Consider the following 62,310-nt stretch of genomic DNA (forward strand, 5'->3'; position numbering starts at 1 on the left):
ACAACCCCGGCACGGCACTGATGTAGCGGGAGTGATCAACATCAGCGATGACAGCAGCACGGAGTCTGACGTCCTGGACAGCGACTCCAACTCCTCGCCAGACTCTGTCCAAGACAACAACGACGATGTCATCTTCGTCGATCAAACCAGCTACCAAATGGGTACATTGACTGTGTATTTCATGAAGCAAGTCTTATTATCTCCACGCTTCCTGATCATTTTCACGGTACCTTTGAAGGAAGCAAAAGCAATTGATCTTCGCTTTCATCCTTTCTTAGCACGGTTAGAGGAGAAGAAACAAGGGCTTCTCAACAAGATCGCCGAGCTGGGAAAAGAACTACCTCTTAACACACTGGATGAGCTCATTGATAAATTTGGAGGTCCAGAACAAGTGTCCGAGGTCATTATTTAAGTATTTATATCCCCATACATAGCTATACCTTAAAAACAAGGTTGTGTCCCAGCGCTAAACATTCTTCGTGTCTGTGCGCCCAGATGACGGGACGCAAAGGCCGAGTGGTGCGTCGACCCGACGGCAGCGTCCGGTACGAATCCCGCGCTGAGCAGGGCCACACTATCGACCAAATCAACGTCAAAGAGAAAGATCGCTTCATGAATGGAGAGAAGGTAGATCTCAGAAAGGGAATCTCAAACCATTCTGCTTCCAATTCCTGATTTTCCAGTAAAACCTGACTTTACTTCCTTCAGTTGGTAGCCATCATATCAGAAGCGGCCAGTTCTGGGATCTCACTTCAGGCCGACAAAAGGGTGAAGAATCAGCGTCGGAGGGTACACATTACCCTGGAGCTCCCTTGGAGTGCAGACAGGGCCATCCAGCAGTTTGGTAAGTAGGCAGCATTACCTAATGTCACTTGTTAAGTTTGTGGCCATGCGCTAGTTATTTCGTCTACTCTAAGTGGGTCAGTCCTCCAACTCCAGGCTAGATCACAAGTGCTGTTGAAAAGTGGTTACACTGTCAACAACCAAACACAGCGTCATTAATTCCACCTGCATCACCCAGCCACAACCTCTGTTATCAAAGCTCTCTTCCCATAAAGAGTGTCACTATACCGCAAACAACTAGCTGACAACACTTTCTGTTCTTCAGGTCGTACTCATCGTTCTAATCAGGTCACGGCACCGGAATACATCTTCCTGATCTCCGAACTGGCAGGCGAGCGGCGATTTGCATCCATCGTGGCAAAGAGGCTGGAGAGTTTGGTGCGTCCCTGACATGCCTACTCTTTGTATTTGTACTTAATTTGTATTGTACTTAAAACTTTATTTTTACTTAAGCCCTCAATTCACTATATCATTCCTGACATTTCTAACCGACGTGTTTGCTTTTCACAGGGAGCTCTGACTCATGGTGACAGGAGGGCCACAGAGTCTAGAGACCTTAGCAAATACAACTTTGAAAATAAAGTGAGTAACTGACATAGAACAGTGACTGCTAAAAATACTATGATAAATCATTGACTAACCCATGGTCTGTTGCTCACAGTATGGTGCCAAAGCTTTAGATAAGACTACCAAAGCCATCCTTGGTCAGATCGACAGCAAGGTACCCCCTCCACAGGACTACCCTGGTGGAGACGCCATGTTCTTCAAAGGTAAACGTGTTTTGTACATTACTCTTACTCACATTAAGATGTGTATCAGGTAGAACCTTAAATCTCACCAGTGCCTTCTAATATTAGACATGAAGCACGGTATGATGGATGTAGGCATGCTATGCAGTCAATCACGCCTGGGCATCAACACTGAAAAAGGTAAGGTTTCCACAAGAGACATATCACATGGCACTTGGCGTATTTCCTCACATGCTAATCACATGCATATATATATATCTCGCCACACATCATGTGACTCCTCTTTGTTATAGACTGCAATATCAGCAAGTTCCTCAACCGGATACTGGGCCTAGAGGTGCACAAACAAAACTCCCTCTTCCAGTACTTTACGGACAATTTCGACTACTTGATCGAAAAGGACAAGAAAGAGGGCAAATATGATATGGGAATACTGGGTAAGAAGCACTTCTTTTGCTGGTATGGTACTTTACGTTGGATTGAGCTGTTTAGATGACAACCAAGTATCTGCTTTCTTTCAGATCTGGCACCAGGCAATGATCAGATTTATGAAGAAACACAGGAGAAGTTTCTAACAGCGGGAAATCCTCAGGATGGTCAAGTTATCCTGTACAAGGTCAGTATTTTTTTTTAAAAGTGTGCCTGAAAGTTGACGATACGCAAAGTTGCATAGATTCTTACATACAGAGGTTCATAAAAAACAGCTCTTAAATAGTTGAGCTTAGAAAACATGCCTAAGTCACATGAGTTTCATGTGTGACACACACTAAAAACACGTTAATCATACCTTCCAACAAGAGCAAAGTTTATTTTGAGAGCTTGCGCACTGAGAACTGGTTTAACAGCCGTTACTGTAAGTGGTTCCTTGACAGAGAATAAACCCCACTGCAAGACCTTTCTCTTCACATATATTTGGGATAGGCAGGACATGTAGGACATAAGGATGTTACGATGAAAATCGATTCAAATATGTGACGATTAAAAATGCCAAACAAATCACGATAGAATTGGAGTAAGTTAAGGTGGTATTTTCTTTTCACCATGCCTCTGAATAATGCATATTAAAGTCATATTTACAGTGGTTACCAAAGAAACACTTCATCATTGCAGTTCATAAGCGCCACCTGCTGGCAGAGAGTGCATCTGCGTCTCATTCAGCTCTTCTGCTGTTTCCTTCAGATAATGTTTTATACATAGTTTAACAAAACTAAAGTTAAACTAAAATTTCAAATTTTACAGTCTGATTTAGATTAAAAACTACTCATGCTGTATCGTGAATTTCATTAAAACGTTTCATCCTTCTGACAGAACGCTTTTGTTTTGTTAAACAGATAAGTGTAGACAGAGGTATGCCATGGTTGGAGGCTATCCAGAAGGCCAAAACTCTCAGCAACCCGGAAGAAGGCTTCTATTTATCCCATAAAGTGAGTATATATTAGCAAAAAAGTCTCATCTTTCCAAATTTGCATGTAGCTTCCTTTTAGTAACACAGGAAAGGTGGTTCCTTGGAAGAACCTTTCTCTTCAGGGGTAAAGGAGGTCATTAGAGTTCCTCCGTAGTTGACTCTGCCGCTGAACATGTTTGTGCCTGTCTCGTTTGCAGTTGAGAGGTAACTATCCATGTGTGCTGCTAGCCGTGCAAGGCCAGGAGCGCAACATGATCATCTACAAACCAAACATCGGCAAGCAGGCCCAAACGGAAAGCCTCGAGATCCTCCAACAAAAATACCGCAAGGTGTGTTCAGCTATACTGATCAGAGCGAAAGAGATCTTCCTAAAAATGATGTGCAGAGCTGTTATCTAGTGCGCATAACAGGTTGAATACAGTGTTGAAGTGACGTTTTCTACCCTTGCTTCAGGTCACTCCGGAGGAGGCACGGGACAGCTGGGAAAACCAGTTCACTTTCTCCTTCAGGAAATGTAGCCATGCTAACTGGTGAGAGAAGAGACCTTCCCGACTTGGTACTAGTCAAACTGAGCCCAGTGATTCTAACATGTATGCATGTTTCCTGCAGGAACGGGAGGTGCAAAAAGATAGAGGAGGGTCAGGAGTGCATAATGGGCACTCGGTTGCGTCAGTATCACATGTTGTGTGGCGCTCTGCTCCGCGTCTGGAAGCGCGTGTCTGATGTGGTCGCTGACATCACCAGCTCCAGCATTCTCCAGATTGTCCGCCTCAAGACCAAGGACAGCAGCAAACAAGTTGGTGAGTCAACCTGATAACCCCGACGAGCAGATTATGATGCTCTGGTCTTCGAAAGGAAATCAGCATCTTGAAATGGATGTTCTCTCGTTCTCCCAGGTATCAAGATCCCAGAGACCTGCGTGTCAAAGGTGCGTCAGGAGTTGCTGAAGATGGACGCAGAGGTAAAGCAGCGACGCCGAGAGAAGGAGCAGCAAGCTCAGGAGCAGCGTCAGGCCGAGGAACAACAGAGGCTGATGGCACAGCGTCAGCTTCAAGATTTTTTCAACCCCAGTTTGTTCAGCACTTTGCCGGCCCCCAACCTGCCCAGCTTACCCACCCCATACGTTTCCTTTACCTCATTCCCTTCCAATAAAAACCCTTTGGAAGAAATCCTGGACTCCCAGGTTAGCACTCAAGCTGAGCTGAGTGGGGACAACCTCTCCAGGCAAGCTGACCCTACTGTGGACAACTTCAACCTTGAAGAGTTTATTCAAGAGCAGCCGCAGCAGGAGAGCCAGGCCATACAGGAAAACAGTTCATCACTGGACAAAGACCTGTTAGATATGCTACTGTCCTTGAACTCATTTCTAACACCCCTTACACAGACTGCCCCTGCTTCTTCCTCCTCAGATGCAGCTTCGTCATCAGCACCCATGGACTTTTCCAATTCCTTTTCTTCATCCTTGTCCGACTTCACTCCCTCGCTCACACCGTCTTCCTCGCCGCTCGTCCCTCTCCCCACTACCGACCAGCAGATGCTCCCGTTACCCAACAGCCACTGCAGCTCGGAAGCCATCATAAACGTACGAGAGGTGTTGAACAGCATGCTTCAAGGTGGAACCGAACCACACCAGTCCGTCATTAAATACCAACAACCCGAGTGAGAGCTTTCCAGTCGGACTCTCCTGTAAAACTTGCACACACTCAGGGCTGTAGTCTGACCACGGCCGGCGTCCTTCTCCGCCATTGGTCTCGGTTCCCCAAGCATGAGACTCTGCTTCACAAGACGGGAGGACGTTTGGTGTTCGCTCTGTTCTCCAGTCCAGTATGATCCCTACAGGATAGTCATCCCTGTTCAGGCATCCTGAATTTTATACACTGGGGCTTCAACGAGTATTGATTTACCAAAAATAGTTCAAGCGCAAATCTTGGGTTTTGTTTCGGTTCTATCATACCACAGCGTACAGTATCTTCGGCTCAGGATTGAGCATGCAGGAGTGAAAAGACACTTGAGTCACCAATTTGGTTCCTCGTTGGGGAAGCTCCAGGCACTTCTGAAGGTGCCTCAAATGTTCCTTTGAGATCTTCGACGTATATTTGAAATTCCTCAAAGGTTCCAAGTTCCTTATAGAACCGTACTGACTCTCTCCATTTGAAACTGTGCCTGTCTTTCAAAGGGTTCTACAAAAGTGCCGACCAAAAGGAACCTCAAATGGTATCTCAAGTATCTTTTTTTTATTTTACCGTATTATCACTTTTGTGACAACAGATTCCGTGTGGGGCTTGCTGAGGAGCTTAACCTTTGTTTCGCTTCGAACTATCATCAGCTTCACATTTCCACGATGAACTTCTGCTAAACAAAACATCCTCTCTTCATCTGAGGAGCAAGAGAACAGGCTACTGTTGAAATGTGCCTTTGGAACAGAATGTAGACGTGATCACATACTCCTGTACCGTTCACGGGCAGATGTTTGTAACGTATTTATTTCCTTTATTTATCAGGCCTTGAAACAGTGTGTCTACCTACAGATCACTGACCTGTGCAGCTGTCTCTCTGTTGTTCTGAACCTGAACAGTCTTTCCTGCTGTCCCCTGACAGAACGGTAACGATATATCCGCTTTATTGATAACCAAAAGGACTTTTGTCGCACTTTGTCCCTTTCTTAGTACATTTCCATCGTGACCTAGAAACTAAAAAGTCCTTTCTCCCTCACAATCCAGCGTGGATTATAAAAAAGATCTGATTTCTTCGTTGATGCAATGTGAAATGCATCTCTGGTACGGTCAAGAAGAGGCAATAAAACTTTTATCCAGTTAAATTATAGCCCTTATTTAAGAGATTCATTGCCAGATGTATATGAATATTTGTAACATGTACTTGATTATTCTTATTTAATTTTAAAGGGACATGATTTCGATTTATTTCTGATGTTTTGTTTTATTGATACTATGATATTTGCAAACAAAAAGGCAAACAATTCAAATCGAATTTATTCTTTATGCAATTGATACATTCTTATATATTTTATTCTTATATATAACCACTCCCTATCTCAGGATGAAATTTATGTCCAATTAGTTAACAAAAATGTATTTAAATCTGATAAAAATGTATCCAGATGTATAATGTCTAGGTTGACACACATTAAATATTATTTATTTAGCCATTATTGCGTATTTACTGCACAGTTTATTTAATTATTTTCATTAAGGGAAATTATTTCAACCACATTTGCACTTGAATTTTATTTTTTTAATTTTTTTGTGAAATTGCAAGTAGTTCCTTTCTCCTGCGTATCGTTGTTACATACTCGTAAAATAATTTGAATTGTTCCATAATCATTTAGTGCATCACATAGTTTTTACTTTACAAGTGATCCACAGTGTGTCCATTTAGTTTTCTCAGTGCCTCCCCAAAAAAGATGGACATGGGACTTAAGTTTCTGTTATGCATTTTAATAAAGCGTCTTATACAACGAAAGCACTATATGATGAGGCCATTAAACTGGGACAAAGTCTAATTAACCTGTTACTAAATAGAAATGCATTTGACGATTTGCACTAAAACAGCATAAATGAGTTTCTGTCCTGTTTGTGATGCAGTTCTGCCATGTTTGTTTGCTCGGAGCCCTTCATAGGAATTTTCAATGCTGTAAACGTCTCGATTCATTGGCTTCGCTTTTATATCAATATGGCTTTTACATAATTTATTGCTCTGAAAAAAAAAAACATGCTACTGACAATATATGTATCTTGACCATTTTATTCCTGTGTTCTTATGCTTTTGTCATTTTCTGTAGGTCTATTTATAATTTAGATTCAATTGTATATATTGTAAAAAAAAAAAAAAAAAAAAAGATAGTGCCTTTCGACTGTTTCTTAAAGAAATTGTTTTCTATTTGTATCTAAGGAATGGAATGTATAACAAACTTTGTTAACAAAGCAAAAATTAAAATAAAATGTTCAGATTACAGAGTTTGTTGTGCGTGTATTTTTGGTGAATTGCTGTTGCGTGGTTATATGTTGTCAATATAAAAATTGTAGTTTACTGATGACATTTATAGGGAAAAAATAATTATTATTTATATATATATATATTGTTTTAGTATACAAATTTTAGAAGACGTCTCTTTCTCTCTTTCGAAGTTTACTAAGGCCCCCTAGTGGTCACCTGTCCTCTGGTTGACAACAATTGATCTTGAGGTACTTCTTTAAATGATACCATATTACAGAATCATAGTTTTGGTACCAGTGTCAAGAAACATGGTAAACACCATACCTTTTGTAAATGTATAAAATGCCATAATCCAAAAATATATATATACCATTTTGTATTACACTTGACACCATGGATCATTAAGTTAAGTTTTAAGTTTATAAATGTAAACTTGCAAATGCAGTGGCACAACAAAACATTTCATGGTAGCCTGCTATTTTGCGTAATATATGTACTCTTCCTATTATTTCAAATAATCTAACCTCATCTTTTGGTTGGGAATCTTGTTTAGATGAAGGACAGAAAACTAGCAGCAGCTACGGACTTCAGGTGCAGGGTTGCCAGATTTTCACTACAAAACCAACCCAAATGTAGTAACCAATACGGTAACAGTGTTAAAGTAGTCCAATTTCGCGGGAAAACCGAGTACTTGGCAACACTGATCAAGCGCGCATTCCGGATGAGGGCGCTGTAGTGTAGCGAAAATAATTATTGTACACTAAAATCCAAAATATTTTTTCAGAGACTTCTAAAAGTACTTTTAGACTAAATTAACAAAGGGGGGAAAAATCTAAAAACATGTTTATAGCACATACGATATTACTATAAAAACAATTTAAAAGTCAAATGATCTTGTCTTATTTTAACACAAAGACTTACTCAATGTAACCTATTTTATTTTGACACTATGCATTCCACAATTATGTGGCGGCACATAATGGAAAATTAGATCAAAAGCCACTGTGTTTGGTATAGAAACTAGCTTCATGACGAAAAAGCCCAACCCACCTGTATTAAGCTCCTCCCCCTGCTTACAGGTACACGATCAGGTGCTGCATAGACAGATAGATGCTGGGAAATATAACGAAACTTTATTAGAAAACTGCAGGTGTCAGGCCCTGTAAGGCCTCCAATACGGAATTACCCTTCAATTTTAGTATTAGTCATTAAAGCGGACTCATAAAAAGGTGAGTCGAGTGTTTTTCTGCTCTGCTCTGCTTTGTTGTGTTTATCGATTGTGTTGACCAGAGTCATGTTTCACATTTTGCTGTTTCACTGGAAATTACGACCAAATTGTAAATAATTGGTGTTATTATGTAAACTTAACCTGCTTCGTGTGGTCTCTGAATGTACAGCTCGCGGTTTAGATCTTATTTAAGATTATACAGGATACTTCTATCTGGTTATCTAGGTCGGTCCTTTATCTCTACTGGTCTTCAGTTTTGAGCATTATCTGTTCCTAGTGTGTCTCGACTTCCCTTTAAAAGTATGTTTTTAGCACAGTTCAGATTTGTTGACAGCTAAATGTGATTGGCCTAATGTTAATGCACTTTAATATCGTTCATAAGAGAAACTTTGTTCATTGTTGTAAGTCTATTAAGTGAACATAAGTCGCGACAATTTTAAACCACTTTCTTTTGAACAGACAGTGGTTTCCTTTAGAAACGAACCGTAAAATTGTTTATTTTTAGTAATTTAAAATATCCAGACTCATTCAGACAGCTATATGGACGTCGGTTCATTTTAATTTATTTATACAATTATGAGAGCCGTTGTTAATTTCTTTTTTTTATCATATGTTCGTTTGAATCGAATCTCTTTAAGCAACAGCTCGAGTCAGTTCACAAATCCAGTCTGAACGAATCGTATGTAATGAATCAGTGTACTGAAAAAGTGATTCTCGAGTGAACTGAACCGAACAGAGAACCGTTTGTACGATTTATTTATTTTTTAGCAAATTTTCTGACTCCTACTGTACCGAGAACCAGAGAGTCTTAGAGTTAAACCAAGAATAACACTGACAGTCCGACGAGTAAGTTTAACAGCAATGTTTAGCGCGTTTGCAGTGAGGAGGTGCTTTAATCGGTTCCTTGAAGTTCTGTTCAAAAGTGATTCGCAGAAATGAGACGCATGTTTGAAACAGTGCAGCAGTAAACTCAGCCAAAATCTGGCTCTACTGGTTCTGCCACTCGTTTGAGTCAATACGTGCATTGTTGTTTCACTGTGGTTTCGAGAAACATCTTTTCCAGATATCCACATTTCTCTTCAGTGATGCTATTCACACGTCTGAGCCAAAGATACTCGTTTTGAAGGACGTGCTTTGGCTTGTTTAGTACAATATGTATTATTCCCATCAACTGTATTCGATTGCCATTGTATCCTATGAGTTTCTAAACTCTGAAAACGAGGTGTGTTGATGTCTTAAGGTTTCAGTCAGCCTACAAACAAAAGTAGCCTGTTTTAAGAACATTTTTGCTAACATTCCCATTAAGTTATCTGAATGTTCAAGACAGTAAACGTTTTCAAATGGATTGTTTTGGTTATGTGTAGGCCACATTAGAGAGAGAGCATTAAGTTTGCTTGTCATATTGCAAAAGATATGGGAATGTTATTAAAGACCTCAACACTTTGAATGAACATTCTGTTAAAGAACGTTCATTCAAGACTCTGACGGAACTTTGCCGGAGCGTTACCCAAAGTTCTGGGAATGTTCCCTGTTGTTGGGGTGTGTTGAAACATCTCATATGTTCTTCGTTTCCTAATGTTTTCTGCTATGATGCAGAACAACAAATGTAATCGTTATGAAGAACTGGGCTGGACCACTAGAAACCTATGGCTTCCTATTATGAAATCGTTTTAAGATGCTGTTTGAGGGGGAACACCTTAAAACAACACCATCTGACATTTGTTCACTCCTCCTACATTTCCTGTCAAGACTGTTGACCTGAGGGCGTGAAATGATTCCAGTAAGATGACCGCGCTTGGGCTTTTGGAAAAAGTGTGCTTAGATTTTGACACTTCCTAAATTTATTTTGATGTAATTACAGAGATGAAGCCCACATCTTTGAAATGGGAAATACAGCCGTGTTCCACTGGTAATTAAACGTTGTGTCTGTTACTATGCTGTTGCTAAGGTGTTCAGAGTGGGTTTTAGTATGTTGTTATGTTTGTTAGGGATAGTTGACTTAAAGGGACAGTTCACCATAAAAAATGAAAATTCTGTCATCATTTACTCACCCTCATGTCGTTGCAAATCTGTATGGTTTTCTTTTATTCTCCAGCACATATTTGACAAATTAGACATTTTTACGAAAACACAAAGTTAACTTTTCACCATGAAATATATTTTTGTTATTTTAAAAAAATAATAATAATGATTATGTAAATTCATATGTATTCACGGTTAGAGGAAAATGTTTTTAGTCTACTTTTAACTTGATGGTTACATCACTTTTTAATATGATTAAAACTATATAATATTATAAAAAAAATATATAATATGATTAAAATTATATCATATTATAAAATTATATAAAAGTTCTTAAAAACCATATGAAACAAACATGAATACAAACACTACAGTTCAGAATTTTTCTCTTTTTTTTGTGTTATTATTGTTAACTATAGACTGTGTGTGTGTGTGTGTGTGTGTGTGTATTATTATTATTATTTATTTATTTATTTTGTTTTTTTTAGGTTTTTGCTGTTTGTAATATAAATTACAACTATTAAAAAAAACTAAACCTAAAAAAAAAATTGGAAATTAGACATTTTCCTTTGGCAACTTACTGAAATAAATACTGTAACTGAAATAAGATTATATTAAAGCTAAATATATTTAAAAAAAAAAAAACTAATACAAATGACAAAAGCACATAACCAAGTTACTAAAACTAAAAACTGGAAATAAAACTGTAATATACTGTAATATTACATAAATAATACTAAAACAACACTGATTGTGGACACTGTGACCCACATGCTAGACTTTAATACTAAGTGTTATCTCCATGTTCTGCTTCCTCAAACCCAGTATATGTAGAAAGCTTCACTAGGCCGGTGTGCAGATTAAACATTAACAGGTCGGGGTAATGATTGTCAGTGTAACCTTATCAGCTTCCTTTTGCAACTCCACGGCTTGTTATAAGAGGAAAAGCTACTGTAGTGTTTTCTTAGTCCCGAAATGTTTGGGGAAAAACATTGTTTTTGTGGTTTGCAATGCCTTGGATACCAAATCTGGGTTATGAAACCTGAAAGTAAACCTTTCTATCCATCACTAGTCTTCATAAGGGTTCATTGTCACAGTGAATGGTGACCGTCCCAAATAGAGATCCCAGTTCCTCCTCAGATTCTTGAGGGATAATAAATATCAGAAAGTACCAAAGGATTTATTGAACCAGTGGGTGGAGCGCTCCTTGGGCTCAGGTGGGGGTTCGTACACGGTTTGTTTTTGTCCTCATTAACCATATGTGTTCATATTTCCTGTGGGCTACAGCAAGTGAACTGCTAGTCAGGTGCATCAGCAAAAATGGAGATACTAAATTGATTCCAATATTTCGGATACCCTGCTTTGTTTACGTTTCTATATGCTAATAAGGTAGACGACCTTGTTTAGTTCTGGAAATGGAAGTGAGATTTAAAGGGACGGTAAGTAGCAGTGGTTTATGTTAGCTGGTAGTTGAATGTGCCTAACATGAGATGTCTTAAGTTTACTAAACAGCGAGGTTTGTCATCTGAGCCGTGTAATGACAGCTTTACCCAGACGGGACTGAAAATGCAGACTTGCACCTGTTGTACTTGTAGAGTGAGACTTTTATTACTGTTATAGGGTTACGGAAGAGCAAGACAGCTTTGATTAATGTACAGACCGTGTACGATAATTTGGCAAAAAGCGTACTTATTTGTAATACACTTGTTGCAGGAGTCATGTGCTTCCCTCATGAGCAGGGTTGGGATTTTAGTCATTTTCTAGATGCTTGCTCACTTGTTTTTACCACACATTGGACAATTTTATTACTGTACCAAATCATGTGACTTTGGCTATGACCCTTAAAGGGACTGCTCACCCAGAAAAAAAAATTCTGTCATCATTTATTCACCCTCATGTTATTGCAAACTCATGTGAGATTGTTAGCACAAAAGGAGATATTATGAGGAATGTCCTGGCTGCTCTTTTCAATATAATGAAAGTGAATGGGGACTCCCCAGCTTTGTGCAGTGATGTGTTTCATATAATCATAAACGACAGCATAGTCGGACTCCGCGGTATGTCAGAACAGGTGTAGGAACAGCTGACTGTTAGAGTCTAACATATTCCATGAAGGGAGTTTCCTAGAAAAGAGCCGTTCTGATATTTGCATCCCTGCTCTCCTCAGTGTGAGCCACTTCCTTTATGACTAGTGTTGCTGTCGTCAACAGCAGTCATAGTCAATTCATATCAGAAATCTAAGCAAGTTCAAAGTATTCTAGTGTCCTGTTGTTTAAATATATATAGTACCGTTCAAAATGTGGGTATTTTATGTTTTTGAAAGAAGTTTCTTCTGCTTACCGAGGCTGCATTTATTTGATCAAGCATACAGTGAAAGCAGTAATATTGTGAAATATTATTGTGGGTTAAAATAACTGTCTATTTGAATACATGTACAAATCTGATTTATTCCTGTGATGGCAAAGCCGAATTTTCTTCAGTATTCACCATCACATGTTGAAGAGAAATCAATTTAAAATGCTGATTTGGTGATCGAAAAAAAACCATTTCTTATTATTCTCAGTCTTGAAAACAGTTGTGCTGCTTGTGCTGGAAACTGTTACCTTTTTTCAGGATTCTTTGATTAAGTCAACATTATAAATGTCTTTACTGTCACTTTTAAAAAATTTAAAGGGATAGTTCACCCGAAAATGAAAATTCCCCCATGATTTACTCACCCTAAAGCCATCTTAGCTGTATATGACTTTCTTCTTTCAGACAAATAGAATCAGAATTATGTAAAAAAAAAATGTTCAGAAGTCATGTGGAGAGAGTTTGACTCCTAACCATAAGGTTGTGGGTTCGAGTCTCAGGCTGGCAATACCATGACTGAGGTGCCCTTGAGCAAGGCACTGAACCCCAAACTGCTTCCCGGGTGCCGCAGCATAAATGGCTGCCCAGTGCTCCGGGTGTGTGTTCATGGTGTGTGTGTGTGTGTGTGTGTGTGCACTTCGGATGGGATAAATGCAGAGCATGGATTCTGAGTATGGGTCACCATACATGGCTGAATGTCACGTCACTTTCACTTTTCACTTTTTCTGGCTCTTTCAAGCCTTACAATGGCAGTGAATGGGTGCTGAGATTTTGAAGTCCAATAAAGTGCATAAATCTATCATAAAAAGTGCTCCACGTGGCTGTGGGGGGTTAATAAAGGCCTTCTGAAGCAAATCGATGTGTTTGTGTAATAAAAATATCCATATTTAAAACTTAATGAATCTAATCTCTAGTATCGGTGTAGTGTATCCTCCGGTGAGAAATTAGAAATTGCAAAGCGCAGAGAAGAGAGCAAATCAAAACACCCGTCACAAATTGAAGTACAAAACCAGGATTTGTAAAGAAAAATATCAGAAGCCATGCCATTTGGATATAAGCCAAGGGGAGAGACTGGTTTTCCTTTGATGTAAACAAAACTTGGTTCCTGAGAGACTAGCAAATTCTCTCCGAAGTTTACACTATGCCTACATTTTCCATCATCCACTGGGACACCACTCTCTCACGTATGACAGTTAGCGAAAGCTAGAAATAACGTTTATTAAGTTTCTTACACAAGTGTATCGACTCACTTCAGGAGGCGTTTATAAAGCCCCCAAGCCACGTGGAGCGCTTTTTATGATGGCTCTCAACACCCATTCACTGTCATTATAAAGCTTGGAAGAGCCAGGACATTTATTAACATAACTCCGGTTGTGTTCACCTGAAAGAAGAGAGATGCATACAGCTAAGATGGCTTGACACCAGTAAATCATGGAGTAGGCCTAATTTTGGGTGAACTATCCCTTTAATGCCTCCTTGGTGAATAAAAGTATTTTTTTTTTTATATAATAGTTTAATGTATAGGTTTATATAATACAGTATGTTCATTAATTTATATAAAATGTGTTCATTTTAAAGAGATTTGTATATTTTCTGAAGAAAATTAGTAGTATTTGTAGTTGTGTTCGTGTTTTGCTATGGTTGATCAGCTTTGCGAACAGAGACTCTCTGTGACCTTTGCTTGCCAACAGTGGCCAATAAAAACACGGGACACATTCCAGGAATTCTCTTGTCCAATAGAAACCGCTATCTAAGTACATCATGGTGATTGCAGCTCTTTGTTTGGGGACATGTAAAACAATCAAAATTAGGTATTAAAAGTCAGCAAATTTTTGAAAGCATTCAATGCTCATTATTTACAATAAATAAACTAACTTGTATCAGCCGTGCTAAGCATGAACTTTGGTAAAGGGTCTGGTACTGATAATGGCTTTACCAGTCACAACTGACTAGTATTTGTAATTCAAGTCATCATATGTTGGTCAATTTCAAAACCGAATGGCATGCCAGTGATTTTAGATCTCAGTGAGAGATGTGTATTGTCAGACTGTGTATTGGTTTGGTGAGTCACTGGAAGTGTCGGGTATCGTTGATGTCATGCGCTGGCTCCGCCTCCATGTACCTGTACAGCAGGAATTCAGCAGGTGGGAGCGTGCTCGGCTAGATCCATTCCTTCTCATGCTCGGCCGAACTGACAAACAACAGCCGAGTGCTGGACCTTCAAAGAGAAGTGAGGCCCTCAAAAACTGGTGCTTATCGTCCGAACAGATCTTTGTTTGGTAGCTTTGTAAACACTGTATATTTGTTTTTGTTTGTTTGATGTTGCACATATGAACGTAGCTGTTTCTTTCTCGTTTCAGAAAGCAGACATGGAGGAGATGACGATATGGGAGCAGCACACGGTCATGTTATCGAAAGTAAGTTGCGAATTGAGGGATTAATTCGCTTTAGCCACGCCTTTTTTGAGCTCTGTACAGGTGTGTCAGAGAACGTGACACCAGGTGTAGAGTTCCCCTAACAATTGAAAGTCGAGATGGAAATGTTTAGCGAGCAGTTGTGATGCCAAGATTGTTATAGGAGTTGTTTCCACCTGTCACTAGGACACACCCGAAATTTTGGAATGTCAAGTTTGGGGTCATGTGGTGCATTTCAGTATAGAAAGAAGTGCCTTCATACTATCTTTTTTTTTTTTTTTTTTTTTTGCTTTGTTTGTTTGTTTACTCCGTTTTTTAAATTCTTTTGTCACTCTATTGTCATCCTTTAGATTTCTCTTTTCCCTTTTTTTCATTCTTTCATAATTTGTTTTTATCTTTTGTTTGTTTGTTTTTGGTAATTTTTTTTCTGTTTGTTCTTTCTTTTGAACCTTTTTGTTTGTGTGTTTGTTTATTTGTTCTCTCGTGGTTGATGTTTCTTTTATTTTGAACACATTTTCCTTTTGTTTTTCTAATTTTTTAGAAATGTGTTTTTCTTTCACTTTTCTTTCATTGTTTTTTGTTTGTTAAATCTGGTTTTATTTCATTCATTTTTGTTTCTTTCTGTTATAATTTTCTTTCATTATTATTTACCTGTGTGTTCTATCTTTTTTCTGTTGTTTTTCTTTTGTTCATTTGATTTTTCTTTCTTTCTTTCATGCATTCTATCATTCTTTTTGTCGTTTCTTTCTGGTTCTTTGCTTCTTTCATTAATTATTTATTTTTTATCTTTTATTTATAACATTTTCGTTTCATTCTGTTTCTTTGCATCTCGTATTTTCATCCTTTTTTGTTATTCAGCTTCTTTAATCTCTTATTTTATTATATATTTTTTTGCTTGTTTTGTCATTTTTTGTTTAATCGTTCATTATATTGTTTATTTATTCTTTCGTTTGCAGGATTCCAAGGTCGGCTTTGGTTTTGCGGTCTCAGGTGGGCTTGACAAGCCAGTAAACGGAGACACAGCAGTGGTGGTCTCTGACGTGCTTCCCAGCGGTCCCGCCATGGGTCGTCTTCAGTGAGTACACTTCCTCCCAAACACGACTTCCTCCCACACATCCTGTCTAATCCTGTCCGACCTGTCATGTTTGTGTACTAGATGGAAAAATAACCGCAGACATATTTGGCAGATTATTTTTGTGATAGAGACTCACGTGATTTATTGCCCACAGGGCACGGGATCAGATAGTTATGGTGAATGGCGTTTCGATGGAGAAGGTCACCTCACTGTACACCATTCAAAGTCTGAGGAGCTGTGGGAAAACGGCAAACATTGTAAGTGAAGACCTTGCCAAATCATCATCTTGGTAAAACATTCAAGTAAACGCTGATATAAAATGTTTGCATTTGAACTGAATTCAATAAATTTACAAATTATATTGTTCATTTTGTAGACTGTGAAGAGGCCACGCACAATTCAGATCCCTGCGAGCAACAGACCGACTCGTTCTGCCTCGCAATCCAACATATTAGACGACGATATGCCACAGAGGAGGGGTCAGCGCAACACCGACACCAGCCGTAACCAGCGAGCTCGAAGCGTGACCCCTGACCGCAATGGCCACGACCTTCCCATCATGTCCGGCTTCAAGAGACTTCCCAATCAGGATGTGCAAGACAGACCCATCAGAACAACCCTTATCAAGAAAAAACCCACAGACGGTCAGAATCTCAACGGCTTTGCACTGCACCAATATTAGTGGTCCTTGTCAATATTTTAAGGTGTTTCTCTCTGTAGAGTACGGCATGAAGTTGGGGAGCCAGATTTTTATCAAACACATGACTCCCACTGGTCTGGCTGCCAAAGAGGGCAGCCTTCAAGAAGGAGATCTTGTTTTGAAGGTGAAGAACTGCTTCTTTTGAAACCGTTACAATGCATGTGGATGTTGTGTAACCTTTTTGAAAACTCTGGGTTAGATTAACGGCCTGACGACAGAAAATCTGTCCTTGCTGGAGACCAAGCACCTGGTGGAGAAGTCTAGAGGTAAACTGACCATGTTGGTGTTGAGGGATGACCGAAAGTTCCTCGTCAGCATTCCTGAAGTGGAGGACAGTCCTCAAAACAGTGCCGACGAGAGGCGGGAAGACAGCAGCTCGGAGCTGGAGGGTGAGCGTAGATGTTTTTACAGCACACTGTAGATCTGTGCCATATAGAGCGCTGACATGATGACGTGTTTTTGTAATCCAACCCTGTTGGCATCACCCTGGTTCCCTCAGAAAAACCCAATAGGATAATTTTCCAAAAGTCACGAGTAGATCCTGTTGCAAAAAACAAAAGGCACAAAAGCCTTTATTCTAAGACAGAATTTTTGACACTTTGTTCCCTCCCTGGAGCAGCCAGTTTTGCCTGCTTCAACGTCACCGCCATTAACCTTAGCTTCTGACTACTCTTTCAGTCTATTTAAAAACAACACGAGTCGATGAGTTTACCTGTTCGCCGCTGAATTCAGAACGGTGGAGCCAGAAAGTCTTAAAAATGTACATGTTTTGGCCTACAATAATATGTCATCCCTGCAGCACTCTGATAAGGTGGGTTTTAATATTAACTTTTCAATTTGTGCCTGAAGAAATCTCAGACCTGGATTCGGACCTCCCCGCCACCCGAACATCCCGTCCGAGGGACCGTCGTTCTCGCAGGTGAACGTCTCAACTTCGACTTGATCTCTTTTACTTAAATGATATTTGCACTAACAGAGCTCAATAATCCACAGAAATCGTGCCAACCCTGTGTCAAAGCCACGAGAATCGCCTCCTCTGCGCTCTACCCTCACAAGACCACCCGCTCAATCAGTGCCCCCTCGCAGAGGTGAGTCTTAGTAGCAAAACTCTTTGGGACTCGTCTACGAATATGACAATCATAGATTAGCATATCCTCAATAATTTGTCTATGGTTGTATATGTAAGTGTCTGAAGATGCTTTGGCTCTTGTGCAGTTCCCTCCGAGTCTGAATCCGACCGCAGTAACTCGCCTCCAGCGTCAAGACATGGCACTCTTGATAACCGATACAAGTAAATACGTCTTCATGTGAATTTATGTGTTATAGAATTAGAATTATGAATCTGCAGCACCATGGACATACTGTATATTATGTTGTATTTAGTTTTTGTTCATTATTTATTATGATGGAACAAACTAATTAATGCCTTTTAAAGTTACTTATGAAATTACATTTTATTTGTTTATGTTTAGCTGTTTTTTTGTTTGTTTTCTTTTGTAGATTTGTTTTTGTTTATTCTTTCTGGCTGTGTTTTGCTGTTTTTATTTATTTTTAAAAATGCTATTGTCTTTGTTTTTTTCTGTCAGAATGTTTTGTTTTGCGGGGGTTCTGTCTGTTTGTTTGTTTGTTTGTTTTTTTTGTTTTATTTAGTGGTTTAGTTATTTTACTTTTTCCATTTTTTTGTTGCTTGTTTTGTTTTGCTACTTTTTTCATGTTGCTGTTTGTTTGGGTGAGATGCATGGCTCACGTGTTTGTCTGTTTCAGGGTTCTCCCCGGGATCTCTGCGTTGCCAAATCCTCGAGCCTCACCCGTCACCCAGAACTGGAACCCCTCCACTGCCTCCCAGCCTCGCAGAGGTCTGCCTCAAAAGCGCTCTGACACAGCATCGCTGATTTTTTTTTGTCCATATTACATATAAACCAACTCTGGAATGACAGACTGATGATTCAGTTAATGATATGCACAAATGTTGACATTGATTATAATCTGAATAACCTAATGGCCATTTGTTTTGTGTGACCAGCCGTGTCCGAGTCCGATTCAGACCGAAGCGCATCTCCCACCCCAAGACGTGAGAGTCCCAAACCTGAAAACCACTCCAGATACAAGTATGAATTCACAACATGAGCAGCAAACGCCCAATCCAAATGAAATCTTAAACACACTTTCAATATCGATAAATCATTGCTAATCTCAAGTATGACTGGAAACAGAGAAACCTGTTTTTATTCCCAACCAGTTCCTTTCTTTAAACAATTATCAGACCGGGCGATGTTCATGAGGTTAAGTAAAGCACAGCAGTGTCCAATCCTGCTACTGGAGAGCCAACGTCCTGCAGAGTTGAGCTCCAAAACGCTTGCACATCTAGTGAGTCTAAAGACCTTGTTTAGCTAGTTTAGGTGTGTTTAATTAGGGTTGGAGCTCAACTCTGCAGGATAGTGGCCCTTCAGGAACCGGTTTGGATGCCTTTTGGTTTAACAGTTCTCAAACACGCATGTCACCTTTAATTCACAAGTTTTAATGATAAATCGACTACTGAACTAGAAATGTCTTCATTGCCTCTTCACATCTGTTTTTCCCAGGGTGCTTCCCGATCTTCCTCCTCCGGGTATGAAGTCTTCCTCTCTTAGCAAGTCTCAGGATTTCCCTCGCAGCATGCCGTCTCCTTACAGGCCTCCACCCAGAGGTGATTTCCCCCCCACAACAGACTTATTTGTCCCATGTTTGTGGCCATTCTAGACTCATTCAAGAGCATGTCTTTTCCATACAGCTGCATCACAGTCTGAATCAGACGATAGCACCGGACCTCAGCGCAGCCAGGAGTCACGAAATAGATACAGGTACACATGAGGGAGGCCTCGATCATCTCTCTGCTCACCATTTGTTCAATTATTTGATTAATTTTGCATTAAGTTGTTTGTATACACTTATGTAATGCTGTTTCACTGTGATATCTCAAATTGTGATGTGCGTGATCTTTTAAAATAAAACACACCGAAACAACCTGAGTTTTCTGTTCTAGTATGTTAACTCATGTCACTGAAAAACTAAATAAAATATTGCTTCTGAGATGTAGATAATCTCGGATCTAAGATTTAAAGTATACAATCACATTGTCTAAGTAATACCAAAAACAACACATACAGTGTTAATATTCTGCACATCCAGAGGTGCAATAGAGATTAAAATATCATCTAATTAGTTTACTGTAGTATTTTCCGCTTGTCCTTATAAATCATTGATTTTTGGGACTTAAATTTGACCATATAATCACTTATGGATATGGATAGCCCACCCCAATCAATGAGAGAAACCCTGAGGTGAATATCTCCCTCTGTTCCTAATCATCAATGATTTCACATTAGTTCCCACTTCCTTCATGAACGAGCATAATTAAGCATCCCCTCATCCTCCTCTTTTCTCTCATCCTCCCATCTGCCCTTTCTCTCTTGCAGGGCAACACCTGAGGTCGTGGCAGTCCCTGTAATGGATCCCCCAAAATGGGCAAAACCCTCAACGCCTGTACAGAGAGGTAAAATATTAAATACTGGTGGCATGAAAATTTGGTGTCTTCAATTTTTCTTTTGTACGTCACATTTAAATACAAATCTGAATGTGTAAATAATAAATATTGATATAAAATATGTAAGACATTTTGTGTATATTATTATACATTGTTTTCTAAATATTAATGTGTAAATGACACAAAATTCTGTTAGTGTTCATACACATTAAACATTAATATTTACACGTTATTTTCAACTAAATAATACAAATTCAATTTGCACCTCGATTTCAAATATGAAAAATTATTTTAAATGTTGATAAGTAAATATGAAATTTCAAGCTTAGATATTTAAAAAGTTTACATTAAACATGAATATTTACACATACATTTTCCAAGAATTTATAAATTACATTTAAATGCATACATATACATTTTTAAATTTGATGACATAAAAAATAATATTTGTCCTTTTTTTTAATTCAAAGTTATTTATTAATGTATATATTTAAATAACAGAATAAATGTTACATATTTAAATATTCATGTGTACATTTAAAATTGTATTATTTAATTAAGTACATTTTCTAAATGTTCATACACATTTAACTTTAATATTTGTAATATTAATTGCAAAATTAATTTCCCATAAATGTATACATTACATATCAGTACATACATATACATTTTAATGGCATTTTGATGATTAATAATTTAAATAATTTTTGCCCTTTTTATTTTGCTTCTCAATCTCAAGCATGAAAAGGATTCATTTAAATATGTATGTAAATATTTATTAATGTGTACAATAATTCAATATTAATATGTAAATATTCCCTTGTAAATTACTGTCACCTTTCATATACATTCTACAATATTTATAAACATTAAATCATATTAAATATGTCCTTAGCTATTTAGTTCTATCTGCATTTTAACTGATCTTCTAATTGTTAATAACACATAATGCACTGTAATATGTGTCATATTTAATCAGCTCCCTCAGAATCTGAATCAGATGCGAGTTACAACTCTCCTCCGAGAGCACAGTCTCCAGTCAGTAAAACCTCCAGACGCAGACCAGGGTAAGAGATACTCGAGCTCTTACATGTATTTTATATTATCATTGTGCATGTAAAGGTGACAAATATAGTTTTGTATTATTGTTTTGTCTCAGATCTGAAATGCAAGCGCCGGTCATCAACAGCCGACAGGATTCTTCGCTCAGAGCCGCTCCTGTCAGACCACCACCTGAAGGTATGAATAATTCACTTGTTGCCCTTCGTGTTCCTCAATATTCCTGCATCTGTGTCGTAATAAAGTTGTTTTGGTTCGTCCACCAGATTCCTCTGAATCAGAAAGAGCCCCGTCGCCTGTCAGGAGATCGGAGAGTCCCAGCCACAACAGTGATCTCAGGTCAGAAACGCCTCCTCGGACATATTTATATAATCCACACTTATAATAGCGAATTATGTCATGTTGAAACAGGCTTTAGGAAAGTATGAGTCAGTTTCCTTTTGGGTTAAGAACAACAGGCATTTCAGTTAATGCTTGTTGTAGGTCAATAAACACCTTTGTTGCTGCTAAACCATTATTTAAGACATTATATAGATGATCGTATTGACTCACTGTGTGAATGTGAATATTAACTCTTTCTTTCAGTTTCCCACGTGCTAACGGCACTCTCCGCTCTAACGTGTCGGTTCCCAACCACAGCTTTTTGAGTTGTGAGTATCAGCAGTCTTAAAGCATGCCCCCATAATGCACTGCAAATTATCGAGTGGCTATTGGGTAATAATTGTAACTGTTTTTACCTCAGCAAAAACTGATGAGGAGCCACTTTATTTACTTCCTCCAGACGCAGTGCCAACACCAAACCCGGGGTGAGAAATGTAATCTTTCTTTGTGTGATGGTCAGAGAAAAGACATGAGAGGGTCGTATTTCACTCCAATATATATATATATATATATATATATATATATATATATATATATATATATATATATATATATATATATATATATATATATATATATATATATATATAATTAAAATCAAGGACAAGTCGACACATACTATGCTATACAAATAATTGTAGTTAATTTTGAATATTATTAAAAAGAATATTTTAAAATATTGTATTATTTTTAGTGCTGTCAAAAGATTAATTTTGATTAATCGCAAACAAAAAAAAATTTGTTTGCATAATACATGTATGTGTGCTATGTATATTTATGCATATATAAAGACACACATGCAGTATATAGTTTGAAATTGTTTACATATATTTACATATCTATATTTTTAGCCATATAATTTATATTATATATATATATATATATATATATTTAATATATTAACCTATATTTCTGATATATATAGATACTACAAATACTATCATGATGTATAAATACATGATTTCTATTTTATTTATTATATTTAGTTTTTTATATATATTTATATTTAAATAAGCATAAAGTCAGTACAAAAATATCCCCATAATGTATAACAACTTTAAGTATTTAATTAATAATGTAAATTTTTATTTATTTATATTTAATTCAACCGATTAAACTTAATTAACAAATTAAAAAAATTGATTAACCAATTAAACTCTTTAAAAAAATGATGTACTTTCTCTATATCAGGTACAGCTCAGATCAGAACCACGTCAGCTTTGTGAAGGAGGGCAATGTTGGGTTGAGGTTGGTGGGAGGAAATGATGTTGGCATCTTTGTTGGTGGTGTCCAGCCCAACAGTCCTGCCCAGAAACAAGGCATGCAAGAGGGTGATCAGATACTGGAGGTAGGACCAAAGAATCAGTTACATGATCAAAACTTTCAGCGGTACCTTTCTTCAAGGCTGCTATTTTGGTAGGTGAATGGTGTGGACTTCAGTCACTTCACCAGAGAGGAAGCAGCTATGTATCTCATGAACGTCCACGCTGGTGACCGTATCGATATCCGGACTCAGAACAAAATGGACAGTGAGTGCCTTTGTGTCTCCTTATTAGGATTAAGAAGTCAACATGTGTCAAAATCGACCCAATTTAGTTTTTAATAATAGTAAACAGACAATAGGTTGCTTGTCTTACTGTGAACATAAAACTAAGTAAAATTGGTTACGAATAACATATCCAAATTAAACTTTGCATCTTAGTCTACAGGAAGATATTGAAGTCCAGCCTTGGTGACTCTTTCTACATCCGCACACACTTTGACCATGTGGCTGAAAGCAGTGTTGGATTAAGCTTCACCAGAGGCGAGGTGTTCAGAGTGGTGGACACTATGCACCGTGGGAAGCTGGGAACCTGGCTAGCTGTGCGCATGGGCAATGATCTACATGAGCTGGACAAAGGCACCATTCCTAACCAGACCAGGTATGTTAGAAGTAGTTTTCAGTCTTCCTTCCAAAACTGTGGTAAGTTTGTGCGCTTCTTAAATATGTTCCATTATAGTTCCTGCTTGTACTCTAGGTGTCTGATTCTGTGTCTCCATCTCAGGGCTGAAACTTTGGCCAATTTAGAGCAAGCACAGAGAATTAGTGCGGCTGAACGCCAGGCCTCCGGCCCCAGAGCCGAATTCTGGAAGTTACGGGGTCTCCGAGGGGCCAAAAAGAACGTCAGAAGAACCCGTGATGACCTCCTACAGTTGACAATTCAAGGCAAATTTCCAGCATATGAGAAAGTCGTTCTGAAAGAGGGTTAGTGAGTTGTTGTTTTTTTGTTTATTTTTTACGCCATTATTTCTGACAGAATCTTTGGTTGTAACATATGTATGCTTGCTCTTTTGCAGCCAATTTCAAACGGCCTATCGTCATTTTGGGTCCTCTGAATGACATTGCAAATGAGAAGCTGGCCCGAGAGTTACCAAACGAATTTGAAGTTGCAGGTTTGAAAAATTAGATTTTAGGTTTTAAAATCAATATATCTTAACATTTCTACTGAAGGTGAACATTTAAGGGTATTGTTCACCCAAAAAAAAAAGAAAATTCTGTCATTAATTACTCACCCTCATGTCGTTCCAAACTCGTAAGACCTTCGTTCATCTTCGGAACACAAATTACAATTTTTTTTGGTGAATTCCGAGAGCTTTCTGAGCCTCTATAGACAACAACGCAACTGTGTCTCGATTTGACATCAGTGGTTCAACCTTAATTTTATGAAGCTCCAAAAATACTGTTTGTGTGCAAAGAACACAAAAATAATGACTTTATTCAACAATTTCTTCTATTCTGTGTCAGTCTTTGACGCACATTCTCGAGAGTACCATGACGCATGTTTTCTTTGCACACAAAATTATTCTCGTAACTTTATAAAATGACGGTTGAACCACTGATGTCACATGGACTATTTTAATAAAGTTCTTACTACATTTCTGGACCTTAAACATGTCAGTTGTGTTGCTGTTTATGCAGGGTCAGAAATATCTTAATTTGTGTTCCAAAGATGAACAAAGGTTTTAAGGGTTTGGAACGACATGAGGTTAAGTAATGAATGACAGTATTTTAATATTTGGGTGACCTATCCCTTTAATACTACTATTATATTGGTTATAGAAATGGTACCCAGAAGTGGAAGTGAAAGTTCATCCAGTGTCATCAAACTGGACACAGTGAGGCAAATAGCAGAGCAGGTAAACCTTTTATTATCATACAGAGTAATGCTGTCAAAATAAACCAACATTACCTAAACCAAACACTTGCTCTCACTTGCAGGAAAAGCATCCCTTGCTGGACATTACACCCACTGCTGTAGAAAGATTAAATTATATCCAGTACCATCCCATGGTGCTCTTCTTGGATCCTCATAGTCGAAAAGACGTGAAGTCAATGAGGCAAAAATACATGCCAGGCTCCAACAAGAGCTCTCGTCGCCTATATGCCCAGGCCTTAAAGCTGAGGAAACACTATAGTCATCTATTTTCCGGTACACCTTTGAAGCCTGTCTTAAATTCCCTGTTTGAATCCTATTTTTGATGACACCCTTTAATGTGCTCTAAAAGACAATCTCTGGTTTTTCATTTTCCTTCTCAGCACGTATTGATCTTCAGCCTAATACAAACATGTGGTATGATGTTTTGAAAGACAAGATTCGGCAGCAGCAATCAAAACCGGTCTGGGTTTCGGAAACTGCGGTAAGAACTCTAGAAAGAGTTATGGCAGTAAATGGTGCACTCACATCATGTAGAATTAACGTAATTAAAAAAGTTCTAACTTGATCATTGTGGAATAGCCAACAACTCTAAATCAAATCTTGATTACTATAATTCCAACAAGATGTGAATGTAGAATTGGTTTAAATCTTGCATTTCATAATTGAGTTGGTTAACAAGTACTTGGTGTATGTCCAGCTGGAGGGAGGCGCAGATGAAGACCTTGACGCATTCAACCGTGAAAATAACTCTGACTACCTCAGTGGTGCCAGCGACTATGAGGACACAGACGGTGAGGCCATTACGGATGGTGAAGCCTACACCGACAACGAGGACCTGGAAGAGCCCTCTGTAGGCATCGCCAGAAACCGCGGCACTGCACTGGCCCGCTCCTCGGAGCCTGCCACTGGGCAAAATCATAGTCCTGAACCTTCCTATGACCCAGAGCCATACCTGGAGGAAGAGCCCGAGTACACCCTACATCCTAGGGAAATACCTCCCATCCTCCATGTTCCAGAGCCCCGATCTTCACGCCTTGTCTCTGGCAGTCCCCAACAAGAAGACGATGTCCCCTCTCAGCGGAGTTTCTCCGATTCAGACTTTAGTGCAGGTGATTTGGCTGCACCACCAGCACCTTCCGATGTTCCACCCAACTTCAGGGCACCAGATCCCAAAGAAGTCCAATCAGAGACCCCTCCACTGTCAGTAATAGAGGAGAAACTACAACAGGTACGATATACACCTATTACCCATGCGACTGACCTATCGAGCAGTCAGACACAACATGATTTAGTCAATTAGGACATGTTCGTGGATCTATATAAGGGATAGACAATGTCGATCCTGGAGGGACACTGTCCTGTAGAGTTGAGCTCCAACCCTAATCAAACACGCATGACTTTGTTAGTGATCTTGAATACATTGATTAGTTTGTTCGGGTGTGTTTGATTAGGGTTTGAGCTAATCTCTGCAAGACAGTGGCCCTCCAGAACCGAAGCCGCCCATCTCTGGTCAATAGTGGGACAAAACTTACTTTAACCAACCTTTAAGAACAGAGGGAAATAAGTTGGAAATGTTCTATACACAAGAGATCCCAGAAGTGACCCTGACCCTAAAATCTGATTGATTGGTGGATCCATACGGTTTGAATAGTACAGCATGATTTAGTCAAGCAGGACATGTTCCTGGATCTACATCCTTAGTAGTTCCGGCAAAGGACCTTTCCTAATACCCACACTTTTGGCCTTGGCTACTTGAGAGCACAACAGGAAGTGCACAAGACTGTCCCATGTCCAAAAAAATTGTCCCTAGAAGTAGAAGTTTACTATTAAAGTGCAAGTAATTTGAAATATTACAACACAATGGTGTAAGTGTGTCCAATCAGGTAATCAAAGGTTCTTTGGCATTCACAGCCATATAAATCTTGCAAGTGTGGGTTTTGGGACAGGACCAAAGTCTAAATCCTTACCCTAATCATAACCTACCTCTACTAGAAGAGGAGAATTATGGTTGGCAATGTTCTTCATGCCACTAACCCCAAAGGTAATCTTAAACCTGACCCTAAAATCTGATTGATTGGCAGATCCACTGATTTAAACTGAGTAGTATGGGATGATTTAATCAAGTAGGGCATGTTCCTGGATTGAAATGCATATAAGAACCAACCCCTTTTCCTTGCCCTAACCATAACCTTCACATCATTAATCCCAGAGGTAAATGTAATCTTGACCCAAAAAATTTGATTGGTTGATAGTAGGGCTGTGCAAAAAATCAAACGCGATTTTCATGCACATCTCATCAGTAAAGACGCTCCCTTAATTAGAAGTATTATCTCCAGCACATGTGTTCAGATCAGGGTTGCCAGGTTTTCACAACAAATCCTGCCCCGGTGCTTCTCAAAACTGGTCCAAAACTAATCGCAATTCCAGGAGGTTCCCAGATTTTTTAAAAAATGCCTTCCGGGGTTAAAATATACGTTTTTTTTTTGGCATGGTTGTCTTTGTAAAATTCGCATTTTAGGGGCTAAATATTACATTATTGGTATTGGGGTTGCTTCGAACCGCGGACATGAAAAACAACCGCAGACTTGGCAACACTGGTTCAGGTGGAGCGGCAGTTACTACACAGAGCCGTAGTCTACCTACAACTAACACAAAATCACTTTCAAAATCGACAAAGAATCGCCTCTGATTTTAAAATCGATTTTGTGTAGATTGTCAGTGAATTACGGCTCGGTGTAGTAAATGCCAACCAATGTTGCCAAGTCTGTGGTAAGTTTTTCATGTCCGCGGGTCGAAGCGACAATACCAATAATTTGATATTTAGCTCCTAAAATGCGAAGTTTACCAAGGGAACCATGCCATAAAACTTACATTTTAACCCCGGAAAGCTATTTTTTATCGGGGAACCTCCTGGAAACGCGATTGGGCTACTTTTGGACTAGTTTTGAGAAGCAACTGGGCAGGATTTGTTGTGAAAACCTGGCAACCCTGATCTGAACACACGTGCTGGAGATAATACTTCTAATTAAAGGAGCGTCTTTACTGATGAGATGTGCATGAAAATCGCATTCGATTTTTTGCACAGCCTTAGTTGATAGTGATGTTGTTCTAAGACCAACAAGGACAGTGATCCAGTAACAAGGATGGTGCTCTACTTGACTTGTCATGTTAAAGGGAAAATTCACCAAAAATGTGATGTTTATCTGCTTACCCCCAGGGCCTCCAAGATGTAGGTGACTTTGTTTCTTCAGTAGAACACAAACAACGATTTTGACTCAAACCCTTGCAGTCTGTCAGTCTTATAATGGAAGTGGATGGGAATCACGGCTTTGAGAGTCAAAAAAACATACACAAACAAAACCAAATTAAACCCTGTGGCTCATGACGATATGTTTATGTGCAAAAACACAAAAACGATCGGTCTGTGCAAGAAACTGAAAAGTATTTATATAGTTTTCTACCTCTGATTTTGACCACAATGTCCGAACTGTCCTGAGCGCGTTCTCAACAGCCAGCACCTGACAAGTCTTCTTCTTCTTGCTTTATAGCGGATTGCAGACTTATAAGTGCATTACTGCCACCTATCTCTCAAATGGACCATTGACACGCCTAAATTGTAGATGGAATGTCAATGGTTCACTTGAAAGATAGGTGGCAGTAATGCACTTTATAAGTCTGCAATCTGTCATAAAGCAAGAAAAAGATGATGACACAACGCTCTCATGAGAGTTCTAATAGTAAAGACATTGCATGAATCAGAGGTAAAAGACCTATCATTTTGTGTCTTTACACATCAATTTATACTCATAAGCCGCAGGGTTTAATTTGGTTTTGTTTGTGTATTGTTTTTTGACTCTCAAAGCCATGATTGCCATGCAGTTACATTATATGACTGACAGACTGCAACGCTTTGAGATAAAAATCTCAGTTTGTGTTCTACTGAAGAAACAAAATCACCTACATCTTGGATGCCCTGGGTGTAAGCAGATAAACATCAACTTTTCATTTTTAGGTGAACCATCCCCTTAAGCTGTTTGGATGCATTCAGTATTAAATATTTTTAAAATAATTGATGTAGAAATTGATGTGAAACACATTCACATGTGTTCTATTGTTTCAGGCCCGTATGGCAGAACCAGAAAGGAAACCCTCCCCTTCATTTATAGTGTAAGTCTGTATGCATGGTCTGTCAAGTTTAGCTCAGAAGAATAAAGTACCAAATTAATTTGTTTTTTTTATTTTTAAATGTATTTATAAATCTTTTCCTTTAGACTGGCACACCACGAAGCCATGCAAATGCGGAGAACACAGATCAGAGGAAGCGACAGTGACAGCGATGAAGATGAAAGAGATGATGAATTTAGTGTAGATGATGATGAACCTGATGACATTGAATGGGGACCTGCAACAGAGCTGTAATGCACATGGAACATACTTATATGGACTTCTCATATCTTAGTGTGGACATGTACATTTACGCAAACAAACTGGAAATATATTTTTTTCATTTCCAGTGTTTTTTTTATGCAGTGTCCTTATGGACTTGTGATAGATGACTCTAATCTTGGACCAATTTTGAAGATTTGTGACCGAAATTGCTTCCTTTTGTGGTTTTCGTAGTTTTAATGGATGTGCTGAGATCTTCCTCAGGATTATATGAAAATAAATATTGCTGGTTGTAATAAAGACAATTTGGGTATGATTTACCCTATTCATTAACTTGACGCATATATATATTATTTTAATTATTATTGTTTTTGTATTTTGAAATAAATGGAACAAAACATTTAAGCTCAGATGATTATTAATGTTAAAGAGTATTCTGAAATACATCTTACTACAAAGTCTTCTCCACAATTGTTTTATTTTTTTATTATTATTATTATTATTTTTATAGAAATTTCTTTAGCATTTACCAGGAAGCTAGTCATTGTATAGAGAGAGAGATTCTTAAAAATAAAGGTGCTTCATGATGCCATAGAAGAACCTTATGTCTAAATGGTTTCATTAAGAGCCTTTAAGATATGAAGAACCTTTCTGTTTCACAAAAAAGGTTCTTTGTGTAAAAAGAAGGTTCTTCAGATTATAAAAAGAGATGGTTCTTTGTGGAACACAATTGGATTTTCTATGCCATCGCTATTTGTGTGTGTGTGTTTTACAGTTAAAAAATACATCATTGCATTTTGCGATTGGTTTTCTTGTATTTGTTTGCGTTAAAACTGCTATGCTCAGATATTTCAATATTGCCTTAGCACAGATAGACCTATTTCATTATGAAAAAAAAAAAAGAATTGCCGTTAAAAATACGATTTTGTCGCGAAAGTGGGCGTTTTAGAATTTAATTAAAGAGCAGGTGACAGACATTAACAACAACGACGTGTGGGGCAGTTGGCCAAAGCTTATTTTTTGTCGTAAAATGATGTAATTCATTGCATAAACCTCGTTTTAAAAGTCTCAGCGAGCATGCATGATGTTATCCAGTTATACACGGCAACGCAGTTTCACTTGTCAAAGTCACAGCGAGAGAAAAAAAAGCGGATGCGCCTCAGACAATTCTGATGAGTGTCAGTAGATTCAGTCAATGTGCGATCATATTAGAGGTGTGAGACACAAGCTCGAGCTCGGAGTGTGGAAACCTCGCATCAGCGCTTTGAAATGGGGAGCCGGGGGTGGGCTGGGGGGCTACACGATAAATTAAAAGAAATACGCGTCGGATCGAAACAACTAAAGCTTAAAATGTTCTCTAAAAGGACAAGGGAACTTATGAAGACGCACTCGATGTCAAAGAAGAGCCGAACAGGAAACAGCCCTCTCAACTCTCCATCAGTAAGTCTCACAGCATCTCTCGACTTTTCCTCCTGCCAATCAACTTGAGTGACATTTTCACCCTCGCGCTCATGTTTTCGACGTTGCTGGGAAATTTAAGAACGTTTTCAGTGTTTTAAAGTAGAATTCGAGGTGGTTATCTAGACTGTTAGGTTATCTAAAACAAATAATTAGGAAGAAAGGGACGGTCTAAACTTCCTCAGTGTGATATCAAAGGGGTTGAGAAGTTCAGGTTTTGCCTTACTTTGAATATTTTTCTCCTGAACTGACTTACTTCCAGGTGCTTTTTAAGGTTCAGTTGAATGTGTTGAATTAAAATCATGAGATATGACGGGTAATCGTATCGAAAGTTGATTTTCAACGCTCAGTAGCTGGAAATGTTGAAGCGTGGATCAAATAGCAAAAGCTACAGTCCTTACGCGACTAGTCAGAGAGTGAAAAAATCAAACGGCAAAACTAAATTGGACATCTTACCAAATAGACCCAACGTCTGGCTCAAACAGGTGGGTTGTATTTAAAGTACTTTTTTTTTTTTTTTTCGTCAGTATACATATTTTAAGCAGTAAATATTTGTGTAACTGCTTGAAATATGCATGTGTGTATGATATGCATCCTGTCATGTGGCGTAAACAGTTGTAAAACTACTATACATGTTACCTTAGGACCTCATATTGAAAGTGTGCAAGGAATATTTGTTCTTTTAAAAATTAATTGGATCAAAGTGAACTGCAAAACGTTAAATGTATGCATTTTAAACTTTAAAATGTCGTACTGAAATATTGTAATATTCCAAGTATTATGACGAGTTTTCATCATTTATTTAACATTTTATTTATTTATATCTCTATCCTCTCTTAAAAGTGAACTGGAATTTGGGATATCACCCTGTTAACACTTATTGGTTTATGTATTGTAATGCATCACTCGTTTGTTGACTAAAATGATGCCGAAATGAGTTATAATTGATGGGATTTTCGGTAACTTGGCTTAATATTCATCTTTAGTCGCATTAGTGTTTTTAGGCCTCAGTGGTGCCATTTAGTGTGGCATCAGCTCTTCGGGGTGTGACAGGAAGTAGGCCACGGTTACACAATTGCTCTTGTGTAAAGAAGTTCTGTTTACTAACAGCCGTCTATTGTAGTCAGTCACACATCTTGTGTTCTATCCGCATGAACTTTCTACCTTAAGACTTGTCATGTCTATCAGTTTGCCCACACTATATCCTTGTTTTTGTCTTTATCGCTTTACAGCTCTCCGCTCTTCAAGAACAGCCTCGGAAAGATGCAGTCGATGCAGTCACCTCTTCATCCCATACGTCCTCCAGTCTGTCTCCCCCTGTCCTAGAAGTCCCGTCTTCCTGTCCAGGCACACCTTTGGCCCAGCACACTAAGCTGGTTGGCAGTCCATCCCCAATGGGCACCCTAAAGCGCCCGACTTCCCTGAGTCGTAATCCTAGTGCCGCAGGCTTCCCAATCCAGTCTTGGGTTTTCAGTAAGGGTGCAGGGAAGTCCGTCATCGCCCAGAGTCCCTCGCCCGAGACACCCGAGACTACAGTGGCCATCGAGGTGGAAGACATCCCGTCGTTGTTGCGCATAGTGGAGCGGTTTGCCAAAGCAGTAGAGAAACTGAAAGATGTTGTGCTTGAAGGTAAGATAATAAGATAATAAACTACAAGAATGTGTGAAGTTTTGGGTGAAAACCAGCAGCTGTGGTTGCCAGAATTTTAACGTAAAAAAATATGGTAGAAACATTTTAGGTTTTATGAGCTGAACACATTAAAGCATATAATTGACTAATATAACGTTAATGTACCAAAGTGGACAATAATATACCTAAAATGGGTTTTATACATTTGATAATATACTTACAACCACCATAAAAAAAGTTTGTAAAAATTCAAACTTCATCATAAACAAGGTTATAATAGTCAGCAAAAATGCAAGTACAAACTGATTAAATGCATGTTAACTTATAATAAAACAAAATTTTAACTTATTCAATACTTTATTTAAAACGTATATTTTAAAATGTTTATTATACAAATCATTGAAATCAAACCATAGACGCATTAAAAATAACTAACCAAATTACAACAAAACTAATAACAATAAATAATTACAAACACTGAAAATACTAAAATTAAAACATGAAAATGTGAACGGAAAATAAATAAACTAACAAATTACACTAAAATAATCTGCATGTCTTCGTGATTTTTAATTTTATTAATTTTTATTAATTTTATTTAAAAAAAAATTTAATTTATTTTTAATCACACCATTTGAAAGAATTTTGTGATTGTCTGTATTTTACTGTAACGTTATATAAAGTGCTGTAAGATATAATTAGAAATTACCGTTAACCATTTTACAGGTTTTTAACGTAGCATTTTTAGTCGTTTACTGTTATAATTACAATAACGGGTTGTTGTTTTTTTACGTTGAGTTGACATGGATGAAATGTTTCCGAAACATTTCCTGGTAATTATTTTCATGTTAGAAACTCCCAACTGTGCTCGATACTTGTCTGCCACATGACTTTTTGCACGTCCTGACGCAAACATCACCGTCCGCTGAGGATCATGTGATCGTGGAGCAGAGAAGGGGCGGGGCTGAGTTCGCTCAAGAGGCCCTGATCTTCCTGTATCTGCAGTGAGGCTGAGTTCCTGTGGTGCACCACACTGGGGCAGGAAACGGTTCTCTCAGAAAACACCCCCTTCCGCTCTCAGGACTTGTAGAGCAACGTCATTCAGCATCAAGCATGTGGTAGTACTACCCATAAATAACAAAAAATCAGTTATAGTTTTCTGATATTTCACTAAAGATAGACAAAACGGTCTTCTCCCCAAGAGGATCTGTATAAAAGCACAGTGACTGTAAATCATGGTGTGTATATATATATAATATATATATATATATATATATATATATATATATATATATATATATATATATATATATATATATATATATATAATATATATATATATATATATATATATATATAATTAATTGCGTATTAAGTTGATTAAAATGATTTCTCTTCAGATTGAACTGGTGTAACTGAAAATTAATTTATTATTAATGCAAAATTTATTTGCATCGATCTCTTCTCAGTTCATCCAAATAAAAAAAATCCCCTAAAAAGACAACAAAGGCACTCTTCTTGAAGGTTGTTGTTGCAAGGAATTTTATAATGTGTATATTTAATCTTTTTATAGAAATGTATTTCTATTCATTTTCCTATGAATTCTTTTGCTGCTCCAAGTTTGAAAACTATGTTATGGTAGTAAATTATTAATATGATACTTGATAGTTGTCCAAAAAATAAATGTTAATTAACTAATTTATTACTACTAATAATAAAAATAGTACATTTCGTATAAATCTCGAAATCATTTTGCCATATTTCAAACATTTGGCACTGGGTTTGATGGTTGATTCATGCCACAATTTACACAACTTTATTATTATTTTTAATAATCGAACACAAATGGCCCACTTTGTGTGATTGGGGGGGGAAAGCCAGTTGTTCATGCTTCCCATTACTATAGAAGTTGGGTAGTTTCAACCAAACAAAGAGAAACTCAAGTCAGAGGTGTTTTTTGCTTTTGGTTACAGTTAGAGCCGTGAAAGGAGGAAGTGGCTTGTAGACGTGTCACAGCAGACCAGAAAGCACTGCAACACTGTGTGAACAAATGAAGGGTCTTGCATCATCTCGACTCTTTTGGGATCACTGCAGATATTTCTCAGCATGATAGACATTGACATGTCGGTTAAAGGGTTACTGGGTTCATGAAGAAATATCTAGGTCATATTGTGCCCTAAAACCAGAAGGAAAAATGTTGATAAAGATGAGAAAGTGTAACCTGTCGATTTATTTTATTTTTATTTCTTTGTTCTTGTTTTGTATAATTTGATTATTTATTGAACAAGACTGAACAAATGAACACAATTATTATTATTTTTTTTTTTTTATAAGTTATTCATAATCTTTTTGTATAATGTAGGGTGAAAATATGAACACCGCATTTATTTACTTATCTCGTTTTGGCTTTTTTTCTTATGTGTTAAAATATGAAACCCGATTTTTTTATTTTTTTATAACTTGTATTTGTTTTTGTCTGTTTTACGTTGTGGCATTTATTTTCAAATGGGGTGAAATTACAGATTTATTCTTCTTAATCATTTCATTTTTTTTTTTTTTTTTTTTTTTTTTTTTTTCCTTGCTTGATGAAATATGGCCCAGATATTGAATTATAGTTTTGCTCATTTGATAACACTGTGTGAAGGGTTATCATTTGGCACAAAAATCAAATTAAGTTTAAGCAGAAGTCTTTACTTCTTGTTAGCTAGTGCGGCTGTAATCTAGATGTTTATATTAAGTTGTTAAGAGTCTGATGATAACGTTGTTTATGGTTTTTGGCAGACAAACAGGAGAACCGGCGTCCATTGGCCCATGAGTGTTTGGGGGAAGTTCTGCGCATCCTGCGGCAGGTCATCAGCATGTACCCTCTCCTCAACACTGTGGAGACGCTCACCGCTGCCGGCAAGCTCATCTCACAGGTCAAAGGTTAGAGCAGCCATTTACAGCCGTTCTACAGCAGTAATAAGATTCTGTCATTTTAAAGGGGTCAAATTATGTTGCTAAAAAGGACATTTATTTGGTGTAATGCAATGTGTTAATGCAGTTTAAGGTTCAAAAAACACATTTTCCACAATTTACATTACTGTTGCTCCTCTATGCCCCGCCTTACTGAAATCGCTCTAAAAAGTAAGTTGAGCTCTGATTGGCCCGTTATCCAGTGCTTTGTGATTGGTAGAAAAAAATCAAGCATGGGACGGAAATGTTACGCTCCTCACCATACTGTGATGTTGTCTCCCGGCTTGACGAGACACAACCAATAGAACCCATTACAAAAAAGGTATTTGTTGCATCCAGTGGGCACCTAATCGCTGATTAGAATGACTTGTACTGTCTTTTTATGGTTTGTGTATCGCGCGTTGTGAAGATAAAACCATGTCTGTATTTGTGATCTGAGAAACGTCAAACAACAAGCGCTACTCTATACTGCTCAAAACTCGCGTTTGAATCATCAGTGGCAAATTCTTTACATATGAAAACGTACTTACAGGCTGCGTGTCAGAAGCGCCAGACTGTCGTTCCAAAGTTGGAACTGCCCAACTGCAGAAACCGCTTTTTTGTGTAAACGGCATTGTAGGCTATGGTTCGGGAACGGTCCTCCCATAAAATGTGCAGCACACATCATGTGGGGTGTGTTTGAATGAGGTCTTTTAGGAGGGCATGGTTGACTTAACTTTTATAAAGAATATTTATTTGGATTTGATTATTATTATTATTATATTTTTTTTTTTTCAACTTTACAGATCTTCTTCATGCACCATATGACCCCTTTAAGCAATTTACTAACAACTTTTTTTTTTTTGTCTTTGACTTCAGGATACCACTATGAAGTGTGCAATGAAGCAGACAAGAAAGATTTTGAGAAGGCCATCGAGACCATCGCTGTAGCCTTTAGCAGCAAGTGAGTATGAAGCTCTCGTCAGCGGATCACGCTATCTGCCGCTCTGGGGAAAAAGTACTTGTGACTTTAGATTTCGTAATTGTGCAAACTTTTTTTACTCCGAGATAGGGGTGGTCGCTATACTGGTATGAACGTGACTACCCGTATATGTTGTTCCACGATATGGATTTTGCTATAACGTGGATGCGTTTATATTCATGATTTCAAATTTTGTCAAAAATAAGTCCCACCACGAACTTCATCGGTCAAACAGAAGAACATATATGCCGATATTTGGGGAAAAGCCAAATATCGGCCGATATATCGGTCGAGCTCTAGTTAAAACCTTCAAATAGATCATTTAAATTGACAATATTTTATAATATTGCAATGTTTACCATATTTTAATAAATAAGTTTAGCCTTGGTGAGCATAAGAGACTTTCCAAAAAAAAAGGGCCTTGAAAATATTCCCTACAAAAAGGGGGCCTGGCAGAAAAAGTTTGGGAACCACTGGGAAACTCAAACACACAAACAGTGGAAAAACAATGGCACAATTAAAAATAATAATAATAAAAGGTTTTCAGGTCTATCCAATCCCTCGCTTTTTCTAGTTATATAAGGTTAAAATATATTCTGCCAGGTTTTTTTTTTTTTTTTTTTTTTTTGTGTGTGGGTGCACCACTTTGCTGTATGAATAGATTACCTGGATTTAATAGTACATTTACCAAAATGTGCAGTATACAACCAGAGAGCAGTATTGTATTTAATGAATACTGTATCCTACAATTCACTCTACTTGATTTTCCATTTCAGATGTGATAAACTAAAGTAAATGGAGCGTAATGAAAATGAAAGTAATTGCACCCAATTTGTTTTAGCATTTATTCTTTGAAGTATTTATTTTGATTGACCTGCCAGTGGTGTTTATCTCTCTCTCCATCTCCTTTTTTGTAAAATAAATGCATATATTTATGAAGTGTGACATCTGATCTTTGAGAAAATATAAAGCGTCACTAACTTCTTCTTTCACTGCTTTTTAATTTTTTTTTTTTTTTTTTACTGAAATGTGCCATAAATTTGTCCTATTGTGTGACATAGCAAAAATCTATAATACAGAAATAGCAAGACAGATCTTTGTTAGACTTTTTTTTTATGACTTGTTGGAGCATTTCAAGACAAATTTTGCTGTCATTCGTTCAAAACTGCAAAAAAATTATACCATTTAAAGTTGAGTGATATAATGTCTCGCCTACTGCAAAATAAAATAAAAAAAAATATACATTTTTTTTTTGAAAAACAAAAACAAATCTGTGGTTCTATTATGTGTGTCACGCCATGACCATAGGATGTTACGTCACACTAAAGGACCGAAATGGTCTCTATTTAATTTTGATACAAATCATGTTTGATTTGAGGGGTTTTTAATGCACAAAATTTTTACAAAATCCAGTCTTTTAGTCAATCAGTATGTTACTGAAACTCTTCTAGCCCCCTCCTGCATGTGTGGCAAAGCTAAATATGATTTATATTCATTAAGATTTGAATGGATTATTTAAGGCATCATTTTGATTATATTTACTTTCCGCATTTTGTTCTCTTCCGAACTTCTCCCTTCTGCGTGGATCCCTGTTAATTTAGTCTATATTTCCGTGTCCTCTCTTCCACTACTTTCTCTCCCTCAGCTCATTCGGTCTCAAAAACAAATCATCACGTTTTATAATTATTTTCACGACACTTTATAATGGTACAAGTTTTCTGTAAAAACATCAGAAAATAGTTTCATGTAATTATTGCATGTAAGAACACTGAAAATGTTCTAAAAATTAGTTAGGTCTGATTTAAAATGCTTTTTTTTTTTTTTAAATGTCAGCCTTTTTCTGACAATTAATGACCTTGCTATTCCGAGCTAACCTGTCATTAGCGGTGAGCAAGACACATTTGCACAATTTTCCATGTAGTTTAACATGTAGTTTTTAATTCAAAAATATATAATTTAGGGCAGTCACACCAAAGAACAACAAAACATAAAACTTTTGCACTGGTTCCAAAAAAGTAAGATATTTGAACAATTGAGACCGAAAGGACCATGTGCTCATGTCATGGGCTTCACAAGGGGCTTCAGTAACACGATCATGAATGGGGTCCTTCAACTAATTATGGTTTTCTCCGGAATTGGTCGATATAAAATAAGGATGTGGTGTTGCACCAGAGGACATGGGTTTCAGAGACTAAATGTAACTAGTTCCTATGTTTTCACACGTTTGGAGGACAAAGAATTATAACCATTTACTAAAATAGACACTTGTAAAAATATTCCGGAGGTCTTTATTAACACTTCATGCTTTATAAAAGTTTATAATTTACCACACCATAGGACAAGGACTCAAAAATGAATATAACACTGCAGCTTTTATAACAACAGGTCCATGTAGGACAAAATGTTTAACTAGTTACAGCATTTTAAATGATGTCACTATATATATATATATATAATTATTAGACACACATGAAGTTTATTTACAAAAGCAGATAACTTTAGTTTTTATTGTATCTTTTTTTTTTTTTTTCTTACCTAATCAAAATAACCCAATGGCAGTTGGACGCTGAGGTCATGTGGCAACAATCTTGTATTTTTCCATACAATTTTTTTTATTTTTTTTTTTATCCATTTATCCACTTTTTGATTTCTTCCAGGAACTAGCACATTCTTTTGGAACGTATTAATCTAAATGCATTTAAATCAATCACTAAATAATTAAATATTTAAAAAAATAATTTCCAAAGGAACAATTTCCCCTTGAGTGAACAGGACTATTTATTGTTTTGAAAAAGCACTTTGTTCCTTTTTTTTTTTTTTTTTTTTTACTTTGGTTTATTTTGTTCATGATTTAGTTTAATTAGATTTTTACCAGTCTAAATGAATCTTACACTGCAGTGCCATACAGCATACTTTGTGTACATTATGAAATCATCTCGCTCAAAATGCTCTTTTAGATCATTGACATTAATCGAAGCTCTACAGAAAAAACAGGAAGTTGATCTGTGGCTTCTGCTCTCTTACGCTAACAGCCCTAAACCCTCAAAGATCTGATAATTATCATCTCTCATGTAGTATTGCTGTTGTTGTCACTTCAACTTTTCATAATCGTATCAATACATTTTTTTGAATGGCAGCACAAAATGTTGCTCAAATGGTCTTGTTCATGCCTTGCATTAATTTCCTGTGACTAAAACCTTAAATCATGCAGCACTGCAATGTGACTGTGTTTCTGTGGCAAAGAGGAAGCTGAGAGCTGGCATCTAATCCTCTGCTGGAGTCCGAGTTTTTCACTTCTTGTTGTTGTCTGTGTGTTTTGTCAGTGTGTCTGAGCTGCTGATGGGAGAGGTGGACAGCAGCACGCTGTTGTCGGTGTTGCCGTCTGAGAAGAGCAGGGTGAGTGTGTCAGTCTCTGTTCAGAGAGGATGTTGGCAGCAGGGTTTGACTTCCTGAAATTGGCGTTCTGTGATTAGAGTCACTGCTCTAATAAAATAAGACTCACATGAACACACATGACCGATGTGTATGTGACCCAATGTGTGATCTAAATATTTGTTTGTTCTCTTTGAATGTTCAGTCCATGGAGAACCTCTCGGGTCATGAGTCTTCACACACACGGAGTGATTCATCTGAGCTGGGTACATTGTTTTGACAAATTCAGAAATACAGAAAAGCAGGTCGGAGTGGACTGATATAGTTGTTTTTTTGTGATAATTTTTCTTTTTTCATTTAGTGAGCTGATGATAATTGTGATGTTATGTTTAAAGTCTTGTGCAGAACATATTTAAAATGATCTATAAGAGAAATGTTCTGCTTAAATGCAGAACATTTAAGAATTTAATAAACTAATAGTATTTATCCATTATTTTCTAAAATCTCCTGCATAACATGAATAATATTAAGATATATTGGCCCTGCGAACAAATATGTATTAAGATATAATACATTTGATTATTAGTAGTAGTAGTAGTAGTATTGTTATAATAAGAATAACTATAATATAATTCATAATTTTAAATGTTCTGCAGGAGATTTTGTAAAGATCTCAAACAAATAAATGAATGCATTCATGAATATTATATAAGAGATCTTTACTAAATCTCCTGCAGAACATATTTAAAATAAAAATATTAACAATTTTATTGTTAATAATACAATTATTATTAAGATAACTTGTTTAAATATGCAAACTTACGGATAAGGCAGAATATATTTAAACGCATTATTTATTTTTCAATATATTTATTAGAGGTAGTATTGTTGTGATGATGATAGTTATTTTCTAATTTTAAATGTTCTGCTATTATACATGCATGCACAAATAAATATTATTATACATTTTTAGATGACTTGTTTTGACATAACTTGTCTTCTGCTAAACAAAGAAATAGTTTTTTTTTTCTCATTAGTTCTACAAATGTATTTTTTCCTAAAGTGAAACTCCCATAATTCTAATGTGTGTGTGTGTGTGTGTGTGTGTGTGTTGGCAGCGAGGAGCGCTGAAGAGGTAGACATTATCCTGCAGCGCAGTGAAGGAGGAGTAGACTCGGCTCTGACGTACGCTAAAACCATCTCTAAATACATCAAGGATCTGATCGGCTATGTTGAGAGGAAGCTTGCATTAGGTAGGATCATGTGTGGCTTCAGTGATGTGATGGTTGGAGGTAAAATTAGATTTTAAGTATTATATAAGAGACTGAAATACGTTTTCTATAGTTCTGAATAAAACTTAGTTCTAATTTTAAATCCTGACTGGTTGAGCCATGTCCTCTTGCTCCTTATATTTTGGTTGTTTATTTTTACTTCATCTTAGACATCTTAAATTGCAGTGAATCTTTATTAGTTAATGTTTGTACAGAGGTGGAGTTCTCCAAGGGCTTACAAAGGATCTATCAGTCTTGTAAACAGACCATCACACAGGTGAGAGCTAACCTCGCTCTGATTCTTTGAATACTTCAGGATTGCTTTGTCTTCTTCCTCATGCGTCTCTATTTTCTTCTTTGTCCATCAGCCACACATGCCCTTCTTCTCCATCTACTCTCTGGCTCTGGAGCAGGACCTGGAGCAAAGCAATGTGATGCATCAGGCGGCCTCCACCCTGCACAACCAGACCTTCATCATGGTACAACACCAACATGTCCACCTTTTGCACTTATTATTATTATGGCAACCATATGAACCATAAGAAGGAACATGAAGAAAATTGGCACGGTTGTATTTATGGTCATGAGTGGTGAACTTACCAACTCTGTAGGACCTCCAACAGTTCAGAAATCACTTTTCAAATGGTTATAACTTTTGAACCCTTTGAAAAAATGTAACTTTGTACACCTGATTACACTCTTCATGCTGCTTCTGTTTAATAGGTTACATTAAGACTCATTACAGTACTCAATTTTTTTTTCACTACTCCTCCAACAAAAATTTCTTCCGAAAATTGGCTTGGATGATCTTTGATCTTTTGACATACATCTTTGTTCAAGTTTTGATGTGGTGAACTTAAAGGTATAACTCACCCCAGAATGGAAATTGTCATTACCGTAATGTCGTTCCAAACCCGTAAGACCTTCATTCATCTTCAGAACACAAGTGGCTCCATTTACGTTGTTTTCATTCAGATCAAAGCACATCTGCGTGGACCAGGTGACGCAGAACAGCATACGTTGTTTAAGTATGTGATCCTCTCCAAAATGGTGCTATAGGGTGATGTAGAGAAGACAAACTGTTGAATTAAGTAGTTGTTGTTTTCTTTGCACACAAGGTATTCTCGTAGTTTTCTAAGATTACGGTTGAACCACTAATGTCACGTGGATTATTTTAACGATGTCCTTGCTATGTTTCTGGACTTTGATCATGGTAGTATCCATGCTGTCTATGGGAGCCTCAGAAAGCTCTCGGATTTCATCAAAAATATCTTAATTTGTGTTCTGAAGATGAACGAAGGTCTTACGGGTTTGGAACGACATGAGGAGGAGTCATTAATGACAGAATTTTCATTTGAGTGAACTCTCCCTTTAACTATGTTGACCCAAAATTGGTTCAGAGGCTGTATTTTGTCGAAATGAAACTGTTCTGATGCTACATGCTAAAGTTGTAAACGGCTCCAGGTCTTGAGATGAAAGACATTTTTGCTTGTAACTGAACAATTTGGCCGAAATTCATATTGTCCGCCATTCTGAATTTTGTCATAAATTGCGATATCTTTTAAACGATTTGACACTGGCGCAAAATTCGATAGGAATCACCATCAGCATGTTCTGATTCTGGTACCAGAGAAGACTGAACACCACCTAGTATTCCAGAAATATAAGGGTTTTTTTTTTGCAAAAACATTTATAACTTGAAAACGGTTCAGAAATTTACCCTGCTTGTGTTTCGCTGACTTATGCTAGTTAGCTTAGCGTGCTAATTGGTTTGCATGCTAAGCAGTTGCCATTCTTTCTAACATAACTCTTCAGCTATCAGGTTAACCATAAGATACATTAGCAATAAGTTAGATCAGTGTGCTAATTTGATCTATGTTTATTAGTAGTTACTGTTAAACATACTATTGTACTGTATGCATGTATTTTTATTGTTGACGATGGTTGTTGTGAAAATGATCTGAATGAGACTTTAAAACGCTTTTCTTCCTTTCTTTCCTTACTCCTTTTAATATGTTGTCATCTTCATCGTTGTTAAGTTACATTTTATTCTAATTGTTCAGTCATAGTTTTAATATCTTGAAATCTGTAGCATGAAGTATTTTGCTGTCAAGCATCATGTGCTTTGTTCGTCCACAGCCTCTGCTGCTCCGCAAACAAGAGCATGAGAAGAAGCGCAAGGAGATCAAGGAACAGTGGCTGAAGGCCAAGAGAAAACTGGTAACGTTTCCTTTTATCCCTCTTATGAGCTACCAGAACACTTTAAAGCTCCAGCCAGGAGGAGTCTACATGCACTAAACCATACGAAACGCTAGCAGCGCAGGTCTGTAAGGGTTGTTGTGTGTTTGAACACAGATGGAGTGTGAGGCCAACCTTCGCAGGGCCAAGCAGGTCTACATGACCCGCTGCGAGGAGTACGACAAGGCCAGGACGGCAGCTAACAGGGAGGAGGGCGGCAGTTCTACCACCAAAACAGTAGATAAGAAGAAACGGCTGGAGGAAGAGGCCCGCAACAAGGTCAGACTCGGCACTCCCACAATGCATCTCTCATATTTCTGCAGGAACGGAGGTTCAGTGGTTAACGGGTTGTGTTTTTGTGTGGGTCTCAGGCTGAGGAGGCCGAGGCCACGTACCGGACGTGTATCGCAGATGCCACCACTCAACACCAGGAGCTGGAGCACATGAAGGTCACGGTCCTGCGGCAGATCCAGGAGGTCATCAAACAGAGCGACCAGACCATCCGCTCGGTAAACACTTCACACTCACTAGATGAAACAAATCTCTATATGAAAAATTTATAAAAAAAACCCACAAATGAAATTGAGGAGAAACACAAGTTTTATTTTTTATTTTTTTCAGAGGGTATTTTGTACAAGACTCTCTTAGACTGTGACCCAAAAATCAACTTAAAGTACACATAATAAAATACAAGGGAAATATTTCAAAACATAGTAAATATATCAGGGAAGTATGCAAAATTACAGCAAATTTGTAAGGGAAAAAATAAAAAAATACAACGAGTATTAATATTTTGCAATCCAGCTCGGATGGATAGATATTTGTAATATAAAATGTGTATTTTCGATATTTTTGAATTTCTCTGTTTTTAAACACAGAAAATGTATTTAAGGATATTTCTAAATGTAGCAAATATTTCAAGACCTTTTTATATGAAGCAGATATTTTTGGGAGTATTTTGAGATCCAGCAAATATATTTTTAAGAAAATATTTATTCTGTACTTTTTCATTTTGAAACTTGTATAGCAGCATGTTGTTGTTGTTGTTGTGGACCGCAAATATATTTAAGGACTTTTTTTTTTTTTAATAAGGCAAATATTTTTGAAGCATCTATATTGAGGAAATAGTAAAATATGGCAAATGTATAATTTCAAAATGCAGAATTAAAATGAAATATCTTCAATATAGAAAACATAATTAAGAATCTATTTTAAAATACAGTTTAATGGCTGGTAATATTTATGGCTAGTCCATTTCAAAGTCATAAAGTTAACTTTAAACTCGCTAAATGTTTGGAATTAGACCTTTTTAAGGTTGTTTTTCTGTAGTGTTGTGTGTATACTTGATCAATGGCCCTTTCATGCAGTACTCAGACTAACATGGTCAAAAAAAATTCTAACCAAGAAAACTTTTAAATCCAAATCCATCTTTTAGCAGTTTTAACCGTGTGAAACTCTTTCCAGGCCACCATCTCCTACTACCAGATCATGCACATGCAGACGGTAGCTCTGCCGGTGCACTATCAGACGCTGTGTGAGAGCAGTAAACTGTACGACCCGGGACAGCAGTACGCCACACACGTCAAAGACCTTCAGATGAGCGAAGAGCCTGAGACGCATTACGAGTTTGAGGCCTACTCTGCCTCCTCCAGCCAGTAACAAACACTCATCTTGCTTTCAGACATGGAATATGATGGAAGTGGATGTGAATATTACAGTGAGGTGTTGTCTTGTCTTGAATTCAGGCCGTCAGTCAGAGCTCGTGCAGACAGTGCTGAAGCTCACAGCAGTGCTGAAGCCCCGCCCACCGCTGGAGAAACGGGAGATACGAGCGCCTCTCACAAAGAGGAACACAAGAGAGGTATGTGCAGTGATATATAAAAAGGTGCTTGTTTGGATTAGATTTTTTTTTTTTGGCATGTAATGAATATCTAAAATAGTTGTGCAAATGATTGTGAATTGTGTTACTTTTCAGCTCGAGGTCAAATGACCCACAAATCCTGGGGCTCCACAGTGAGCGACACCGACAGTGTGGGAGGAGGAAGTGGCCTGGGATCCCCCACTACCAGCACAGGTACAACTTCCTGCCATGACTAATAAAACAAAACAAAAAGAAGGGGAGGGGGTATAATGGTAAACAAACATGATGATTGATTACGTACCTTGGTTTTGACGTCGCTGTTCAGTATGTTTCAGTACAACAGGAGGAAAAAACTAAACGTTTTTTTTTTTTACAATGGTTTACAGAACAAATGGCTCTTTCTTTAAGGAAATTTAATTACACATTTTCTTTGGGAAAAACAATCTACCTCAACTTTTGCTCCAAACTTTACAGAGCTCTTTTCCATTAGGCTACCTTAAGGTTACAATTAACAACAGATCCCAAAATTGAATTCAGTTACTATCTATTTTCAACTTCAACACTCAAATTATAAAATTCTATACACAATCATTTCGAAAAAATAAAATTTACTTGACTTTAAATTATCCAATTTGTATTTGCTGATGAAATGTAGTAATTTACAGGGTCATAACTTGTTTCACAATATATTAATTTAAATGTATGCATTAATTTAGACATCATTAACCGGTAAAAAAAAAAGATGAAATATAGGCCTAAAGTGTAATATTTTACAAAATGCTCTTCTCTAGACCGCATTTCTCTAGCTATGGACACTGAAGACTTGCCTGAGGTAAATTAAATGCTACGTGATGTTTTGCTTGAAAGCTCTTTCGACGCTTGAAACGCTTATAGGCCTATTGAGTGATTACGCAAGGGGTGAGATGTTCATTCCTGTATATTTTGCGTTAAAAGTAGTAATAAAGATGAAGGGATGATTGCGTTCTGTGCTTCTGTCCGTTAGGAGTGAGGTGTTAGTTTACAGCGATATGTCGCGCCACATCAAATACCATAAAAAAAAGGCCTGTATTGTCTGATTTCCTGAAAATTTAATGATTTGTATCGAACCGAAGACCCATACCGACAATTTTCGGTACAAATACATGTACCATTACACCCCTAACTAATAAAAATAAGAGTGTGTATAATATATTTTCAATTTGCATTAACAGTTTTTGTATATATATTTTTTTTCTCTAGGTGACATAAGTAAAATGACCCGAACATCATCTACAGGAACCATGTCATCAAACGAAGACGCAGATGAGAAAGACTCAAATGTTACTTCCTTTGAAACGCCAAGTAAGACAAAATAGCGCACAAGTGTTCTCCTTTCTAATCTGTGCCTGTCCTCCAGTTTCTCACGGTCTGCTCAACGTTTTCCAGATATAAACGGCATCGAGCCTGAGATCGTGGTGCCCACCGGCCCGTTCAGGAACGTGGGTCTGTCGAAAGCCGCTCAGACGCACAAACTGCGCAAACTGCGCTCCCCGTCCAAGTGCAGAGAATGTGACAGCTACGTTTATTTCCAGGGAGCAGAGTGCGAGGAGGTGAGGTCACGCCGGCTGCACTTGGGCCTCGTGTTTGAAATAAGCCGGGCTTATTAAAGGAATCGTTCACCCAAAAACGAAAGTTCAGTCATTAACTACTCGCCTTCATGTCGTTCCAAACTCGTAAGACCTTCGTTTATCTTCAGAACACATTTAGATATTTTTTAATGCACTCCGAGAGCTCTCTGACCCTCTATAGACAGCAAGGATCCTTGCATGATCGTCAAAAATATTAGATTTCATCAAAAATATCTTCATTTGTGTTCTGAAGATAAACGAAGGTCTTATGTTTTGAAACAGAGTAATGACAGAGTTTCTATTTTGGGGTGAGCTGCTCCTCTAAAGTCTGATTTGCTCTTGGCAGTGTTTCCTGGCCTGTCACAAGCGCTGCTTGGAGACTTTGGCCATTCAGTGCGGCCACAAGAAGCTCCAGGGTCGCCTTCAGCTGTTTGGGCAGGATTTCTCTCAGGTGTCCGGCAACAGTCCTGACGGCATCCCCTTCATCATCAAGAAGTGCATCGGCGAGATCGAGAGAAGAGCGTTGAGAATGAAGGTACGTTCAGATCCAGCTGGTCTCGGCCAATGGAAATGCAGGATCGTGCTGATGGTCCTCCTCTCTGTCAGGGTATTTATCGCGTGAATGGGGTGAAGACGCGGGTGGAGAAGCTGTGCCAGGCGTTTGAGAACGGCAAAGAGCTGGTGGAGCTGTCACAGTCCTCGCCACACGACATCAGCAACGTACTGAAGCTGTACCTGCGGCAGGTGAGCCACCACTACATCACGACATGCATCATAATATTGTGCAAATGACATTTTGGGGTTTTCTATATTTTCTCTATTATACAAAAATTAAAAAAAAATTATATTGTAATTGACAATTTAAGTTTACATTTTTGGTTCACCTAAACGAAACTAATATAATATCATTTGTTTTGTATTTATTAATGCAACTTAATCTAAATTCATTTATACATTGTTCTCTTAAATCACATTAAATATATTAAAACCTCATCATAACAAAATGTGCATTTGTAGAGTTCCCTCAAATAACCCAAATGTATTTCAATTTTAATTAAAAACTTTACTATAAATAAAAATATCTGATTTATTAATAATAATGTTTATAGCATTCCATTACATTAAAAATTACGTTATTAATAGAAAAGTAACAATTAGCATTTTTGGATTCCCCAAATGTAACTTATTTATTTTTTTCAGTTATGTTAATAAAGCAAAAATCCAAACTCATTGTCCACACGCTGATGTAAATGATCCATAAAATGTATTTAATGATGTAACGTTTTGACCATCAGGTCTTCGTCAAGCACAGTTACATTTAATAAATCATAATTAACAATAATACTTTTTCATTAACAAAAATCTGAATATTTATATTAAAACATTTAATATATAATATTTTAATATATTACAACACTGCATTTTTGTTCAACAGATCCTTTAACTGTTCCCTGTGACAGTAAGCTGCACTCATTGTTAACAGTGGCTTTCATATCCTCATATGGTCACCAGAAGTCAGTTGTTACATCCTTATTTTGTATTTCTGTCTGTTCCTCAGCTTCCAGAGCCCATCATGCCCTTTCGTCTCTACAATAGTCTGATGGGTCTAGCGAAGGAAAGTCTGGCTGTAGTGGGCCCAGAGGGAGCAGAGACGGGCAAAGGGCCCGACCTGGTGGACCTCGGCCCTGAGACGGACCCTGAACTCTTGGCCCTCGTGGGCAGGCTCAAGAACCTCCTCAAAGAGCTGCCCAGACCAAACACCGCCACTCTGCGCTACATAGCACGCCACCTGAGAAGGTACAGAGCCTAGAATTGACTTCCTCTCACATTTCTGACTCGGCCAAACTCGGTTTATCAAACACTGATTATTTGGTTAATGTCCCTCTGTTTTCAGGATTGCAGAACTAGAAGATGACAATAAGATGAGCCCGAGTAATCTGGGGATCGTGTTTGGCCCCTCACTGATGCGGCCCCGGCCCTCAGGGGCCACGGTGTCTCTGTCGTCTCTGGTGGATTACCCATATCAGGCCCGCATAGTGGAGACCCTCATTGTGTTTTATCCCGCCATTTTCCATTCGGACTCCAGTCGGTCTGCAAGCGCCAGCAGCGCCCACACACAGTCTCTACAGCAGGTCTGAGATTCATACGCAGTTGATCAGATCTCTCCTGTTGTGCAAGCGGTGCCTTTTAATGGGAGGTCCGCTGGTTAAACTGTTAACGCAGAACAAATGTGATGTTTTGCTCCTTGCAGGAAAGCAGCATTGATGTAGAAGAGCACTGTTCGAATGAAGAACAAGGAGTCGCAGATGAACCCGGCGCTACAGAGACGGACAAGTTAGAGGGCCATGGTATTACAGACTTTTATTCCTAATATTATTGATTTACTTTCTTCAGATGCATTGTGTGTATTTTGATTTATCTTTTGATATTTTAATTGTTTTAAATGTTATAAATTTCATTTGTTTGAATTCATATCAATTTATTTTAATATATTTTATATAGTCATAATTTTTAAATAACTGTTAGTTGTTCACTTTATTTGGCCATAATATATACACACACACACACACACATAAGCCTTTCATATACATAAATATGAATTTGAAATACATTTAGTGTGTGTGTGATATACATATATATATATATATATACATATATATATATATATGTATATGTATATGTGTGTGTGTAAAATTCAATTACAGCATTATTTTAATATTTAATAATGCTTTTCATGTTGTATTTTTAATGTTATATTCATGTAAATGTAAGATTTATATTTAAATCACCATTATTTTAATTTTTTTTATATATATACTCTGTAGGTGTTTATCTTCATTTGACTTATTCATATTACTTGTCTAGTTATTCATACAGTAATTTCAATGAGACGTTTTGCATTCAATCAAATAATAAAAGATATTATATATAATATCTACAGTGATCTGTCATATATCAGCAGAGAGTTCGACGGGAACGCTTGGTTCTCTGGAACACAGTCTGGACTCAGATTCAGAAGCAGACGAGGAACAGACCAGAGGTGATCTTCAGCCCCCCAGTCCTACAGACCAGGCACTCGACTCTACCACCGAAACCCAAATGAGACCACCCGTGCTCCTCGTGAACCTGCAATGTCCCTCCAGCTCAAACCCCAACAGTGACCCCCCTGCCCCCCCTGAGAGCGAGCCGCCCGAGTTAGAGGAAGCAGAGGAAGCGCCCACAAGCTCGCTGGCAGCGTTAAACATCAGTCAGAGTACCACCACAACTCTCACTCTCTGAGTTCACCACAGCACGGGCTTGTCTGGAACATCCAGTCTGGGGTTTTTCTCTTTTTTTTTTTTGGGATTTTAATATTTAAAATACTTCCGCTTAGATTCCTGCAATAATGTTTCAAATGGTTTTTAGCTTTATCTTACAAAAACAGCGGTTCATCTCCGGTGTCTTCATGCTTTGTATCTTATGAAATCTTACACTCCGAGTGTTGAAGAATATCTCTGTTGTTAATTTTATGTTTGTACTTGTCTTTTAATAATAAAAAAAATTAGTGATTTTAAAAAATATTAGTTTACAGCCAATGGAAACTAATGTCATGGTTACATGCAAATCAGATTTAAGGAAATGATATCAGACAACATGCTAGCCAATGAGGATGATGTTCAGAGTTTGGTGTTCGTGTGTATTTGCACACACCTGTCACCTTCCCTTTCTTCTCCGCATCAATGGCTTTCAGAAAGAAAAAGGTGAGTGCTTGTGCTTTCTTTACTTTCAGGTGTTGAGGCTTGTGTTCACAGCTCATTTGGGACCAAACTAACAGCATTTTTTATATGGAAAGATGTCAGCACAGAGGACACACAGAGAGACAGAATAGCAAAATCATTTATTAGTAAAAAAAAAAAAAAAATTCACATTCAGCAGTTGGAGAAAGTTTCAAATCTGTTGAACAAAAGATGAAACTAATATCATTAATGTTAACAATAAGAGAATAAAGAATACATAATATATAATTAGTTGTGAAGGCACTAAAAACTACATAAACATTAAGAAAACACAAACTTATTCAAAACTATGTACTGAAGACAATATAGTAATGATACTTAAAGGGATACTCCACCCTAAAATGAACATTTTGTCATTAATCATTTACCCCCATGTTGTTCCAAACCCTAGCAAAAACTAGCTTTCTAATCTTTTTGTATTCTGTTGGTTTTCTTTTCATTTATTATACAATTAACAAAAACAATTCATAAAATTGTTTTTTTTGCTGTTACAATCCACGTTTACTGACCAGCCAATAATTCATAAAAAAAACTAACACTAGCTTGCTCTATTCTATCTGTTTTATTATATTATTTAAAAGCCCTTGCTACGTGTACTGCTTTTAAGCTAACTGAGACTTGTTATAGCACTTATATATCATTGCTCTTTTGTCAATTTTGATTGCTTCCATTGTCCTCATTTATAAGTCACTTTGGATAAAAGCATCTGCTAAATAATGACAATGTTTATTTTGGGGGGTGGAGTATCCCTTTACCACTGAATCACAGATTTGCATCTTGGATTTTTAATTGTTGATATACAAATAAACAAGTACTACCTTAAGCATTACTGGACCAGTCTGTATGTGATGTACCGTCCAGCAGTTTCACTCGGTCTGATGATCTTAACAACCTGAAGAACGTGCCACTAGTTACTTCAACACTCAAATGCTAAAACTAGAGATTTGAAAGTCCCGTTCACACCGCTACAGAATCCCATGCATTTCAATTTTTTGAGCTGGCGATGCAAGTCACACAATAAAAGTTGAGAATTCTTCAACTTGATGCAAATAAGCAGTGAATTTTTACGAGCGATAGCCCAATGGCGCTCATGACAGGACAGATTTCCTGAGTGATTTCAAGGTAATATGATTTGACTGTAACCACATACATGGATATAAAAAAAAAATGAGTTGAAAAGGAACCGTTGGCTGTATAAGTGAGTTTGAATGATGCATTGTTTCAAATTGTTCCTTATATGATGCAGTGAGCAGTTTAGGTTAATCTTAGTCATATTAGAATGATATCTTAGTTTTACCGGCAACATATATAGTCTGTGATTTGCATTTTCTAAAGATATGTCAAGCCAATAACCTCAGGGCAGCAGCAGTAGAAATGCCCCCAAGTGTCTTCACAGCATGAGTCCAACGACCAAAAAGTCGCTGGCAGTGTGAACGGGGCTTTAGAGAAGTCAAAATAAGAAGTAATTACACATTCGAGTTTCCTACCTGGCCTCTCTTTAAGCCAAAGTAACGGGCAACAGGATCCCCGGCTTGAATTCTGGGAAGCTGGCTTTCCTTTAGTTTACTGGAGAGGGGCTGGTTAAGGCTCAAGTAACAACTACTAAACCATACAACTGAATCTAATAAATCAGGGTTCATTTAGTCAACTAAAAAAAACTAAAACATTTGTTGCCTAAAATGAACACAGGCATTCACTTACATAGTATTTTCCCCCCGATACTACGCAAGTCAATGGCTACCGTCAACTGTTTGGTTACCAGTTCTTCAAAATATCATCTTTTGTGTTCAACAGAAGAAAGAAACCCATACAGGTGTAGAACGACGTGAGGGGAGAGTAAATGTTGACCGTTTTCATGCGTGTTAATCCCTCCAACTGAAAGTATTAAAAAATGTTAGTTGCCAAGGCATTTTCATTTAACTTAACTAAAACTAGAAATAATAATAAAAACCAAAATAAGAACAAACAAACAAAAAAAACTATAACAGTATCATTGTATAAACTTTAACCCAATCTCAAAGGATACTACCGTGCCAGCAACTCTGTCACTTCCTCTTTGGTCATGACTATGTGCTCTGGAACAAGCTGAAAGAAATTAAAACACATTATTATTATTTTTATACAAACTACATTGACATTAATGTGCAATATTAGCATTTTGGTGCAAATGGCCAAATGATAATTCAATAAAAATCTAAAATGCCTAAAGCCCAAGACGCTGCACCAGTAAGATCACTGAATGTCACACTGTGAGGCATGGATCTAATAAACTTGAGAGTGACGTGTATGTAGACTGCATGAGGATGAAACCTATTAAAATCACACGACACAACACAACGCACATTACTATAAAAGAATAAATGTCATCAGCATGCACTGGTGGTAAACAATAAGAGCATGATAAATCACACTTTAGCAGTTGTGGTTTTTATGTGTGCTGAAAAAAGTGGAAGTGGCGAAAGAGGAAGGGATAAGAGCTTGAGTTTGTTGCGCTTTTATTGGCTGGTCAGTAAACGTGGATTGTAACAGCAAACATCCTGTATGCGATGATTCTGCTGAATCGTGTTTGGTTGCGAGACCGTGACAAGGGCCATCTTCAAACCTCTCTCACTGCACGACACAGGAGCCATGAGCACAGAAATAGCCACGATTGTTTCACAATATCAGTCTTGTCGTCTGGGACAGCCGAAAATCCTGCAGTGTGTTTTGGGCTTTAAAAGAGATCAATATTATAAAAGCACACTTCAGTTTTTTTCGTATGTCTCTTTAAATGCATGAACTCTGAATTCTGATTGGCTGTCAAATGTTTTTGTTTATAAGTTGAGGGGGGAAAAATCGTTCTTCGTCATACGAATGATATTCCTAATTGGAGTCGTAATGTGAACCACCATAGACCACCAATACAAAAACTTCAGTTATCATGATTTTAGCACAGATGGACGATGACGTTGGAATCTGACCGATTTTACTTTTAGCCGATTTACAGTCAAACCAAAATTTATCCAGACATCTCACATTATCAGTTTATTTGCCTATTGTTTAGAAAAGGGTAATAAAATGACAATCCTCAAGAGTTAAACTGAACAAATTGATCTTGATAATGTCAGATAACTTTGATAGAAAGTAAATGTAATGGATAAGATAAAATAGTTACATTTAAGTACACAGATAATACCAATTTAGGTTAATCAATGACCAAGTAATGCTTAATTTTGTTCAGTCTGTGGTGTAAAAAGTCTAAATTAGCAATTAAAGAAAAATACTACAGCAAAATATGGTCAGGTCAAAGTGTCTGAATAATTTTTGGTCCCATATTACTGGTAGTAAACTGTATGAAGACTTTCTTGGTATAATATGTTACAGTTTACTTTGTTGTAATATCCTCACTTACATAAGTGAACTATAGTGTTCAGCACCCACTAGTAAAAAGAAATAAATAAACAAACAATTACATCTGGAGTCTACACAGTTTTGGTGTGACTGGACTGTAAAAACACTGACAGCCAATCAGAAACGGCCTCCTCACCTCGTGCTCGGTGATGTTGATGAGAAGCTCCTGCTGAAGAAACTGCTCGAGTATGTACTTAGGCGCCATGTCCACCAGAGACTGAGATTTCAAAAACAAACACATCGTTTAAACGCTATAACAGTCAATGCTGCTCTGAATGTAATTGTGTATGCTTGCGTCACCTGTTTGGCGGAGGGCGTCATGCCCATCTGGACTACAATGATGGCCCTGGTGATGTTTTCTTCTTGCATACGCTGGCAATACATCTTTATGGTCTTGATGCCCACCTTCGGTTCCTCTGAAAGCAAGAGCACGTTAGATTTGATCAATCGCGCGCCCCTCGGCGGTCTGTAACGGAAGAGTTCCAACACGAGCAGGGCTTCATACCGGGGAAGAACACGAACATCTGGTCGGTGGGGTCGTCGTTGTGGGCGACCAGGACCGTGAGATCGGTTCGCCGCGGTCGACCTTCGCTGGGTTTGTCTCCAAACTGGCTTCTGAACTCCTCGAGAGTCTGGTCCAGTTCATCCTGCGTCACCAAATAACCACGATCGTGACACAGCTGAAAGATTAAGATAGATATCACAAGGACATAATAGCATTTTTCAGTTATTTGGATGCGGACTGTGTGTTAGGAGATCGTGAAACGGGTGCGGATCCGAATCAGCATCACAATCAACTGTCCGCGCGACATGTAAACAAGTCATACATATATGGCCTTAAATTTACCTGCATTATAGTTTTTCTAATTTTCCATAGTCTGTAGGTCTCTTCCTCGTCATCCATATCTCGTTAAAAAGAGGAAATTATTATGATAAAAACAGACCGCTCATTCGAGCCAATAAACTCCACGTTAGGGTCCCGTTTCTGACGGCGCGTGTATTTGACGTCAGACGTTACGCCACACTGCGCACTTTTGATTCCGCGTGTACTTAATGTTTTTGTAAATGTATAAGCTTTTGCTACACGCTTTCAACGAATAAAATGTCATATATGAACATTTCTGGAATTTCATGTGGGAAGAAAGTGCCTGTGATTTCAGATAATTTGATTCTTTCGAACAGTTCATGTCAAAGAACCGATTCACAAAATGAGTCATTACATTTTACATTTAGCAGACGCTTTTATCCAAAGCGACTTAGAAATGAGGACAGTGGAAGCAATCAAAAACAACAAAGTGCAATGATATATAAGTGCTATAACAAGTCTCAGTTTGCTTAAACACAGTAGCCTACACGTAGCAAGGGCTTTTAAATAATATAATAAATAAAAAGAAAACAGATAGAATATAAAAAGAACAGAGCAAACTAGTGTTTATATTTAGAACATATACAATTATTTAAAACCTTCATATAAAGTATGAAGACACATATACATTTTATTAATATATGATAGTTTATTGTAATTTCGGTTGTCATTGCGAATCGTGGTGTTTACTTCACTTCGTGAACGAATCGCTCTGTGTATACCGGTTCAACTGATTCACTGAGAAGAACCGGCTCAATGGAAGTGTGCTGGACTTTGCAAAGCGAGAAGATCAAAAAAATGGCCTTTGTCCATCGTGTCTTGCTGTTCGGGGCTTTATCGAGCAGTGGGATCATTTGTGATATGTATTGTAAAGTCAAATACTTCTGTAACTTTGACTTGCAAATCTGAACCGTGTTAAGTAATCTGGACACATGTGAAGCTATGTGCTGCATAATTAAGGGGGTTTTTGCAAATGTCTTATCATCAGTTTACACAATCAGTCCTATTGTGCTACATGAGAGGTCGAGTTTGGGTGTATTTAGGTCTCTGGTCTTTAGTCTTTGTGTCTTAATGCGCAACAACAACAATAATAATAATCTAATGTAATAACTATATATATATATATATATATATATATATATATATATATATATATATATATATATATATATATATATATATATATTGTTGTTGTTGCATACATTAGAAGAAATTTTGTTTCATAACATCTGCTTAGTAATATATTTTTTTTCTTTGAAAAGTGTATTTTACAAAAGGATCACAAATAAAATTGTACTATTAATGGTTTTTTGATATATGAAATAAATACTATTGCATTCCATGTTACCTAAAAGAACATCATGTCCCTCTAATTATGACATTAAGATGAAATTATGGTTTAAAAAGCCAAATTATGATACAAAACTAAATTAAATTATGACAACAAATAGAATGAAGATTAAATGTCTAAATTGTTGAAATTACGAGGAAAATCATTCATATTTATGACAAAAAATAATGACTTGGCTTTTGTCTTACATCACATAATCTCAATTTCATCAAAATGATCTAAATTTCTAACTTTTATGCCATAATAATAATTTTGACTTTCTCTCGTAATTATGACTCTGAATTTTTTATGTAATTTAATATTGCCTTCGTCTCATAATTATGACTTAGCATCTAATAATTTGACATTTTTTCCTCAGAATTATGAGTTGGTATATATTCATGACTATTTTATGGCAATTAGTGTGAATCAAAATATTTTCATCTGTTAACAACCTATTATTTCATTTCATAATGTTTTGTGGCATGAATCTATTCCTGAACACAATGCCTTTTCAATTTCCAAATGAAATATCATGTGTTTGCTATTCTAGTCCACTTTAGAAGCAGTACAGTTTATATAATGCATGCATCAGTGACTGGTCTCTAGTATGTGGACCAAATGCCTACACACACATCAAGCTATCAGCTTTCTTACTTGTGTAAGATCGTCACCCAGTGACCTTTGACCTCAGTAGGAGTTACAGTCAAATACCCCACACGTACACAAGCTTCAAGCCTGTAGTCAGCATAAAAAATCAACCTATGAGGAAGAAACAGCCTCGGTGTCCGGTTAATATTTATTTGGAGTCCTATATAAAAGCAGGGTTTCCAGTGTTCTGGAGAGTTCTGCACTTTAAGAGGATTTGATCTAATACGCTGTCTGCTGTTTCAGTAGTTAGTACTGAAAGGCAGTCATGCATTTCCTAGGGTCCGCTGTCGTTTTCTCCTTAGTGTTGCAGACAATGGTAATATATGCTGTTAGAAGCCTATTATTTCAAATGTGTGAATAGCTTAATGTTTTTTTTTCCAGTTGTGTCTATTTAAATCTAGAGATTTGTATCTAAATATTTGTTTGAAGGTGTTACTAACAGTGTCCTTATTCTTTACGTGTGTATATGTATTCAAATCATTCCTTAGTGTTAACACCAGTATGTTTTTGTTTTCAGTCTGCACAGCTCGAGGACTGGCAGTCAGCCAAATCCATTTATGAGTTCACTGCCACGGATATAGACGGCAACGAAGTTTCCCTGGAAAGATACAAGTGAGAGATAGAAATCAGCATGTCATAAAACCTGTTTGTTCAAGTATGAAAAACATCACTGTGGACTTGCAGTCTGACACGTATTTATATGGATTTCCACTACAATGTTAGCGAATCATAATTATGAGACAAAAAGTCATAAAATATTCTAGATGACATTTTAGGTGTTATTTATGGCATAAAAAGACAAAATTATGACAAAAGTGGCATAAAAAGTAAGTAATAATTACATAGTAGACTATAATTGACAAAAATTAGAAAAAAAAAATAATTATAAAAACTTTTTTTAGATAAAATGTCACATATAACAAAAAGTCGTAATTATGACACTTTTCTTTACTTGTCATGATTATTTTTTTGTCTCATAATTTCAGCCATATATGTCAGAATTGTGACTATCTTATTTATTTTATCTTATTTGGACTTTTTGTCTCATAATTTGACCATATATATCAGAATTATCTCAAATTTGACTTTTTATATCATAATGATGACTTAGTATTTTATAAATTAGATTAATTAGGACTTAAAATCTCATAATTTAGCATGTCATAGTTTAACATTTGTGCCTTAATTATGGCTTTATCTCAGAATGTTGACTTTTAATCTCATAACTGTGAGTATCTCATAATTATGACGTCTAATGTCAAAACAGACTATGATTCTCTCCAATCAGAGATTATCAAACATGTTTCATACTTTGAGACTATTTTAAAACGCATTCTTTTTATTCGTTTCTTCACATTTTTCTGCATAAGTCGTGTAGTGTGTTACAGTGTCCTCAGTCTGTATGATTGTGTGACGCAGCATTGCTTTAGTGTCAGTCGGTTTGTAACTCTCACAAAATCTAATTTACTGTACACTTTAGGGGGAAAGTTATCATCATCACTAATGTTGCCTCAAAGTGAAGCAAAGCCCCGGTAAACTACTCTCAGTTTGCAGAAATGCACGCCAAGTATGCTGAGAGGGGTTTAAGCATCCTGGCCTTCCCATCCAACCAGTTTGGACATCAGGTATGGGGGCAAAAACATTTTTAATGCTCTTAAAACGAATAAACACTGTGATCTAATAACACGTTTTTGTTCAGGAACCAGGAACGAATTCCCAAATCAAGGATTTCGCCAAGTCTTACGACGCACAGTTTGATATGTTCAGTAAGATTGACGTGAACGGCGACTCGGCGCACCCTCTGTGGAAGTGGCTGAAGGAACAACCAAATGGGAAAGGATTCTTTGGAAAGTGGGTTGCCAGATATTTCAGCTTAGTTTATTTGTACATTCTGTGGAAATAAATGCTTATTTGATATCGGCTAAATAGATTCAATGGTTAATCCAGCCAAAAATGAAACGTATGTTTACTCAGTCTTCTGTGGAACTTAAAATAAGATATTCTTATATCTTAAGATATTCTATATAAGAATGTTAGTAACCAAACAGTTTCTGTAATGATAGGTAATAGAAACAGAAACTGTTTGGTTACCGGCATTCTTCAGAATTATCTTCTTTTTTGTTCAACAGAAGAAAGAGAGTCATGCAAGTTTGGAATGACGTGAGCATAAGTAAATATAATAGAATTTTTATTTTTAGGTGAACTGTCCCTTTAAAGGAAAAATTGCTGGTACTCATGCCATCTAAGATGTAGATAAGTTTATTTGTTCATTAGAAAAGATTTGGAGAAATGTAGCATAACGTCACTTGCTCACCAGTGGATGCTCTCCAGTGAATGGGTGCCGTCAGAATGAGAGTTAAACAGCTGATAAAAACATCACAGTTTTCCACCCGACTCCAGTCCATCGATTAACATCTTGTGTGAAAAGCTGTGTGTTTGTTAGAGAAAAGAAGTCCTTTATCCATAATACCGCATTCTCCAGTGAAAAAGTCATCTCATCTGAATCAGGAGAGAAATCTGCACGGATCAAGTTCCATTTAAAACGGTTCTAAACAAATATGTCTGTGGACTTTGAGGTGAGAGGACAACGGGAGATGGACTTTTTCACTGGAGGAAGCATTATTAAGGATTATGGACTGCAATTTTAGCCAGAAACGATGGTTTAAAGTTACAACACTCTAAAGATGGATTTGTTTATTACAAACACGAAGCTTTTCGCTTCGCAAGATGTTAGATTATGGACTGGACTCTCATTCTGACGGCACCCATTCACTGCAATGGATCCATTGGTGGGCAAGTGATGTAAAGCTAAAATTCTCCAAATCTTGGATGGCCTGAGCATGAATACATTTTCATCAAATTAAATTGTTTAGGCGAACTATGCCTTTAATAGAGCTGCACTCTAAAAACTGTTGAAATATCTATTGACTGTTGTTTTTATTCCATTATAGTGGCATCAAATGGAATTTCACTAAGGTTTGTGCATTTTGAATTGTACTGATTAAAAACATATTATGAATTAAATCATGTATTTTAAATATGAATACTTAGCAATTATTAGTTTGATTAAAATAGTTTAATTTGCTATACATTTTTTGTGTTTTCTTTTCAGTTCCTTATTAACCGTGAAGGCCAGGTTGTGAAGAGATACTCCCCATTACAGAATCCAAGTGTAAGTTGTATTAATATTTGATTGTATTTTTATCGCAGTCATAAACTAGGCCATGTTTAAGATTAGCTACAGTGATTTTGGCACACAAAATATATTTTTGTTCAATATTTCTCTCTTAGGTAGTGGAGAAGGATCTGTCTACATATCTCTAATGAGCATCCTCAGCTCACTGTCAAATTACGGCCCGCCGCCCTTCTTCATTCTCCCCGACTGACCGCTGGGTATCGGTGATGTCGTCTCATGGACCAATGATGGTTTGTTTGGAAACCCCTCTTGAGGAAAGAACAGACCTGATGCATTTGGCGTGCAACCCCTCCTGAGAGCATCATCAGTGGCATTAAATCAGTGAAATTAAAATATGCACATTTATTTAGAACTAAACATGTTGTCAAAATGTAAAATTTCTTAATAAATAAAAATATATTTACATAATATTATATATATATATATATATATATATATATATATATAATTTTATTTTATTTTTGTATTTATCGTTTTCATTCAGTTAAAGTATAAGTAATTTTCTGGTGTTTAAAAAAAATAATTATATTTGGCTTCATTATTATTTTTTATCTATTTTTTGTCATCCGAGTACATAAAGTTCAGTTTAAGCTTAGTTAATGTTTATTTTATTTCAAATATTTTAATGGCTTTATTTTTAGTTAACTATAATAACCCTGAAGTGAGCTTGAAATATTTTATATAACGATTGCTCAGGAAAACTGTAAAATCAACACTGATATAATACTTGTAATAATTATCCTAATAATATTTATATTATAAACACTCCGTATATGTACACACACAAATAAATTATATCTGTTATTTATTATATATATATATATATATATATATATATATATATATATATATATATATATATATATATGATCACTGCTTCATTTAATACAAAAGGATAATTCACTGAAGATTCATTAAACATTACTGTTATTTTTCATTAATTCATATTTTTTAGGAACAACCCAACAGTGAAAAAAACACTTTTAGGATGATTATATTATATTATGTTAATAAAACGTGCCAAATTGTTATTAAGTATTTTGACTAAGCCTTTCTTCCGACGTGTATTAATGAAGATGACCAACAGAGAGCAGCAGCAGCCTCATCCCAACACTCAGCAGCTCCTGTGTAAGCGATTCATCTTGACGAATCGACTCATTCTGTTCGGCTCAGTGCACCAGTTCAAACGGTCAGTGGTTAATGACGGGAAAAGCTCTGTTTATCACTATGGTTATATTTAATTAGATAACGTGTCAACATTGTGTCGATTATTCAAAGCAAAATTATACTTTTCGCCCAAGTTCCAAATTTGTTAAAGTGACGCTGTGATCCATGCTAAAATCCATCCTGCAAGTAGTGTAAGATGCTGTTATATTATCTGTCGTCATTTCTTTCTTAATTTCTAGTAACAAGTAAACCACCTCTGCTGACAAAACAAACCCTGAAACCAGGGGCCTGTACCATGAAGCCGGATTAGCTGGCTAGCCAGGGAAGTTTCAGATTAGTTCGCACCAATCCTGGATTTTAGGTACCATGAAAGTGGTTTGGCTTCACTCCCCCAGTTTAACTTGCTCCAGGTCACTAGTACTAAAAAAATTATTTTATATGATTTATATAATTATATGATTTGTATTATTATTAATTCATGACAAACACAATTTTAGTTTAACCATTGTTATAAATGATTTATGTTGAATAAATGTTAATATATTCAGATGTATGTAATATAGATAAGCTGTAGAATCAATAGATAATGCTTTAAAAATGATAAGGCAAGATCATTTCTTTTATTCATCCTCTTTCATGAACAAGTACTTTTTTCCATTGTTAATGCATTTAAAGTCATCATATTCTTTGATCTCTCAAACTTTAGCAAAACCTTTAACCAAGGCTCATGATTGGCTGTTTGTCTGTCAGTGAAGTCACACTTTTATGTGCACATGCTTAACAAACTCAAAGCCTGAGTTGACAAAGAAAGTTGATGATCAGCATCATGGTACCAACACAAAGCCAGATTGGAGTGGTTTGGTTTCGTCAACTCCAAACTAATCCTGTAACTCTGAATTTTTTTTATTTTAAATTAATATATTTTAAATTAATATAAACATAATATGCAATATGCACTATATGACTACATATGATCTTAGATTTAGTGTTTTTATACCTATAAATATTATCATCTCTTTTACTTGCTCTTATATGGCAAGATGTTTTTTTATTTAAGTTTTGTTCTTTCATGGATAGATTAGATAATTTCATCTTGTAATGATTTTAAAATCTTCATATTGTTCAAACTTTTAATCTTCTCAGGACTCTCTCAGGAGAAGTGAATCACAGTTTCAAGGCATCTGATTGGCTGTTCATTACTGATGTCACTCTTTCATATGCACCAGTGGTTTCAAGTTTCAGGTTAGTTTGCACCAATCCTGGGTTTTAGGTACCACGTAAGTGGCTTGGCTTTT

At 37.0% G+C, this 62,310-nt stretch overlaps 4 protein-coding genes and 1 pseudogene across 13 annotated transcripts in view; 4 read left to right on the forward strand and 1 right to left on the reverse strand.

Moving 5' to 3' along the window:
• LOC113039613 (protein strawberry notch homolog 2-like) overlaps nt 1–6,453 on the forward strand; it is a 47,319-nt gene extending 40,866 nt beyond the window's left edge. For 2 of the 3 annotated variants that reach the window (XM_026197556.1, XM_026197557.1), the window contains 15 exons: nt 1–161; nt 279–400; nt 496–627; nt 709–844; nt 1,109–1,221; nt 1,354–1,425; nt 1,505–1,613; nt 1,701–1,772; nt 1,886–2,029; nt 2,114–2,208; nt 2,924–3,016; nt 3,195–3,326; nt 3,451–3,527; nt 3,607–3,797; nt 3,894–6,453. The exon at nt 1–161 is cut by the window's left edge and continues 25 nt beyond it. In XM_026197556.1, the coding sequence (XP_026053341.1) occupies nt 1–161; nt 279–400; nt 496–627; nt 709–844; nt 1,109–1,221; nt 1,354–1,425; nt 1,505–1,613; nt 1,701–1,772; nt 1,886–2,029; nt 2,114–2,208; nt 2,924–3,016; nt 3,195–3,326; nt 3,451–3,527; nt 3,607–3,797; nt 3,894–4,660 (2,416 nt within the window). In that variant the 3' untranslated portion in view covers nt 4,661–6,453. The remainder of the gene's footprint in view (nt 162–278; nt 401–495; nt 628–708; nt 845–1,108; nt 1,222–1,353; nt 1,426–1,504; nt 1,614–1,700; nt 1,773–1,885; nt 2,030–2,113; nt 2,209–2,923; nt 3,017–3,194; nt 3,327–3,450; nt 3,528–3,606; nt 3,798–3,893) is intronic. The other variant, XM_026197559.1, reaches the window with a different exon arrangement.
• Nucleotides 6,454–8,019: 1,566 nt separating this feature from the next.
• On the forward strand, nt 8,020–29,693 carry LOC113039614 (tight junction protein ZO-3-like). 4 transcript variants are annotated; one of them, XM_026197561.1, is made up of 31 exons: nt 8,020–8,180; nt 14,914–14,970; nt 15,924–16,042; nt 16,197–16,299; nt 16,419–16,686; nt 16,763–16,866; nt 16,942–17,131; nt 17,592–17,661; nt 17,736–17,830; nt 17,958–18,033; nt 18,507–18,598; nt 18,766–18,850; nt 19,325–19,428; nt 19,513–19,582; nt 20,198–20,274; nt 21,245–21,332; nt 21,425–21,504; nt 21,591–21,663; nt 21,910–21,974; nt 22,067–22,130; nt 22,897–23,053; nt 23,126–23,234; nt 23,408–23,627; nt 23,751–23,950; nt 24,043–24,138; nt 24,806–24,882; nt 24,965–25,175; nt 25,283–25,383; nt 25,600–26,130; nt 29,023–29,069; nt 29,174–29,693. In XM_026197561.1, the coding sequence occupies exons 2-31, from the start codon at nt 14,923–14,925 to the stop codon at nt 29,319–29,321; spliced, it is 3,768 nt and encodes a 1,255-aa protein (XP_026053346.1). In that variant the 5' UTR covers nt 8,020–8,180; nt 14,914–14,922; the 3' UTR covers nt 29,322–29,693. The 4 variants fall into 4 exon arrangements, with proteins under 4 accessions (XP_026053346.1, XP_026053345.1, XP_026053347.1 ...); XM_026197560.1 differs by lacking the exon at nt 8,020–8,180 and adding an exon at nt 11,463–11,640; XM_026197562.1 differs by lacking the exon at nt 8,020–8,180 and adding an exon at nt 14,461–14,802.
• Nucleotides 29,694–30,349: 656 nt separating this feature from the next.
• LOC113039615 (rho GTPase-activating protein 45-like) lies at nt 30,350–50,198 on the forward strand. 5 transcript variants are annotated; one of them, XM_026197564.1, is made up of 23 exons: nt 30,350–30,728; nt 31,979–32,375; nt 35,157–35,300; nt 36,189–36,273; nt 39,615–39,687; nt 39,869–39,929; nt 40,782–40,916; nt 41,150–41,211; nt 41,303–41,413; nt 43,074–43,154; nt 43,290–43,451; nt 43,544–43,681; nt 44,637–44,827; nt 44,918–45,033; nt 45,148–45,246; nt 46,273–46,374; nt 46,459–46,622; nt 46,987–47,175; nt 47,247–47,384; nt 48,199–48,437; nt 48,535–48,772; nt 48,892–48,988; nt 49,582–50,198. In XM_026197564.1, the coding sequence occupies exons 1-23, from the start codon at nt 30,558–30,560 to the stop codon at nt 49,917–49,919; spliced, it is 3,531 nt and encodes a 1,176-aa protein (XP_026053349.1). In that variant the 5' UTR covers nt 30,350–30,557; the 3' UTR covers nt 49,920–50,198. The 5 variants fall into 5 exon arrangements, with proteins under 5 accessions (XP_026053349.1, XP_026053351.1, XP_026053350.1 ...); XM_026197566.1 differs by having other exon boundaries at nt 30,351–30,728; nt 49,603–50,198; XM_026197565.1 differs by having other exon boundaries at nt 30,352–30,728; nt 49,600–50,198.
• A 62-nt stretch (nt 50,199–50,260) lies between these two features.
• On the forward strand, nt 50,261–60,205 carry LOC113039618 (phospholipid hydroperoxide glutathione peroxidase-like; annotated as a pseudogene).
• LOC113039617 (DNA-directed RNA polymerases I, II, and III subunit RPABC1) lies at nt 50,497–54,815 on the reverse strand. The gene is made up of 8 exons (XM_026197569.1): nt 54,654–54,815; nt 54,312–54,486; nt 54,107–54,222; nt 53,943–54,023; nt 52,443–52,501; nt 51,904–51,982; nt 51,235–51,308; nt 50,497–50,573 (listed from the first exon to the last, which is right to left on the reverse strand). The coding sequence occupies exons 1-7, from the start codon at nt 54,708–54,710 to the stop codon at nt 51,243–51,245; spliced, it is 633 nt and encodes a 210-aa protein (XP_026053354.1). The 5' UTR covers nt 54,711–54,815; the 3' UTR covers nt 50,497–50,573; nt 51,235–51,242.
• Nucleotides 60,206–62,310: the final 2,105 nt, after the last annotated feature.

This window comes from Carassius auratus, chromosome 22 (genome assembly GCF_003368295.1).
Source record: "Carassius auratus strain Wakin chromosome 22, ASM336829v1, whole genome shotgun sequence".
Lineage (NCBI taxonomy): Eukaryota > Metazoa > Chordata > Actinopteri > Cypriniformes > Cyprinidae > Carassius > Carassius auratus.

Coding starts and splice junctions, on each gene's coding strand:
- LOC113039614 (XM_026197560.1), top strand. CDS start 11,617: ATGGAAGTGAGATTTAAAGGGACG. Junction 18,851..19,324: donor GAAAACCACTCCAGATACAA/GTATGAATTCAC, acceptor TGTTTTTCCCAG/GGTGCTTCCCGATCTTCCTC. Junction 23,628..23,750: donor ACCATTCCTAACCAGACCAG/GTATGTTAGAAG, acceptor TCTCCATCTCAG/GGCTGAAACTTTGGCCAATT.
- LOC113039615 (XM_026197564.1), top strand. CDS start 30,558: ATGGGGAGCCGGGGGTGGGCTGGGGGGCTACACGATAAATTAAAAGAA. Junction 39,930..40,781: donor GAGTGATTCATCTGAGCTGG/GTACATTGTTTT, acceptor GTGTGTTGGCAG/CGAGGAGCGCTGAAGAGGTA. Junction 45,247..46,272: donor ATCCCCCACTACCAGCACAG/GTACAACTTCCT, acceptor TTTTTTCTCTAG/GTGACATAAGTAAAATGACC.
- LOC113039617 (XM_026197569.1), bottom strand. CDS start 54,710: ATGGATGACGAGGAAGAGACCTACAGACTATGGAAAATTAGAAAAACT. Junction 54,024..54,106: donor TGACGCCCTCCGCCAAACAG/GTGACGCAAGCA, acceptor TTGAAATCTCAG/TCTCTGGTGGACATGGCGCC. Junction 52,502..53,942: donor TCAACATCACCGAGCACGAG/GTGAGGAGGCCG, acceptor AATTTCTTTCAG/CTTGTTCCAGAGCACATAGT.